The following is a 71,355-nucleotide window of genomic DNA, read 5'->3' as shown; positions in this document are numbered from 1 at the left end:
GCTTTGACCTTGAACTTCTAACTGTCTCCTGGTACCTAATTATTCACCTGGCTTCCTGGTCTACCTTTACTGATAGCTTCAGCCACTGTCCTCCTGAGCTAGGTCCTCATCAATCTGCTTTGGTGATCACAATCCCTGCTCCCTTCCCAGCAAGTACCCCCTGACATCCATTCGCCTGACCTGATGCAGTTCACTAATAGTAACACATCCTTTAAAGGTAAGGCCTCTTTTTCTCCCCCAAGAATATTCAGAGAATGGGCTTCTTCATCACTCATTTCATGTAAATCATTTTACAAACTATCCTGATTCTTGTCTCACCTTGCCCCCCTTTCAGGGTGAGTCATATAAATCACTGAACCTAGAAAGGAGAGCAGCCAGTTCATCACACTCTTTTTATAATTGGGGAAATTGAGATACAAAGACAGGAAATGACTTGCCCATGATCACACATCAAGAAACTGAGACTAGCAGTTCTCCAGTCTCCTTGGCTGGCATCCATTTTCTTGTTCCACACCACATTTTTGGGTAAGTGTGTGGCATTCCAACAGCACCCCACCCCACCCCAATAAGTCTCCCTGTGAAATCCCAAAGGATAGTTATTGTGAATTGTGGGAGCCAGGAATTTGATGGTGAGTGAGTGAAGGAAAAGCAAGAGAGGTCATTTTGTAAATGACATAATGGCAGTCTCCAAAGTTGAACTGCAGGTATTCTGCCACCCTGAGAAGTCTGCATGCCTGCCTGGAGACTAAACATTTTCACAGTTCCTTTGGCCCAAGGGTTATTTTCTTATTGGAAAAAATGGAAAATCCTCCTTACAGATGGCAAGAAAAATAACTTCAGCTGAACTAATCCAAAGATTCTTCTGAAACTAGAGAAGGATAGGGGAGTGAGGAGGAGCAAATATTTACTTTAACTACACACAGAATGTTTCCTCTGGGTTTCTTTTTATTTGCTCATGCCCAGAAACCCCCAACTAGCTCATTAGAGAGAGGCTGGGTCGTGTAGGTCATAGGAAGAGCTGGGTGGTTCTAAGCCTGCAGGAGCCCAGGCTCACAGGGATCTCTTGCCTGGCCAAGACTGTTAGGAGCTGCACTACATAGACCTTGGCTGAGAAGAAGACTATCTTTCAGGGGAAACCTCCCTTCACCCAGATGAGCTCCTCCCTAAAGATGGGATTGTCACCAGTCTAAGACCCTATTTGTTACTTATCTTCAAAATGTACTTCTTCTTAATAAAAAAACTGCCTTTGACACTGAAAAATTAAGTTGTTACAAGGTATTGCTTGATATCAGAATAATTTATGTCCATTTCATTGATTTCATAATCTATTAATTTCTTATCTGATTTTCTCTCAGTTATTTAGCTAAAGAAAAACTAGTTTCTTTAAGGAAAAAAATCCCAGTTTTAGTATCTATATTTTAAATATCGCATCTATGAGACGGACCTGAAAAGAAAAAATGTAACTGTTGGGAAACACTTTCTCAGTGTTTATCTGAACACTGAAACACTGAACACTGTTATATTGATAACTTTCAGAAGTTATCAATAACTTCAGGTATCATGGAAGAGAGATTTCTCCTGTGAGATGGAGGAAATCAGCGGCACCTGGCACCTATTCTGAGAGCCCTTAATGCTTTTACCACACACTTGTAGCTGCATTGTCAGGTGACTAAGAATGTTGTTAAGAGGGGGTGACCATCTTCTAGAACTTGTGTCACCAAGAAACGGTTTTCACTTGCCAAAATGTTTGGAAATGACCTGGAAGGGTCCATGCAAGTGACCGGCCTAAGTGTCACCAGCTTCACAGTAAATCCACCCTGTCAACCAGAAAAGGGGGTTGGCCCAGCCTCCCAAGGGTCATTTCACTTCTACCTCAAGATACCTACCTCAGCCCATGCGCCTGGGCAAAGCCTGGTAAACAGGGGTCACATCCTGATTGTGTATATGAGTGGAGCATGGGGGGAAGAGGAACAGACTCAGGACCATGTCCCATCTGATTGGATGATACTTTACAGATCTGAAATAAAAGTGTATTAACAATACTATTAATACTTCTAAAAAATAGTATTAATAATACTAGCCTTACCTATCTCTCAGTGGTGAGGATCAATTTGTGTAAGATCTGGAAAAGTACTTTATAAACTATAAAGCACTTCCTGAAAGCATATATATTGTTGATGCCATCATGTGTTCACTAAATGTTTACTGAGTACCTCCTATAAGCTAGGCTCTACTCTAGCACCAGAGATAAAGCATTAAACAAATATTATCTTTTTAATATATAAAATTGATTCTCTTTCTGGTCTTTAAGCTGAATGGTTCTTTGATGTGATGATCAGTCTCCAAGATGGCCCCCAATGATCCTTGCTTCTGTTATGGGATGTTGTCCCAACCACATTGAATCTGACCTATGTGACCAATGGAATATGGTAGAAGTGACAGTCTGTGACTTCCAAGATTAGGTCATAAAATAAATTACTGCTTCCTCCTTGGTCTCTTAGATGACTTGCTCTGAAGGAAGCCAGCCACCATGTCATAGGGACATTTATGGAGCCATGGAGAGGATTGTGGGAATAAATGTGGTGTTCTCTCAGAATCTAGCACCAAACTTTGGAAGTAAATTTTTAGCACCAGACAAGGCTTCAGATAACTGCAGTCCAGTTGACATCTTAGCCACAAGCTGATGAGATCTTAGGTACAAGCTGATGAGTTAACAAACCATAGTTACCCAGCTAGACCACTTCTTAATATCTGACCCTTAGAAACTGTGACAGATAAGTATTTATTCTTGTTTTAAGCCATTATATTCTTGTTTTAAGCCATTATATTTTGAGGTAATTGTTATGCAGCAATATCTAACTCATACATTCATCAAATAATTCTTCTAAAAGGGTAAACGAAGAGAACTCCACATTTGATCTTGTATCACTACAAACTGATATTTGTTGCCTCTCAATTGTCATTTGTTTGAGGAACCTTGTTCTCATAGCACCACCCATGTAGCCTGAGCCTGTGTCACATAAAGAATTATTTGTTGGCTGCTGAATTACTGATTTTAAAACTGCTGAGCACAGCTATGGCTTATAGGGCAGGGGATAGATCACACAAGAGAGATGGTTGGCCAAGGCAGGTCCACCAAGGCAGGGAATGTATTCAAGGATAGTCTCGGTGATAAGTAATCCTGGAAGTCCAGGGAGGTGGGCTGGCCTAAGGGTAGTTTAAGGGTAACCAGAGGACATCCTGGTGGCTCACCAGAACACAACATTCAGGCAAATCCAGGCTGGAAAGTCTGGATTAAAGGGAGGAAAATATTGGACAAGTATAATTTGAAGGGAGGGCAAAGGACAGGTACAAAGACTCCAGGCCAAGACTTCAGACCAAGACTTTGAGGTAGGGTGTGGGGGGCTAGATAGAGGAACCCAGTCAGAGACTTAGGGAATGAAGATAGAAATGGTAAGCCAGTCAGAAGCCCACACCTGGAGCTCAGGTCCAGGTAGAGCTGAGGAGTGTAGCAAGGTTACAAAAGGAACAGCTACCAAGCTGACACAGTACCGATCCACAGAACTACAGCTCCAGATCCCTGCCATTCTCCCTATCTAAGATCGATCTTGATCCCAGAATGTAGTACAGTGTTCAGAGGAGATGGTTAAAGAGGCTCCTGTCAGGTGAAGTGAAGAGAGAAGAGTAGGCAGACATCAGATTCATCTGCAGTTTGGGAGAGGGCTCTGGCTGATGTATATTTCTAGATCTCTTTCCTCAGAGTAGAGACAGTGAAAGAGACATAAAGCAAACCATGAGCTGAAATGCTTATTTCAACCTCTGATCCTCCATCAAAACTGTTTGGGTTTTGTTGTTGTTGTTGTTGTTGTTGTTATTGTTACTGGTTGGTGGACAAGTGGATTCTTAGGCTTTCTCTGTGTTGCCTTCTCCCTGGTCACTTTGGGATGGAGGGTCAGGTAGATAGATGGATTCAAACATTTAGAGAGTAGAGTGTAGGCAGCAAGCTGGCTAAGAAAAGCACATAGGCATGAAGGTGATTTCCATAGATTCTCAAGGGACCAGAGTGAATGTTCAGCTTCTGGCCCCTGAGGATCAGCACTCTCTTCTGGGGAATGAACCAGCTACTGAGTGTCATGGGCACCCTAGCACACCATCTCCCTTCACAGATCTGGTCCTGACTTCAGCCCAGCTTCTTTCCCTAACTCTCCCTCACCTGTCTGCTCCTTCTCCTCTTCTACCTCAGCCACCTTTTGGATTTAACACCTGTTATGGTACCCTTGGTTTTGGCTCTGACTTCCTCCCACTATGATTCTTCATCCTCAACCTGACAAAACATCCTTGAGCTGCTGCCCTAAGGAACACCCTTCCCCCTCACCTGGCACTTGGACCTTCTTAGCCAGACCATCTTGCCTTCCTGCTAGTAGAGCTCCCACCATATTCACTTTGCTTATTTCATCCTCTGATCCTCCATCAAAACTGGCTGAATTCACCATGATTTGGGATAGGGGGCTGTAATACAGTCCTTCCATATCAAAATCAAAGGGGAAGCTGTCTCTCTCTAACCATACCTTCACGGTTTTCCCTTTTGTAGACCCTGGACTTCTGGAGCAATAGACAATGTCCCCAAAACAATGAAAATCTAGTGATGACACCAGATTGTGAGACTCTGGTGGGGAACCAAGGCAGGAAACTTCACTGACAAAAGAAAGACTGAGTGCAGGAGCTCTGGAGATAAACGAATGGAAACAAAATGCAGAGTAGTCAAAGTAAGGTCCTCACTTCCCCAAATATCCTTGCTTTCTCCTAAAGCTGGATACTCTAACCACAAATATCACAATGTGAGATGACAAGCTCAAATCCAAATTCCCTCCTAACACTGCAGAGACTACCTGTGGTTTTGTAGCATCTCCTAGTTCTTCAAATATATCAAAGACACAAATTTTCCAGGCACTCATCCCAAAAGTAAACTCTCCAAGAAAAGTTTATCACCCAAAGATTATGCAGATTGATGCTGAGCTCTTCCATGTCAACCTCTGCCATCTCTCACCCTCAACACACAATGTTCAGGTCCAGGAGAGTTTTTCTATAGCAATTTCTCTGTACAACGTTCATCATTGTTAGCTTAACTGACATGAATTTTTGTTCCTTGCTTGAGCTATAAGAACTGTTACTACTGAAATGTTTCTGAATTCCATCAAATCAGGCTCCAATTCCCGATTAAGCCAACCTCAGTGCAAAGTCCCATGTTGGTAATATTTTGTGGCTCCCTTGCCCCTTCCCCAGGGCTTTCATGACCCATGAGAAAATAGAAGCAAGTCCTCTAGTCGTGGTCTATCACGGTCAGTTAGGATCCCTGGCCCAAGCTTGTAGGATCCATTCAAAGGACGGCTGCTCCACAAACATATCCATGACCACCATGCCAAGCTCAGCCTTGGGACAGAAGCCAAAGCTCCCTAGGTATGGTGTTTGGGCCATGGTCCTTAAGCATCCACCAGCCCATTCTGGTTCCTGCCACCCTCAGGAATGAAGGTCTCCCATCCTCTTCCCCACCCAAGCCCCAAGCCTGATCCTGTCTCCTCAAGGACAATCAAGCCTTCCTCCTAGCTGGGCCCATATCTTCCAAAAAAGCCCCAAGGCTTGATGCTTTTCCTCTTGATCTTTCAATCACACACACAAAAAGCTGTCCATTACCAGCCCTCCACCCCATACCCCAAGACAAGTTGGGTAGGACTCAAGAACAGGAAGGCTGGTACCCTACACAGTGAGGTTCAGGGGTTGGCGGGATTAACTTCGTTCTTCTGCTGATGAGCCTGTAGCAACAGAAAGGACAAGATTCTCATTTTTCAATAACTTCATGGTTAATTTATCATCACCTTTCATGTTCTTGATTCTAAAATAATCTATCTCTTTAAAGGAGAAGATCCAGTGTAATAGGACTCACCCATGACCAGGCACACAACAGGGGGCTCAATGCAACTTTACCTATGAGGATTGAAAGATTGTGTGAAGTCCCACCTTGCTTTTTTCAGCTCACTGAGACCAGGCTCATTCCAATTTCAAGAACTCAGGTAAGGCTCCAGAAAAACTACACTCAGGGACTGGCTTAGTAAATATACCTTACTAAGAATTTGTCTATTTTGTTTGTTGAAACAATTTGTTGTGTGTTTGTCAGACACTAAGGAAGATAAAAAGAAGATGACATGGCCCCTACCCCCAAAGACTGTGATCTTCTAATTGGGAAGGTATGCACCCATGAGAATGATGAAGCTTAATAATTGTAGAAAATAACAATGAAAGTAAGGTCATAAGATAAATTGACACATCTCGTTGGTTTCTTGCAGCAATCCTGAATGGTGTGTTATGACCTCCCATTTTGTAGATGAGGAAACTGAGACTCAGAAAAGGGATCCTGTCCTCCCATAAACCATGCTTCTGGCAGTGGAAACTAACATGGGACCAGAGAAGCTGTTAGAGCCCCCACCACCCCCACCCCTCGCCAGCTTGCTCCCCATCCGCCCGCCCTGACCTGCAAACATCCCAGCACATACACACACAACCTGCCTCTACCTTATGGTGCAACTGACTCTGCAACAGTCTATAAAAGTTTTATTGTTCCTTCTTTTAGAAAGTTGCTGGATCTCCCCAGCACTTGTAAATAATATGGCGCTGCATCCCTGCCCCCAACCCGTCCCTAACTGCAGGCACCCAGAGAAACTGAAGAAACATGGTCAGGGGATTCTGAGATCACAGACCTCCACCTGTAGGTTGATGACATACTGTCCCATCTGCTACCACCTGTCAGAAAGAATATTCCCATGATTTCTCCTCCTCCCCAGGCTCAAGCTCATGTCCTGCCCACTGACAAGAACTCAGTCTAGATATTACCTTCTCCTTCAATCCTTCCTCAGTTTCCTCCATCTGTATATGAGCTCACCAGTCTCTGAAACCCCAGAGTTGCACCTGGATCATTTGAAGGCATGCTTCACCATCTGCTGCTTCTTACAGTCATTTGTGGATCATCTGCCTTAGGGGATTGAAGTCAGAGCTCTGAATCTGTGTCCCACCTCTGCCACATATGACCAGTGCATAATCGGGAAACTGAGCTAAAAGAAGTTCATCCATAAAATGGGGTTTCTTGAGGATGAAATGAGATCATCAGGAGGAAAACATTTTGTAAATGATAATAGGCTTTACTTGTGTGCTTAACCACTCTCTGCCCGAGCTTGCATATTCATAACAATGAGGAGTAGGAATAGTGTCTCCCTCTTGGATTTGCAGCAAGGATTAAATGGGCTCATGTCTGTAAAGCAAACTGAGCACAGTTCCCTGCCTCCGTCTCTGTTCCACACATGATATGAGCAGAGCTGGAACCATAGACCCGGCATAGACCACCTCACTCTGACCACGAGGTTATGCAGGATTCAGGACACCTTTGCAAACACTCCTCCACATGGGTGACTTTTGGCATCTGGGCAGGAATTCCAGTGCTCTGCAATAATAATCATCATCATAAACAGTTGGTGGTCCCTCTATCTAGGAAATTAGTTTTTAGGGGCCAGGTCTGGCTGTGATAGAAGACTCCTCCCCCCACTCCCCCATCTCTGCCCCAAACCAAAGAGAGACTGCAGAGCATGTGTGTCTATAAAACCACAGCTGATCCTCAAAGCAAGATGAAAGGGCCACCATCCTGAGTGGCTGGACACTGCGTCAGAGCCAGAAAGTCTCCCTCAAATGGGAGTTCGGAGAGCCTTAGTCCTCCATGAGCATTGTTATCTCTGAAGTGCTTCAGTTCAAATTTGGTAAAGAAAATGAATAAATCAGTTTAGACTTTGGGTCAAGGATCAGTATATGAGAAGGAAAAGAAATCATAGACTATCAGAGCTGGAAGGAGACAGTTTGGACCATGGTCCTTGCTGAGAACCTCCAAGCCAAGCCCCTCCCCCTTCCTCAGCAGCACTCCCTCTTTTCGGGGGAGGGGGTGGTCCACAGCCCTTTAGCACCCTGTGTCCCTAACCCTCTCCACAGTTGATATGACCAAGAGTGGGCCAAGCCAGGCCAGTCAGATACTCGTCCTGGAACTCTGGAGTTGGAAATCAGATACACTGGTAAGTTTCCTTTGGGACCTTCACCAAGGAAGACTCACTTCCATGGATAGAACACAGAGTGGGAGCCAGACAAGAGAGCAGAGTATGGGGAACTTGCACCTCATTCTAGAGAGAAACAACTCAGGGAGGTGGCCCTGTGCGAGGAAGATTGCAAAAATCACTCACCAAAGACACTGAGCTTCTTTTGCCTCATTGCTTTAGTTAATTAACACAGTGTCTTGCATGTAGTTGCTGCTGAATAAAAGTTTGCTGACACTTGAATTAATCATCAAAAACAGGTGGAAACCTAATCACAGTGTAGATTTGGGGTAGAAACAAATAGACACTGAGCTGTTCAAAATCAGGAGCCAGATTTATATGAAGTTCAAAACCAGGAAATAATTAGGATAGTGGTTACCCTTAGAGAGATAGTATATGGAAGGAGCACAGGGGCTTCTGGAATGTTCTGATTCCCAATCTGGATGCTGGTTACACAGGTCTGTTGAGTTTGTGAGAATTCAGTGAGCTGTATGTTTATGATATATGCACATCTCAGTATGTATGGTACATGTCAATAAAAAATTTAAAAAAAAAAACAAATAAGGGTCAGGTCTTGACTTGCCCCCAGAGCCTACCTGATACAGTTCTGGCAGGACTTCAAGGAGCCACCTCCCTAGCATTTCATACAAGTGATATCTGGTTAAAATGACTAACCTAAGTGGTCTGGAAGGGCATAGGAATCAGAAGTCCAAGTCACAGAAGAGCAGTCTTGTTTTGAGAAGAGTTTGGGGTGGAGAAGAGATCATTGCTAAACAGTCAACCCCAAATGGTGTGATAACAATATGTTTGGGCTAATGTTTTATACACAGACCAACAAACACACATAGGTGTGTGAGCATATATGTTCACGTGCCTTGGACCTTTTGATAAATTCAAAATAATTATAAAAGTAGTACTTATTGAATCTTTCTACATGGTAGGCACTTGTGGTTTACATTCATTAAATAGCTCAATTATCACAACAATCTGATGAAGTGAGTATCATTATGTATCCTCATTTTTCAGATGAGGAGACTGAGGCACAGAGAGGTTTTAGTGACTTGATTAACATCAAAAGCTAGTAAGTAGCAAAATCAGGTTGGTCTAATTCCAAATATTTTTTTAAAAGAATAATTCCCAGCTCCCAAAAAGGTATAAACAGAGGTTTGTACACTTGACTTCTCCATGTAAAATATAAGAAATACTCAGTTTCCTTTATCAGTGGTTTATACTGAAGGCACATCTGAGAGCAAGACCAATGAGCTTGTTTGTTTCAAGGGGTAAATAGGAAATCATTAATTTCCTGGTCATTTTTCCCTATGTGAAAGTTGGAAGGGAAGCAACAGACACAGTAGTTCTGTTCTCACACTTACTCCTCCTAACAGTTTTATGAGGTGGGTATTTTTGTCTCTGGTTTGCAGGAGAAACTGAGGCTGGGAGAGATTAAGGACCTTCATCCCTATTCAGACTCTTACCTGGGTGACTCCGAAGCCCAAGAAGGCATTTTTTCCCCCAAACATGGTGGTCTACATCCTTGTGTTGACCTCTTAACTGGACCACCTAGGCTGCTGGGTTGGACAGGAGGGCTCGTGTGTGGCCTGGCCTTACACTAGATCAGGTGTGCTCAGTACTGGGCTCTTCTCGGCTTTATTTGTCTCTAGCAATACCAAGGCACCCAGGCCCACTGGCTCAGCAAGCACCAAGAAGAAATGATCATGCCAAGGAGCAAACCCACTATGGGTTCCCTGGAATGGAGGGACCCAGAGAACCACCACCAGCACTCATGCCTTGGAAGCATTTGGTGGATGACTGAGAAGAGAAGGACATGGGCAACAGCTTCCCCGCTAACCACACACCTGGGAGAAGCACATCCTTCACAGCCATGAGCTCACCATCCTTTGCTCAGACGTCAAGGCTGACAGAGAGTCAGCAGAGGTAAAAACAAACTACGGGGAGCTTGACTTTCTCTCTTAGCTGAGAAGATACTGGCTGTGGGCTTTCCTGTTGCTGTTAATGATGTGTAACTGCAAGATCTTGGGACTGCACTTTTTTAATGCACATGTGGAATATTCGTTCACTCGATAAACATACATTGCGGGCCTATTCCCAGCAAATATTAGGAGGCATAATGCAGTCTAGCAGTCAAGGAAGGGAATTCTGGTGCCTGTCTGAAATGGGTTCAAGCTCTAGCCTTGTTCAGGCCTGGATGAGGGAGAGTCTGCTGCTATAATTACTTGTCTTATTACTCAGTGGAAGTCCTAAGCTGGGTGCTTGTGGGGAGAGGGATAGTACTCAAGGAGTGTTCCTGCTAGGAGAGGCATTAAGACAAGTACACAAATAGCCCACGATTGTGAAATAGGAAACATGCAGAATATGACGAGTAACCTAATAGGCAATTTAGAATTATAAGCACTCTTTCAAAACTGTTCCTTGAAGAGGCCTCAAATTTACATATAAAGCATTGTTGCTGATGGTTAAAGGAGCTTTTTAACATTCATTGATTTATCATTATTATAAAAGTTAAACATACTTGTTTTTTGCTTTTTTTAAGTAATCTCTACCCCCACCATGGGGCTCGACTTCACGACCCTGAGATCAAGAATGACATGCTCTACCGACTGAGCCAGGCAGGCGCCCCCATATTCATTTTTTAAACTTTGGAAAGTACAGAAAGTATTTCAGAAATGTCTCATAATCCCATCATCCAAGAAACTATAGTCAATAGTGTGCATATGTTCTTTTATTTGAATCTTTTCCAGAAGTATTTTCGAGCTCCACGTTTGGCGCCTCTATTCCCTTAGGCTCTGTAGCACATTCTTTTGGCTTTGCCTAGTGAGACGGATCTTGATCCTTTGAAGGTAGGTTGCATTTTGGAAACATTCCTAAGTCATCAAGAACCAGGTGCGGCAAATTTGATGTGATCAAGCCGAGGGCATGTTGCTTTGGGTCCAAACACAAGATGATAGAGTAATGAAACTAATTTTACTGGGGGGCTTGTAAAATAGTACTAACGGGAGTTCCAGTGAATTGCTTGAAATTTGAGTTTGCCACAAGCAGCAACTTAGAAATAAAAGATCTTGAGGAAGGTCAGAATGCTGGGTTGTTCATTTTTAATTTCTGGTGCCCAGTGTAATGCCTGACAAATAACAGGCACTTAAAAACAGTTAGGTGCCCTGAAGGAGATGGACCACTTTATTTTTTAATTGATTGTTAATTGCTGTGTGGCTTCGGCTCCCATTCCTTCTTCTAAGACCCTCAGGCGATTATAAACCCTCCAGAATTTTCCATAATATACTCAAGAATATATATATTTTGAAAGAATGGTGAAGGGAAAATAAGAGATTGTTAACACTTTAATTATATAATTCATAAAAATATTCCACTTATAAAAATGAAACCTTAAATATATGGCTATACTTTTGACCACCATTTTCAATCCTATCCCCCCCAACTCCTCAGAGGAAATGAATTCAGTTAACAGATTGATAGGCAACTTTCCAATTATTCTATGTTTGTATATGTACCCATATATATTATACATATATATTATATAAAGTATACCTATCATTTTTTACTAAATTGTATCACTGTATGTATGATTCACTGCTTACATTTTTCAGCCAAATAACTTAAAACTGACCACTTTACAGGGGACAAAACCCATTTAAATATTTAAGTTCTGGTTCATTTCCTTTGGAAATAAGCTCCTGACTTCATAACCAAGCCTTCCATGGCATTTGGGAGGATTTAGAGGAGGCTGAGACGTCAGCAGATGCACATAAGAACTTCCCCACGGGCTAGCCCTAGAATTTATCAGCACAGTCCTGCACATATGACAGGCCCTGAGGAATGTGGTGGATAACATGGGCTGATGTCAAACTCCAGGATTAGAGACCTCCTATGACTTTCTCATTGTCCTTCATGACCCATGATGCATCTGTCCTCCACAAACTTATCAGGCTCCTTGAGAACATATTTCTATTTCCAGCTTGCACCATCTTCAGGGGATAATGAATTCAAAGAGTTACATCTGCAATGAGAAAGATGTTTGCATCCCCATCATCATCATCTGATATAGAGCATTGGCTGGACTTTGTCTCTCATCCTCACATATTTTCATGGATATCAAAAGAGGATTTTGCTTCAGGGAAATATGTGTTGAGAGCCTCTTGTTGCTTCTGTCCGGCATAAACAGAGACAAAAAAACTGAAGATGAGAGCCAAGAGTAGAATCATTATAACTAAACTGGCTGCCATCGAGGTAGACAGATCTAGTGGTTTTCTCCAACCTCTTCCCAAGGCAGAAGTCACACATCTCGGCCAGGATCTGTAACAGCCCCACAGTTTGGGGGAGGAACAAGAAAAGGAACAGAGCTAGAAATGATCTGGCTCTTGCAAGAAAAGCCTCCCTTGGGTGGTATTTTAGGACATTAGCTCAGGCTGCCCTGTCCTCAGTCATCTTGCTAGCATTTAAGTAGCCCCTTGGGTTACAGATCACGGCAGGTGCTGGGAAGGAAAGAAGGCCATGCTAAAAATAACCAGCCTCTTCTGGAACCCTGCCTCCAGCCAGGAACTCCTTCCTCAAGCAGCAGCACCTCAGAAAAAGAACAGAGTCTCCTCCACCTCGAGCAGTCAGAAAGGTCTGGTTCTTTCCTCCAGTGAAGTTACTGAGGTGGAAATGGTCCTCTGGAGAACATACACTCAAAGAAGCATTTCTACTGAGGAATAGCAATTTCTATTAAATCAGGAAAACAGGCTCTCTTAAGGAGAAACCAGGGTCCCAGCAGAAAGTGCTTGGGGAGAAGGATTTTGCTAGTCAGCCAAGAAAGGGTCTTTACAAAAACACCGAAGTTCACTGCTTCTTTTCAGTCACCTGGGCCTACCTGTAGGCCTCCAAACCAAATAATCTCAACTGAAAATTAAGCTGTTGGCCGTGAGTATGGCAAAGTCGCAGGAACAAAAGTTTTAGAAATCCCAAGTCAGAGCACACCTAACACAGCCGCCTTCCGAGAGCCTGGAGGAGTGACAGCTAGATGTCAACTAGAGCGGGGGGCTCGGGCTTACCCACCTCCACGGGCCCTTTTGCATCTGATTTCATGGTATGCAGGCTAAGAGTGGAGTTCTGCCCGCCACTCGGGAAGCTGCAAAGGTCACTCTCACATATGTTCCTGTTAAGGACATCAGTGGAAACTTGAGAACCAAGTATAAAAATATAAAAATGAACAGGTGGCATCCAATACAAAAAGAATGCGGGGTTTGCTGGGAAGTGATGATTAAAACCATTCCAAAGCTGAAATGTGGCCCCTGAGGCTGGCTCAAGTCTCTGGACTACAAAGTCTGTGGACACTTTCATTCAGCACAGCTGGAGTCTTGAGGAAGAACTAGCTGCTATCCTGACCACATATTATGTCTTCGTTTCCCCCCAGACATACTCCTTGGATTGATTGGTGGCTCGTTCCTTTGCCAACCCATCGGTTTTGAGAAAAGCAGGTGTAGATTTCTAGCCATCACCTCGAACTCTCCCCTGAAGCTACTAAGAACAAATTTAATGTGCCTGCCTTTCTCTCTTCATGAAGATGTCCTTCCTGTCCCATCTTGAGCCATCAATGTGAGAGGAGAGAAAGGTCTCCTGGGCCCAGGTTCTCCCAACAGCCCAGGGTGGGGTCTAGGGGCCGGGGCCGCAGTACGGAGCTGGGCCCATACAAGATAACACACCCTTTCGGGCCCAGCTTCACTACTGTCCCCTGTCAACCACGTTCATATGTAGAAATGACCTCTGGTGGCCCTCTTCTCTCTCCTCTTCACCTTGTAATGTGTTGTGGGCTGGGGCAGGGTTAATGGAAAGAGCACCATTGCTGGGAGCCGGGACATCCATGTTCTTGTCTCTGCACTGCCACCTCCCAGCTCAGTGATCCTGCACTGCCCTTGATATTCTAATCTGTAGAGTGGGAATAATAGTCCTCATCCTGATGCTGTCATAAGCTGCAAGGAGGAGATAATAAACATGAATAAACTGTACATACAGACGTTCTTGAGGCTGCTAAATTCCACAAGTCAGGCTTGAGCAATCCTTCACATAGTTGGTGCTGTTGTAAGAAAAGAAGATGTAAGGCAGGAAAAGCCATAGGCCTTTTTTTGTACTGGGAGAACCATTTTGCCTGTGAAAACCATCCAGGTAGCACCTGCACTCGGGGGCCTCTCCGCAGAGTCGGGACCAGCCGTGAGTCACTCAACAATGAAGGAAGGAAGCATCCACAGGGCCTAAAGACTTTTCTCAGAGCTCCGAACCCTTCCCGGAAGCAGAGTCTATTTTCCTTGGGTCCTTGGTGGTGGTGGCATCCCAAGCCCATGAGAAAGAAAACTCCCCTGTGGATGAGGAAGACACGCTGTATCTTGTTCCATGAGATGCTGTATCTTGTTCCATGAGACAATGAGCCATGAGCATAATAACACGCTGCATTTCAAAACCCAGTAGAAGAAGCAATTGTCTCTCAATTTAATTATAGATTCTTCACTTTCCCTTAATTGCTTGAGTCAGCACTGTTGATTCTGGAGCAGTCACCATACGCAGAGCTATTGCTATGAAACAAGGTGCGACTATCAGGTAAAATGGGGTTTTGGTTTTTGCTTTATGTTTTTAGACAAACAAACCCTCATGTACATATTCAAGTAAGTGTTCCTGTTAAAGGTGTCCCCGGTAGCAAGCTTTGCTTATGTTAACTCTCTTTTCTAACCAAATATTGGGAAATGTCGTGTGGCAAGTAGGAGTGCTCTTATGGGGGTAAAGGGACAGTCTATTTAATATTAAAGCTCTCCAAGAAAACCTGAGATATGTGATCCTCATAGCTACAGGGGGCCCAGACAGCATTTGGGACAATGGTCATAACACTGTTGGAAATACACAAATAAATGACCCCCAGAGAGAGGGTTTTATCTGCAACATACATATTTTCCTGGAGGAAAAGATCCATGTCTCTAATCCACCTTCCCTGACCTCATAAACTCTAGTTAAATGCTTTGCACATCAAAGGTGTTCAATAAATATTTGAGGGATGTTTGTCCTACCCTATCACAATACTTATATTTATTATTCAGAAAATAAACCACGGAGTCCGTATTTTCAATGGAAATAAATCTTTCACTCCTAGTTTTGTTATCTTTCCTTTCCGGTATTGTTTCTCCTACTTATTCGTATGACTAACAGCCAATAAACCATCATTCAGCAAACATTTATTGAGAAATGACTGATAGCAAGCCCTGGAGAAATCTGGAAATTCCACGGATGTTCTTAGTGTCCATACAGAAGCTCAGGGCCAAAGGTATTGTGCAGGCTTCTACATCAGCATGATTTGGTCAGCTTTTTACTTTCAAAGAACGCAGACTCTCTCATGTTACCCCAGGAAAGAGAGTTATTACAAGGACCCTTGGAACTGAAATATGATCACACTCTCCCAGTCTCTTTCCCCTAATGGTCTTTCTGTTTATCTTGATAAGTCTGTTCTATTCTTTCTCCATAACCAAATTTCTCTGCTTCCTCATAACTTAGAGGATGCATGGCCTATTGCAGTGTATTAGTCAAGGAAAGCTAGTTATGCTTCAGTAACCCCCGACTTCAGTGGCCTAAAATAGCAAAGGTTTATATCTCACTTTGGCTACATATCCACCAAGGGTTAGTTGGGGAGAGGGGGAATTCCTCTTATCATAGCTACTTGGGAACCCAGAATGCCAGAGCAGTGACAGTCTTGAAAAAGGAACATGAAGAGAGGCATGTGGCCTTAAAGTGTCCACCATATGTCACTTCTGCTCACATTTCCTTGGCCAAAACAAATCACTGACCACAACTAACTTAACTGGGTGGAGATGTATAATCCTACCAAGACCCTGATTGGAGAGAAAGCCCAAATATGCATAAATAGCCTTAATCACCCTCATTTAAGACATCTCTAGCCCAAGACTGCAAACCCCTTTTGTTTCAGCAGCCACAGCTAATGATTCACATTTTCCATGTTCCTTCGTTCAAAGTGCAGTGAGAGAGAAGCTGAGTATCCCAGTCCCTCTGTCTGACAGGCTGCAACCTAGGTCCCTGGTTAGCCTATGGATCTGTCTTTGAGTCATGGCCAATCAGCTGGGAACAGGGATATACACTGTAGCACGTGGCCGTCCAGCCCAGTCCTTTTGATCCTCTCCAGCCACCAGGAGACCTGCCCAGTATGGAAGATATTGTTTGAGTTAAGTCATGATGTTTGCTTGTCCTCGCTCTTGATGACAGAGAGGTCATGGATGTGCAGTCCATCAAGCTGGGTGGGGTCTGGCTGTCAGGCTGTTTATGGAGCAAACTCTCAACAGCGGTGAAATGGAAATTACTGAGCCCAGGGACCTGCTATGTTAACCCATCAGTCTAGGGATAATGATGTGGTACTATGGGATTTTAAAAAATTGGCTCTGTGTGGCTCTATTTCCACACTTGGACACCCCAGTCTTCCTCCTCTGCACATAGACTTAGGTGGGAGGTGCAGGGAGGGGAACAGAAGTGATTGGCTTCAACCCACACAAGAAGACCTGAATATGTGAACCCTGAAATTCAAGTCCCATATGCCCCCCATCTATCTTTCCAGTCTCATGTCCCAGTTCACCCTCCAAATAAACCTACTGTCCAACCACCGTCAAACATGCCTTGTTTTTCTCTCAGCTCATACAATACCCTTCTCTTTAACTGCTACCCTTCCTCTAAAATCAGTTTGGTTTTTTTTTTTTAAGATTTTATTTATTTATTTGAGAGTGAGAGCGAAAGAGCACAAGCAGGGGGGGCGGCAGAGGGAGAAGGAGAAGCAGGCTCCCCACTGAGCAGGGAGCCCAATGCGGGACTTGATCCCAGGACCCTGAGATCATGACCCGAGCCAAAGGCAGATGCCTAACCGGCTGAGTCACCCAGGTGCCCCTCTAAAATCAGTTAAAGGGGCGCCTGGGTGGCTCAGTCGTTAAGCGTCTGCCTTCAGCTCAGGTCATGATCCCAGGGTCCTGGGATCGAGCCCCGCATCGGGCTCCCTGCTCAGCGGGAAGCCTGCTTCTCCCTCTCCCACTCCCCCGCTTGTGTTCCCTCTCTCGCTGTGTCTCTCTCTGTCAAATAAATAAAATCTTAAAAAAAAAAAAAAAAACTTGTTTAAAAAAAAATAATAAAATAAATAAAATAAAATCAGTTAAAAAACCAGCACTTTAGGGGCGCCTGGGTGGCTCAGTCGGTTAAGCGTCTGCCTTCGGCTCAGGTCATGATCCTGGGGTCCTGGGATCAAACCCCGCCTGCCTCTCTGCCTACTTATGCTCTCTCTGTCAAATAAATAAAATCTTTAGAATAAATAAAATAAAATAATTTTAAAAATGAAAACCACCACTTTTCAGAAAAGTTTTTTTCTGTCTGCTATGATCTGTGGTCATTTCTAGATCTTCCTCCTCTGAATTCTTCTACCCCTGCTCATGCTGAACACCTGGAGGGCATGAACATGTCTTACTCATTTTGGAATCCCAGAGCTTAGTGCCTGCCTAGAATATTGGAGGTGCTCACCAACAGTGTGTTTAATGAATTATCTGTAGCACCAGACATTTAAGGAAACTTTAACGAGATCCTCTGCTCTATTAGGCACAGTGGAGGAAAGTCCGTAATATACGATCTCTCCAGGAGTTTCCTTAGTTTGGTTGCCTGGGTTCATAGATGAGAAAATTGAGTCCCAGAGAGGAGAAATGATTTGCCTTCTGCCACCCAAACAGCCACTATCGACCGAGCACTTTGCTATGTGCTAGACAAATGCCTTTCACTCTTTATCTCATTTTCATCCTTGTGACAACGCTAAGAAGGAAGACTTCGTACACCTACTTTTACAGAAGAGAAAACGGGGGCTTAAAGGGGTTGTAACCTGACTAAGGCCACACTTCAAGGAGGTAGCCAGGCCAGGTTTGGAATCTGCAGTCTAACTCCTGAGTCCCTACTCTTGCCCCCTGTGCTGAGCTCCAAGCTAGGGAGTCAGCTCCCTGTGGTCCATGCATCTGTCTATTGCCCAGAGGCCTTCAACCTTTTCTGTGCTCCAGTGGCTGGGTTGACATAGGGTGATTACAGGGTCTTGGTGAAGTTCTGTGCCAGGCAGCTCCTATGCACACAGGTCTAATGTTCTGATCATTAGGTCAGGGTATTTTTTCCCGCCTGGGCAGTTGGGTTAGTGGAAGAAACCTGATAAAATCCTGGAGAGGAACTTGATCATTCTCTGAAGAACTTACAAGTTGTTTGGCCTGCCTAATCTGCTCAGAAACCGTCTGGGGAATATTCGGTATCCATGTAGTACAGGTTGTGAATTACTCTGCGGAGACTGTTAACAAGACCCTCACCAACTCTGCCTCGCCAGTGTCAGACGGCCCTAGGACAGCCCCAGGACAGCCCCCTTTCTTCCCCTCCCACCAAAGCCCTGAAAAGAATAGGGTTTTCCCTCTTGGGGGCTGGGAGGAGTGAGAGATGGAAGGGAAATTCTCCTGCCTCCAAGCAGAGCTCACTATACACAGCTGGACCTGATCCCTCCTCGGAGCTATGGCCATGGATACAATGACTTAGCTGGGATAACACTTAGCCAGCGTTTTGGCAACCTGGTATCTGAGCACCTAAACATGGAAAGAGGCCAACTCCCTAAAATCAGTGCAAGGATAATGACAAAGAGTTAGATCTGGAGGCACCTCAGGGATCATCTACCCCCTGGATTTAAAAAGATACTGAAGCTAAATTACTTGACAAGGTCACACAGCTGCAGGTGATAGAGACTGAAAACCATGGTGCCTGAGTCTAAGTTCAAAGTTCTTTCTCCTTAAACTCCCACCCACCCACCTACACACCAACACACACAGCCTACCCTTTGCCATACCACCACACACAGGCACATGCACAACTAAGCCAACTAGGTGCTGTGTCCCTAAAGTCTTTGACTGTCCCTCCCCTGGGGAGAAGGGCACACAGAAGACATTCCCAGACATCCTGACCCGCACCAGCAGGAAAGTCTCAGGAGGGGTCCCTAGGTCTTCCTCTCAACTCTCCCTTCCCTCCTCCAGAGAGGGAGCACCCAGATGACACCTGGCAAGCTGAGAGCTGCGGGGGAAGTACACGGGGCGGGTGCGGGGAACACGCAGGCCTGGGGCCGGGCCCGGCGGCTGCTGGCGGCCCCCCTGGGCCAGATGCTGAGAGCGCGGGCGTCTGGCGGCTCCCCCGGGCGACGCGCACCCACCACCTGCCCAGCTCTCCCGGCCTCCTGGGGCTCGGGAGGGCCCGGCTGGGGACCCTGACGGCCCGGCGTGGGCCCCGGGAGGAGGGGGCGCGGCGGGCACAGGGCAGAGGTCAGCGCCTCGGCCCGACTGGGCCCTAGCGAGGCCCCGGCGCCCTGTCCCTGGCGCACAGGTTTGGAAACAGGGCGGCCTCGCCCGGCCGCCGCCTCGGCGGCTCCGGTCCCCATATATAGTCATATCCACCGTCAACTGGGAGGCCGGCAGGCGGCAGCGAATGGGCGCGCGGCCCCCGCGGGAAGGAGCGGGGAGGGGGGAGGGGGCGGAGGGAGGAGGGGGGAAGGGGGCAGGAGAAAAAAGCTTTTCCAAAAAAGTATTGGCTGTCTCGAGGAATGCGGTCGCCCCCTTGGGAAAGTACATATCTGGGAGCAGCAGGCGGCTCCGCGCTCGCACTCCGGCTCGGCCGCCCCACCGCGCGCTCGCCTCGCCGCTCCCGCCGCAGCCCCAGGGCCCCTCGCCGCCGCCACCATGGACGCCATCAAGAAGAAGATGCAGATGCTCAAGCTCGACAAGGAGAACGCCTTGGATCGAGCCGAGCAGGCGGAAGCCGATAAGAAGGCGGCGGAGGACAGAAGCAAGCAGGTCTGCGCCTCCCTGGCCCTGCGCCCGCCCGGGTGCCCCCGAGCCCTGGGCGCCTGGCACCCCTTCCCGGCCGCTCACCCCGAGGACGGGGGCGAGCCGCCCCCCACTCCTGGGCCACCAGGGTCGCGCAACTGAGAAGGGAGAGGGGAAGAGCAAGACTCGGGCTTATTCTAACTTTTTGGTCTCGTCTGGGGACCTTTATTTCCCTCCTCTACTTCCCAGAGCCCGCGAAGTCAACTCAAGTCCTAGGAGGCACTTGATTCTCAGGATCGGGGGTCAATGTTGGATGGGGGGGGGATGGTTTGAGGGGAATCGAGTCCAGCAAGTGTTAGATATTCTTCTGGACTTTTGACTGGAAAGAATAAAACTGGGATAGAGACTGAGCGGGGGGCGGGGGGGGGGAGGGCAGTCTTGAAGTTTTTTCCTAAGAACAAAGATGGGACAGAATAGAGAGTACGGCCCGAAGGCCAGGGAGACAGGGGCGTTTTTCTGCACCCCCAGTTGTGGACTTGAGCCCGCTGAGGCCTCGGCAGGAGCCTCGTCCCGCGGGAGGTGGGGGTGCAGGGTGGGCCACAGTGCGGTTCCAGCTTCGGGAGAGAAGAGGTTACCTAGAGACCTTGAACCCCAAGTCGGCGGCGCCCCAAGCCGAGGGGCCCCAGCCAACCAGGCGCTCGTGTGTTGTGTGTGTGTCTAACACCCGGTCCGTGCCGGCCGCCCGCGCCCGCCCGCCGCTGCCCCCCAGTTCGAGGAGGACATCGCGGCGAAGGAGAAGCTGCTGCGGGCGTCGGAGGACGAGCGGGACCGGGTGCTGGAGGAGCTGCACAAGGCGGAGGACAGCCTCCTGGCCGCGGATGAGGCCGCCGCCAAGGTACCCGGGGCGCGCGGCGTGGCGCGGCGCACGAATGGCTAACTCTGTCTCTCTCTTTCTCTCTCCCTCCCTGTCTTTCCCTCTCTCTCTCTCCCGCTGTCCCTGTCCTTCTGGTTCTGTGCACCCACACCCCTCCCCTGCGGGATCACGCTGCCTGCTGCACCCCACCCCCACCCCGCCCCGTCCCCCACGGCCAACTCCCAGCTGGAAGATGAGCTGGTGTCGCTGCAAAAGAAACTCAAGGGCACTGAAGATGAACTGGACAAATACTCCGAGGCTCTCAAAGATGCCCAGGAGAAGTTGGAGCTGGCGGAGAAAAAGGCCACCGACGTAAGTGCACTCACACCACCTCCCTCACCTCCTGCCCGGTGGCCACTCTGCGGTCACCACAGTGGCCAAGGAGCAATGGAGGAGGGTCACCTCCTCCTGCTGGACACCCGCACACAGCCCTGACATGGCCCAGAGCACTGGATGCTGCCTCAGACTTCTATTGCACACATTTATATTTCATCCACTCCTCTTTTTCTCCTTCTTTCCCCCACTCCTGGGGGTGGAGGTGGGCGGGTGAAAAGCTGGGAGTGGAGTGGCTGAAATTGGATGCTGGAGGTGAACCTTGCCTCCCTGGTGGCAGAAAACCTCTGAGGTGTCATCACCAAGGTTTGTGCAAACAGAATGCCTGGTTTTCTTTACCTTCTTTACTTTGCCACCTTAGGTGGGTGGGAATGCCTGGTTTTCCATGGTGAGTCTAATCAGGGTACAGAGGACCTGGCCTCTAAATTGAAGGAATGGCATGGTGCTTTTACTTAGAAGGCTGAGCTTGATGTTGGAGTGCAGAGACCCCTGAAGCTTCCTTTCTCACTAGGGAAGCCTTAATCCAGCCCTTAAGATCTGCCTGGGAAGATGATACTTGCTTGGGTCTGCAGTCTGACAGCACTAGATCCTGAAAGTACCCTGGGAGTTATATATAGCTCAGTGCTTTATATGGTATAGTGAGCTAACTGCCCCCTGCCCCTCCTGCTTGCCCCACCCCCACCTGTCAGCCTTCTGACAACCACCACATAGTTTCAGGGGTGATGCACATACTGCAAAAACTCTACCAGCACTTTGTCCACTGCACTTTGGAATCTTTTTCACTGAAGAGCCTGCCTCTTCTGCCCCATAAGTCAAGCCAAGCATCAGATTTCCAAAGGAACGACTTCTTTTCATACTGTTGGATTCCATTGTAGAAGCTCATTAAGGCTAGAGGCCCAATTAGGAAAGAATTCCTTGGGAAGTTAGTAACAATTCCAAGAATGTATGAGCACCGGGGAAAGCTGTGCCCAGAAGTTGAACTACCAAGCACAAAGGCAGAATTTCTTGTATGAGAGTACAATGCAAATTGCTGGAGGGTCTTGGGTCTTGAAACCAGTAAAGGCTTTTTGTGGCTTGAAAGGCTTAAAATGTAATCTCCAAGCATGCTTTGTAAATGAGAAATCCAGACATAGGACATTTAGAATAGACAAAAATATTTCAATGACCGTCAAGATTATTGGAAAGGGGTTCACAGAAGCACTGACTTAGCTAAAACATTAAAGTTACAAACTACCTGGCTTTAGAAAAAGAGCCAAAAACACACATAACTCTGCGCCTGCTTTGTATAATGTAGATCAGATGTCTGCTCCGTATAAGGTTAAATGGAGGATGTCTGTCTCCCCCAAATTCTCCAGCAGGACGTTTATTTAGCTTTTTCAAAAGAGCCGCTGATAGATCAAGGAGAGATATTCCTTATAAGGAAAAGAATGCAGAGAATTTGAAAATAGCCCAGTAAGACTGAAGGCAAGAGAAGGAGAAAAAAGCTACTACAATTCTTAAAGGGAAAAAAGATCATAATTATTGTAACTATGTAGTGCTATCATGTCCTTATGAAAAAGTCTTGTTTAAGGGAATGCTGGAATGAGGTGGGGCAGAAGTGGAAATGAGGATATTTAAAGCCACCTTGGTGGGGGCGTGGTTAGCAGGGGAGGGAAATTTTTGAAACTGTTTTGGTTCTTTTTTTTCCTACCGGGAAACTGTCCCTAATATGTTACTTTTCGTTTTGTTTCATTCATTCTTTCTTTCTTTCTTTCTTTCTTTCTTTCTTTCTTTCTTTCTTTCTTTCTTTCTTTCTTTTTTGTAGTATATTGATCGTCTTCCCTTTTAAGACATTTTAGGTTGTTTGGAACCTGTAGGGATGTTGAAGAACATTTGCGAAGAATTGCTATATTTAAAGTGATTCCTAACTAGTAAAAATAGCCAAGACTTAAGGAGAAAGAGACTGATATCACTAGAGAAAGAGGGAGGTAGGTCAGCTTCCTGAGGTAGCTTCATACTACATTTGGAATGAGGATACTTTACTGTCATTACTCACCGGTGTAAAAACATTTTCATTTTTTCCTACTACTAAAAACGTTTTTCTACTTATTTACCAACATACTTTACAAATTTTATTCCAGAAGGAGGGGGTCTTCCTAGCTTGAAAGATTGTAATTCACAAGGTAGCACCCTGGTGGTTTTGGTGTGAAATTTTTGGTGTTCCACCTAAATGAGCCTGAAGGGGATCAAAGGCTCCATTTTCTCTCTGGCCCCCCACTCCTTCCCCAATAATTGTGATGTATCTAATATTTGCAGTATGTGAGTCTTTATTCCTTGTAAGTCTTTGCTTCCTAAATCAGTAATTCTCAACCTTACGTAAACAGAATCTCCTAGGGAGGTTTTAAAACCCCTAATCCAGGCTGCACCCCAGGTCAATTAAATCAGAACCTCTGGGAGTGGAACCCACGCATTAGTATTTTTTAAATGTGAAGCCAAGGTTGAGAACTGCCCTAAACTCTTGTATAATGACATCAGCATGAAAATGAACTCACCTGAAACTGTCTTTCCCAGGTGTTTGAAAAGCAGGACGTTAAGTCATTAGTTGGCTGCCAAGAGCACTTGCAAGTGTCCAGCAGTTTCCCTGACTCCTCCTGGAGGCCCCCAGACGCCCCCTTCCTCCACCTTCAAAGTTGGAGGCCCACAGTCTGTACTCCTCTAGGGGAGGAGTTGTAACCTCCCTCCTGACCAGATGAACTGTGTGGAAACAAAGCCAGAGGCTCCACCTACAGGACGTGAGGGCACATGCTGAGGTTTGTGAGAGTCTCAGCAGAGACTGCTACAAAGTCCAAAGAAAATGAGTGGGGGAAAGCAAAGGAGGAGGGTCGTTGTTAGGGCTTTGGAGGGGGAGGGAGGTATCAAGTATATTTTTTATCCTTCATTATTCCCACACTTAAACACATCAGAAATTGACTTGAAGGGCCTCCTGTGAGAAAGGTGAGGAAGAGAGCCGTGAGACTTAAAAGGCATTTAAAAATGGAGCCCAGTGGGAGAATTGGCAGAGGACGGTTCCCAGAGATTGGGTTTTCATCCAACTGTAGCCAGAGGCTCTGAGGGTTCTGTAGCCTTCACGGCTGTGCCTTTTTAAAGGCATCTCAGTCCAGCCCAGAATTGGTCAGATTCCAGAAGATCTCTGAGGCTGATCTAAAACCAGAGAAGTTTGTAAGTATAAGGGACCCTCGAGATGATTGTTTTTATGGAAAGAAAAGTGAGCCCCAAAGAGGCTCGGGGCCCTGAGAACACAGCTGGTTATGCGCCCCCGCCTGACTCTTAAGACAGTGCCTGCATCTATATCACTAAAGCGATCATTTAACTATGTACAATGTATTGTGCTAAGTGCTTTGTATGATTTCATAATCCTCGCCACAGCCCTATGAGGAAAGTACCACTATTAACCCCACTTTTATAGATGAAGCCCATAAAAGTCCAGTTATTTGACCAAAGTCAACAGCCAGGAGAGATCTAGGAGCCGGATTCTAACCTAGGAAAGCTGCATTTAGAAGGTTTAATCACAATGCAATATGTTAGTGGCTTCCACTTCGCGAGTTTGGTGAGGGAGGAAGGTTGTGGTGGTTAGGCTCTTGAGTGCTGGGGTTCTTTAGGTCCCTCTGGGGACACATTCAGGCCCCAAACCCCTCGCTCAGCTTCTCTCCTCCGGCTTGGGAATCCAGAACTCCCGAGTGCGATGATCCCGCCGCCAGTAGGCGGCACCGTCGCCCTTAACAGCCAGGTCCGTTACCCTGGGTCAACGCGGAGCCAGGGAGGGGCGCTGGGAGTCCAAGTAAAATCCCTGGCACGCTGGCCTACCACCCGGCCGTGCCCAGCTCTCCAGGTGTCCCTCAGCGCACCCACCGCCTCCACCCGCCCGGATGCCGCGAGCATGCGCAGTATCTCCCCGCTTTGCAAATTCCCGGGGTCCGCGGCGCGCGCCCCGCCCCGCCCGCTGCGCCCGCCCCCGGCACTCGCGCACCCGCCTGCGGTTCGCCTGCGCCGCCCGGGAGACCGCCACTTCCGGGCTGGTCCTGGGCCGCTGGGGGCGCCGCCGTTGTACGGCGCGGTGCGGCGCGGCCTGGGCGGGGCGGCTGGGCGCTCAGGAGTGCGGCAGCGGCGGCCGGAGCGCAGCAGCCGGCCTCTCCCACCGCGGCCCGCCGCCGCCGCCGCCCCGAGCGATGGCCGGGAGCAGCTCGCTGGAGGCGGTGCGGAGGAAAATCCGGAGCCTGCAGGAGCAGGCGGACGCCGCGGAGGAGCGCGCGGGCAGCCTGCAGCGCGAGCTTGACTACGAGAGGAAGCTGAGGGAGACCGTAAGGGACCCACCCATCGCCCACCCACCCCCACCCAGAGGCGCCTCCGCCGCAGTCGGGCCCATTGCAAGGAGCAGGGCCCTCCGGAGCCCACCTACCGCTGCCCCCAGGCCTCCGGGGGTGCACCTGGCGCACCTGGGGCAGCTGGCGTCTGGTTCTAGGGAGTGGCCCTGCCTGTTCTTTTCAGCCCTTCCTTTCCATCTTAGCTGGTTTAAAGTAAAAGCTCCGAGGGGAAGCAGGAGTGGTGTTGAGAAGGTTCTGGAAGCAGCACTTTCCCAGAAAGGGCTCTATTTGGGGGTTTTTTTTGCATTTGGCCCGGGTGTCTTGGGTCCCCCGGGATGTGCACTTTGCGCTGCTAGCCTTATTTACTCGAAGGGTGGGGAGGGAAGAGGGAAATCCTTTTGGAAATACGTTCCTTTGGAAAGGGGCGCTGACAGGGCAAGTCTGGGGTTCTGCCAGACTTTAGGGCCTGGGAATGCTAAACTCCACCATCCCCATTGACCATTGGTTTTCTGGAAGCCTGTTTCTTTGTGGGGGTTGAGACGTTGACAGCGCCAGGTTCTGACTTAACAGTAAGAGACCCGTTCACCGTTTCCTTTGTATTAACCATCTCTCCTCCCTAGTGGCCTTATACAGACATTCCTTTGTTACCGAGTATTGAAAGAAGTTGGCTAAATGTCCACAATGATTGGGTGTATTCTCTTGCCGGCTTCCCCCTCCCCCATGTTGAATGTAATACCTGGTGGCTTCCTTCCTTTTTCTCCTAAGGCAGGAAGAGGATTTCAGAGGTAGTTCAGGCATTTGCTATTTGTTGGTTTTTGAGTGTGTGTTTTAAATCAGGATACTCAAACACCTTGGGAATTTAATGACAAGCATAATATGGTGTCCAGCTGTGCTTAATATGGACCCATTCTGAGTTGAGTAAATCCTGTTGGTTAGGTGTTGGTAATGGCAATATGGCTGGCTGCAGAAACTTCCAAGACCTGTTTTGCATAAAATGCATAGAAGCAAATGGGTTCTCTTAGGAGGAAGCCCTAACTAGAGGAAATTTGAGATAAAATACAGACGGGAATCGGGAAATTAATAAGCAAAAGATCATTTTCTTGAGAACCAGTCAACAGAGACTGCATAGATGTGTCTGAATTTGATAGGGCAATAAATTGATTCCAGTTCCCTCTCTGACTGGCTAGCCGCTGTCCTTGAGCCATTAAAATGGATAAGAACGAGAACTTTGGACCCAGACTGCAAGAATTTGAATCCTGGCTTCCACTACTTCCTACCTTTGAGACACCGGGCAAATTAACTTCTCAGTCTCTCAGATCCCTAACTTTAAAATGTGGATAATACTAATACGTGCCTGTTGAGGTGGTGAAGGGAATTAGTATGTGTAAAGAAGTTACAGCGGTGTTTGGCACAACAGAGGAAGTGCTAAGTGTCCGCTGGTATTAAAACTGCACAGCACTTGGCTTTGCTGGTTGCCCCTTTGCCTTCAGTTCACCACCTATCAGAGGGTCTTTAAAAATGGCCTGCTCGTTTCACTACATCTGAAAACACTCCATATAAATGCTTTTAATCAATTTTTTTTCTTTTGGAACTTGGAGAGAGGGCATGGGCAGACCGGAGAAGATGTTTGGTTGAAGTGATGTCAGTGGCGGAAGTCAGTAGAATTCCCCTCACCCTCCTAAGAAAGGGAATATGTGGTCCTATCCAGGAGCGTCTTGTGATTGAGGTTAGCAGCAGAAGATTCATTTCATGCAGGGCACGTTGTTACTCTTATACTCATCTTCTCTTTTGTGCATCGTTTTCATGACAGTAGTCTTCCTGTGCCTGTCGGCTAAAGATGATGCTTTCATTCTTTTCAAAGTTTTGTATTTAAAGTGGTTTAATTGGTTCCGGTTTTTTTGTTTGTTGTTTGTTTGTTTTGAAAGTAATTTGGAAAAATCCACCCAGGTGACCCGACACAGAACCTTTTTAAGATAGCAGTTTGAGGACTGAATCAAACCATTGAAGAGACCATTTCAGATTGAGAGTTGTTTCTGACTTCTGCAGCTGAAACTTAGAGGTAGCTTATTGAAGGCGGCCTCTTGGTAGTTCTCAGAGCTGTGAGTTAAGCTAGTCAGTTTATCTTGGCAGCAAAGATACAGGTTTAGTGACAGAATCCTGAGCCACTGCAAAAAATATCTGGAGAGTTGGCTCTAAATTCTGATTCTCAAAAGTTTGGACATGCTATAGTTAATTGGCCCAATTATGTCAGCACTTACCTTGGAAAAATTGGCTATTGCTTATTTCCTAATGGTTTGTTTTTCCAAGGTGTGTGGGCCCTTCAGATTGTTGGAATTAGGATACTTTGCCTGATATAATGATTGACTCTGGGTCTTGTGACCCACTGGGGTTTTGTATGTTTTTTGTCATTCTCAAAGGGAAAAGTAGCAAGAAGGAGCCAGTCTTTCCAACCCTTTCTGGGTCGTATCCCCCAAACAAGGAGACGTAAAGTTACAGCCTATAGGTTCTTAACTGGTAATTTTATTATTATTATTTATTATTACCACTTTTGAGTTGGTAAATATCTCTGAAACCAGGAGGCTCGAGAGTGTGCTTTGTGCTCACATTCGCACCCCCGGTTCCTGGCAGTAACTGGAATATATACTCATGATTTCTGTTTTCATATGTAGGCAAGGCAAGGGCACTACAATGCCCTGTTCATGTCCGTTCTCCCTCATTATACAAATATGCCTCATAAATTATAGGCCTTGGCACAGATAGAGGAGGTTGTGTTTATCTGTTATCCATGGGAGTGCCCCTTAATGTCATCAGTGGTTTTTTTTCCCCCTTTCCTTACCATATAAGGGCAGAAGTTTAACTTGGCTGTAGTCATTTGGTCTTACACAGCAAGTTGGGTGAAACCTCTGTGTAACTACAGTTTGCGTGAAATAAAAATGCCTGACCTTTGATCCTCCCATGTTCCACTGTGGTTCAGTCAGAGCTTTGAAAACATATTCCAGAGGATCACTTTTTAGGCTATCATGTTATTTTCCTACAATTATTTTTTTCTTATTAGTATTAACTAGAATACTTTTTTTTTTTAAAGCAAACATCATTGCTATTTTTATTTGGGTTTTTGGTGTGTGTGTGTTGTTGTTTTTTTTTTAGTTGTATTGGCTAAGACATCTGGATTTCATGAAAATGTAGGCCTCGTAAAAGTTTTCTTTCAAATCAGACTTGAAGTAATATTTTGCTGTATTGTGGTGGCCATACCCTTGATTTCCGTGTGGTGCCGTGTTGGGTGGGGGGCAGTGGTGTGCCTGCCCTTGTTTTCTGTGTAGGTAGCTAGTACCTTCAGTTTGGGTCAGGGGACAGGGCAGGCACAACTGCGAAGTGCCTGGTGGTTAACGGCAGATCTGCAGGAAGCTAACTGGTAGCTTTTGCTAATAGAGCAGTCTCTTTTCTGAGGAGCTCATTACATGTTGGGACACAATAGCACTTTTGAAATAAAAGAAAGCAGCGTCCCAAATTGAAAGACTCCACCGGCCGTGTCAACACACGGGCCCGTTGTTAGAAGAAGCTAACGCAGCACACGAAGGGTGATTTCCATGCCTGGAAATAATCTTGCGTCTGGGGTCTTGACCCTTCCCAAAAGCCTTGTTAGTTGTATGTGCTTTTAAAATAACAGATACTCATGTGGCTGTGGGCAGAGGTAGTCGCAGGTTACATCTTAAGTAGACTGCCCAGGTTCTGTGATGAAAGGAGCCTTAGAGAATACCTAAATAAACCTCAGAACTTAGAAAACACCAGAAATAAAAGCTAGTGAAGGTGAGAGGAGCCTTTTGAACACAGGGCATAATCCCAAATACACACATACACGTGTGCACGCGCACACACACACACACACACATGTGCAAGTAAAAATAAGAGAGAAAGAAGTGCTCTGAATTCATTTGTGGAATTAAACTTAATTTGCATTCTGGGGACCCAAACAGCATTGTGACCATACCAGTATGGTAGGGCCTGAGAAGCCAGTGAGAGTCCAGGTTTTTCCCAGGGAAAGCTTTCATGGGGATAGACTTACCCCAGACACTGCCCTCAGGTCCCAGCTGGAGCCGACAAGCACCTGTGCCTGTCCTGGGAGACCTCAGGGGCAGCAGGTATTGGCTTCCCGGCTTGAGAGCAAATGCTCTGTGTCCATACGGGAGGGGTCACCCGTGAGTGCTCTATGATGAAGTTTTTGATGTAATGCCACACCGTATTTCAGAAAGGACCAAGAGGACTTGTTTAGTGGATGATATTCAGTACAGTAACTCTTCTAGTCCTGGCTGGCCTCTGTCACGGAAGCCTTTCTTTCGCGTGGGCAGTTGTGTTAGGGGAGGCTGTAGAGGACCTCCCACTCTGACATAGGAAGAGAGAGAGTGCCGGAGATCCCTGGAGGCCATGAGAAGTGACAGAACCCACACACGAGGACCCAGGCAACTGGGGCTTTAGTCTTGTCTCCCACTGATGGCCTGAGCATAGTCAGCCCTCTGGATCAAAGATCCCTCTCCTTTGTTTTGACCGGAGAGCTCAAAAAGTGGTTCCCACAGGATTAGCCAGCTTCTGTGGGTGGTGGGGCGGGGAAGGTGCAGGAATGGAACAGGTTGCTTATTTATATTGCAGATGCCTGCCCTCCCTTCTGACCTCCTGAATCAGAATCTCTAGGAATGGGGCCTAGAACTTTGCATTATTAATGCGCACCTCCTAGTGGATTCTGACACTCAGCCAGCCAGTTGTGGGACCTGCTGAATGATGCCTTAGGGACTCTTCCAGCTAAACAAATGAGACCCCATTTTGTGACCCACCCACATGTCTGCTCTCTGTGTGTGAACATTCCTAGCTCCTAGAATGGACCTCCATTCCCAGTTGTGGCTTGGGTGCCCTATATGAAACCCTATATGAGGTCCTATAGGACACAACCCATAATGTCAGGATGTCTAAGTTTCTACAACATGCCCCCAGGGAAAGAGTTAGTGACATTTATAAAACAGTCTAGAACTAAAGGAGGGAATGGTTAGAGTGAGAGGCAGTAAGAGGGAAGATACAGATTGATGTGGGGGACCTCTCAGGGAGGGAGCTCGAGTACAGAGGCAGGAATGAGCATGGGGTATGGTTTCCTTATTCTCTGGTGCCTCAGCCACATGAGGAGCTGGGGACCTAGACTGCCCTGTCACCCAGAAGGCCCTTTCCTTAGAGCAGAAACAGTCTTCTTTCTGTGAGTAGGAAGTTCTCAAGGTTGGGGCCCAAATGAAACACAAAGCAGAAACTTAGAATGTGGTGGCTACAAGAACATTTGGAAAATCTTGTTGACATTTCTCTGGCCACAGCACCTGTAACAAAGATATTTGCCTTCAGATTAAAAGAAATAATAAAGAAGGGGGGGGAGAAAAATACTTTTGAGTACATGACATAGACATTCTACTATGGTATTTTTGGTTTTGCTCTTCTTTTTTGTTTTCAACTTTGCAACTTGAGTGCTTATCTCCCCCCCCTTCATAAAGGGAATAGAATTTTACTAGAAATGGAAAATATGGAAAAGTGAACAAAGCAGACCTGACCCAAAGTATACCCTTCATGTACACTTCCTTCTAATTTTTAAAAAATAGAACTAAAAAGACAGTTCCTTGTATGTAAGAAATGTATTGTTCCTATTACCCTCACCCCTCGTCTAGAGAAAACCATACTCACCAGCTGGTCAGACTTAGCAGAACCCAGTAAGGATTTACCTTGTACGCCAATGTGGTTGTAAACTGTCCTCCTCAGATCCGTTTCCCTTTTCCCCTATTCCCTGACTCCATCAGCCAATTATTACTACATAATTAATTTTTTTTTTTTTAAGATTTTATTTATTTATTTGACAGAGAGAGACATAGTGAGAGAGGGGACAGAAGCAGGGGGAGTGGGAGAGGGAGAAGCAGGCTTCCCACGGAGCAGGGAGCCCGATGCGGGGCTCGATCCCAGGACCCTGGGATCATGATCTGAGCCGAAGGCAGACGCTTAACGACTGAGCCACCCAGGCGCCCCTACATAATTAATTTTTGATGAGATAAAAGTGTATTTGAATTTTTTATAAGTCCTTCACCGTGGTTGGAGATACCCTAATCACCTCGTTTCCAGACAAAACTTGGCATTTAAAATTTTACAAATCCTGATGAGCAAAGAGCTGGATGTTCTCAGATTCATTTCATTCAAGGCCATAAGCACAGCCTCTCTCTAACTACACGTGCCTTTCAAACCGTGTACGTCATGGGTCCATGAGCTAAGAAAGTTGCTTTGTTTAAATTAGGTTGATTTTTACTTGTTTTATTCAGTAGACATTTACTGAGCCCATATTGTGTGCAGAGAACTGTGACTCCCTACATGCAAGAGGCTTCCTGTTGAGTAAAGAAGACAGGAATATAGATAGAAATCACATGGGTGCTTAAGTATGTATGTATTGTAATTTTTAGAAAATTCTCAAGTGTCCTGAAAACCTTATCACCCCATGATAAGCACATATTCAAAGTGGATGCGGATGAGGAAATGGTACCTGATTAGTAAGTGCTAGCTGACTTCCATGCATAGTATCTAAACAGACCCTAATGCAGTATGTATGAGGGACCATCACAGTCTTACAAGTGTTCTGAGGCTCATAGTAGCAAGTGCTTGTAATAGTAGGTAATCATCGCATCCCCAAAAAAGAAACCTCTTAATTCAGATACAGATACCAATAAAAATAGTCTCTATACTGCTTTCTCTACGGAGTTTGAAACTTTTCTTGTAGCAACCTTGTAAGAAATGCCAGTAAGCTTATCTCAAAAACACATGGGAAATTTGTCTTGGCCCTGCTCCAGCATGACCAAGTTCTGCAGGGGTCACTGAGAAGAGGGTGGGAGAGGGGCGGTTACTGGATTTCGTTGCGTGTCTATGGTGTATATCTTGGAACAGCTGAATTTTTAAACATTTTAGTTCCTTTATAAGACTCCTTTGAGCAAGTGGCCAGGAGAAAGGAGAATGCAGACCCCTGAGTCTGGTTTCTGGCTGTCCTGCTCTTGTCTTGTGCGGCCGAGCCTGGGTAAGTCTCACCTCTGTCCAGCCCTCGCGCCCCACTGAGTGAGGTGGCCGTCCTGAAGTGCTCCTTGGGCAGTCAGGTAGGGCCAGTGTGGAGTTCTGTGGAAGAAAGGAACCTAGCGAGAGAGCACTTGCTCACAATCCCTCTGGCCGCTGAAAATGGTGCGTGTAGACTTGTAAACACACAAGTGTGTGCATTCACTGTACCAAATCAACGGAGCCGCACCTCCAAGAACTCCAGTGGACCGGGGCTTGTGGTGAGCCTGGAGGTAGCTCCCCACAGGGCCAGGCTTCCTGTCTGAAATTGGTGTTTCAGGCTCCGCCACTTCCTGAAGGCACTGCCCTCGCTTTCTCTCCTGGTCTGAAGTACCTTTCACTCTCTCTGCCTAGGCTGAAGCCGATGTAGCTTCTCTGAACAGACGCATCCAGCTGGTTGAGGAAGAGTTGGATCGTGCCCAAGAGCGACTAGCAACAGCTTTGCAGAAGCTGGAGGAGGCTGAGAAGGCCGCGGACGAGAGCGAGAGGTGAGTGCACGTCTCCCAGCCCACCTTTCCGCACCAGCCTCTCCTCCGGGTGCGACAGGGGGGCTTCCCTGATCTTTGGGGCTTAAGAGTTTTAGAGTCCCTTGGTGGGATCATTTCCTCAGTCAGTCCCAGGTATAACTTTGCTAGGTTTGTTCATTTAACGTGAGTGGGACACTTGTGTGCCAAGCACTATTTTAAACCCCAAGATTACAAAGAAGAGAAAGATCCTATTCCTGCCCTCATAGAGCTCACCGTCCAGCGAAGGAGAGGGACATTTAAATGAGATAGTCTAAGGATGCCTATTGGTTCCTTCATTCCTGCTGACCACAGAGCAGTTAGGCATTTTTTAAAAGATAAACTTTATTTTAAAATATGCAGAGGAGACTGGGCCTATCAGTTGTCAAATAACCCAAAAAATAAGTGGAAGAGGAAGCACAGATAAAACAGAAATACGATCTGCTAAAGTAATTGTTTTGGACTTAGTAACACTAATAAGACACTCATGCACATGTCAGTACAGTCGGATACTTGCGTATTCTGAGCCCGCTCCCTGTAACCTGGCTCTTACCTGACTGATGTCTCCAAGATTCAGCTTTGTGGTAGTAAAGGAAAACCATGGCCATATAGCCCAGCACAACTCCATGCGTTCTAGAAGGCATTTTCTGGTGTGCTCAGCCGCTAAGGCTCATGTATTCGTATTGCACAGAAGCATTCCAAGAACAACTCCACGAAACTAGAGAGAGTTCTCCTGCTGGAGGGTTGAGAGAGTAGTGTGGCGGCTCAGAACGCTGGGAGTGCAGATCCGTGCTGTGACCTGGGCAGGTGAATGGAGTCAATCCCTCTTTCCATTTCTCCCTCTTGGATAGAAGTGAGTTTCTGCTCCCTGCCACCAGGGATAAAGAGTGATTTCAGACTTGAAGATTCAAGAAGCTTTTAAGCTGAAGTTTCCAGCTCATTATTCACTGTTGCTTATTGTTTCTTCCCTAACCAAGAGTTTTGGAATTCCTTAGGATGACTCATCATCTCTTACAGTACACACATACCAGTGGTTTTGTGGCTGATTCTTCCTGAAATATACTTGTTAGTGAACCTAAAAGGCAATCTGGCAATGTTAGACTTGGTAGTAAAAAGGAATTTAGAGGTCGTTTACCCCAGGCCCCTCATTTTACAAATGAGAAAACAAGGGCTTAGCAGGTGATGAGGCCTGCCCAAAGTCTCAGAGCGAATTGACAGCCAAGCCAAGACTCGAATCTCAGTCTTCTAATATATACCGTAGCACTTCATCAAAAAATAGTGGTTTAGGGCACCTGGGTGGCTCAGATGGTTAAGCGTCTGCCTTCGGCTCAGGTCATGATCTCAGGGTCCTGGGATCGAGTCCCGCATCGGGCTCCCTGCTCCTTGGGAGCCTGTTTCTCCCTCTGCCTTTCTCTCTCGCTCTGTCTCTCATGAATTAAAAAAAAAAAAAAAAAAAAAAATAGTGGTTTATTTATCTGAACTGTCTGCTTAGATTTTGCTAAATAAATCCCATTTTAACATGACTTAATCCATAAAACTGTAATATATCACAGAACAATTAACATTTTCCAAAACTTAACACCGTGGGATCCAAATGTACATACCAGCATGGACATTGGTATCAGTCCGTTTCTCAACACCTCTATTATGAAAGAATTCTATTAAAGGCAAAATTCATAGTTTCTTATCTAAAGTATTAGGTTGACCCATATGAAATTGCCATTTTTACAGGTCTGATGTATCAAGTATCAGCAATTTCATATGGTTCAATCTGATATTTACATTTGTAGCTAATGGGGTAAGAATAGCTACCTTCTTTGTAGGAAGAAGTACATGAAGACAGATTTGTTTTTGTTATAACTTTGGTCCATTTTCACGCTGAAGCCTCCCACCAGGAAAAGGAAGAAACCCCATTATTTATATAGCAAGTAAAGTATGTTGCTTTTCCTGTTCCCATGCCTCCCAGTTTCAAACAGGATCCTGACATGGTATCTTTCATTTAACATTAGATCCCTAGACCGTTTCACCAGTATCAAAAGTGAGGTTTCATTCACAATAAACAGAGAAGCATGTGGTTTTTTCTGTCTTCAGCTCTGGAAACTCTTGCTTCATGGGCTGGAAAGTAAAAACAGCTCTGTGCTCTATTTGGGTCTGCCAGTTATACCAAGCCTCACAAACCAGTGCAGTGTGGGTTTATGCTGATCTCCTCTAAACCTTGGGTCTTCCTGCTTGTCTTCCTTTTCAGAGGCATGAAAGTCATTGAAAGTCGAGCCCAAAAAGATGAGGAAAAAATGGAAATTCAGGAGATCCAACTGAAAGAGGCCAAGCACATTGCTGAAGATGCCGACCGCAAGTATGAAGAGGTCAGATCTTGGGGCCCAAAGCCTCATGGACTCCACGGCAGTGGCCTCGGTGGGGGCCAGGGAGCAATGCTTACAGCCTTGTGTTCTTTAGTGAAACGATCTGCTTTATTGGTGGAAATGGGTGGTTTTGAGAAGGCAGAGTTCCTCTGTCTCTAGAAAGCAGTTCTGATTTGATCCTGCTAAGGGATCCCAGGCTTTATCATGAAGCCAGTCCATAGCACTGAGAAGGACTGAAGCTTCCCCCATGATCCCCTGCCTTTGCCACCCCCAGACCAGGACAAAAGACCTTTGGCCAGGAGAAGGGAGAGTTGGGCCTCTTGTCCCTTGTGGAAAGAGCCTCTCGTATTGTCACCATGCAGGCCACTCTTCCTGGTGTGATTCGCCTAGCACCATCCCGTTCACGCAGCACAGAGACACAGTCCATGCACCAAAGGCCATGTAGATTCAAGAGGCCCTTTTCAGTCTGTCCTCTCTTTTCAATCCCACTGTCAAGAGAGGTTCACCAGTGAATCAGCTTCTGGTCATGCCCCATGAGAACGACCTGCTATGATAACAAAGCTAATACGACTTGTTTCAGTTTTCCCTTAATGTATCATGGCTCTCTTGAAATGGTGTTGACACTACTTTTTTCCATCGCATTATTATTATTATTATTATGACCACCATTATTATTATTATTATTATTACTACTACTACTACTACTACTACTACTTCCAGGTTACCCTCCTTGAAATGCTTCAGAGGACCTCTTCTTTTTTTTTTTTTTTTTTTTTTTTTTTTTTTTTTTTAAAGATTTTTATTTATTTATTCATGAGAGACAGAGAGAGAGAGGCAGAGGGAGAAGCAGGCTCCCAAGAAGCAGAGAGCCCGATGCGGGACCCGATCCCAGGACCCTGGGATCATGACCTGAGCCGAAGGCAGACGCTTAACCATCTGAGCCACCCAGGCGCCCCAGAGGACCTCTTCTCCCGGGTTCTTTCCTCCACTGAATACCGAGTTGACTTCATTAGTCATCTTACCAGCTCATCCCATGTTAGCTTTTGTTGCTGTTCTGTTGTCATTTTTAACCTCCTCCACAAAGAGGAGGTTGAGGTACAGAGCTCTAAATTGATAGAGTTCTCAGGAGTACTTTCAGTGTTTTTTGGCAGCCCCTACCTTTACAGCATCCAACGCAGCATGTCTCATCATGCTGCTATTTTTGAGATTGTGAATTTTATAGCTCTCCCTCCTTCCACACTTTGACTGGCTGCTGTGTAATTATATGGACTTCACCTGGGTCAGACCTAAAATGAGACTGCCTACTCATAACCAACTATTCGTCTTTGTGAGCAGAAGCCTCTGGCCTACTCTCCATTGGCCCTCCTGGTAGAGAGTGGCTTCTCTCCAGCCCACGAGAAAAAGGGCCATCTTATTTGTCTGTAAGAACGTCTAATGGATCCAGTACCCGCCTCCATGCCCTGTCCCCTTACTTAACGCTTGCCAGCCCCATGGTGTGTGTGTGTTGTGTTTGTTGTGCTGCAGGTGGCCCGTAAGCTGGTCATCATCGAGAGTGACCTGGAACGCGCGGAGGAGCGGGCTGAGCTCTCGGAAAGGTAGGTGGGCCCGGTGCCGGTGTCCTGTGTGTGGGGTGCTCCAGAGCAGTGACTAAACAGCATGACCTTCTGGCAGCTGCACATTTACCTGTTTCAGCTCCGGGCTCCTTCTGCGCTCATCTGCCGTGGATGAGCTGCGAGTATGAAACACGGAGGACTTGTGTGGGGTGTCTGTATGAATGCGTGTATCACTGCATGCCTTCCCTGCACACTGATTTTGAGAATGGCCTTGTGCATTTCCTGTGTCCACTAACAGCCAAGTTCGACAGCTGGAAGAACAATTAAGAATAATGGATCAGACCTTGAAAGCATTAATGGCTGCAGAGGATAAGGTACTGATGGCTCGTGTGGTTTTAGGTTTAACTGCAACCCAGACGTCTTTCAGCTTCCAATGTCTACTGGTTCGTTTGGTATAACGACACCCTCTGCTGTCTTCTGTCTTGCTTTAAATGCTTTCTTTGGGTCCTTTATACTCCTTTGTTTTTCCTTCATAAATGCTCTTTGGTGCAGCCAAAAAAAGAAGCCAAATTATCACACTTCAGAATTGTTGGATTTTGTCACCCTGCCTTGGTGCTCTTGCAAGGTCGGGGACAGTGTCCTTGACAAAATGGAGCATTTTAATACCTGACGATTTGGCTACTTTAAGGCAGCCCTTTGTTCTCTAGGACTCAGTTCTCACTTTTTCCCATCCCTCTCCTTTTTCTCTCCTCCTTCCTTGGGCTTGTCTCCCACCCTTTCTGCCTCTGATCGAAAACGTTAGCAAATGTGCCGAGCTTGAAGAAGAATTGAAAACTGTGACGAACAACTTGAAGTCACTGGAGGCTCAGGCTGAGAAGGTAGGCCAGGAGCACGGTGTGGGGGAAAGGCGTCTCATAAGAGCTGCTCAAAAGGCATGCACTCTTTCTCGTCTGAGGCCCCGCCGATGAAGGCAAGAGTCCCTTAGGCATTTTATTTAGCAAATGGCATCATTGTGAGGTGATTTCCTGATGGTTATTGGATAACATTCCTTTTTTTTCTTTGAATTGAGAACATATTTTATGTTGAGTATGTGAGTCTGTCTGCAACAATTTAATTTAAACCAAGCGCCACCTGGCTGAGTTATCTTGTTCTTATCCCATGTAAAACAATAGGCAAGAAAACAGAGAATGTATTGTAGTGTGCCATTTGATATCAGAGGCTCCATTACCTCCTAAGAGATCCTCAACATCTGTTGGCTGGGCTGGCACTTTCTTTGTATTTGAAGACCTGAGTATAGAGGGAGCTGTAGCCTGACATCTGGAATGCTCTTTCTGATTACAGTACTCGCAGAAGGAAGACAAATATGAGGAAGAGATCAAGGTCCTATCTGACAAGCTGAAGGAGGTAATATTATGAGTGTTTTAGATGAAGCCAACTGGATTTTAACTGAGTCCCGTTTTTATGGAGCTGGTCGGGGCTTCTTCATCTCAAAAGTATGGTGAGCCCAGTCAGGAATATTCAGAGGTGGTCCTGGAGTTAATGTGCTATGCTAGTGACGGACTGACAGGCCATTCCAGACCCATTTCGTGGGTGCTGTGCTTGACTTTCATTCTCTAGTTCTCCCTGTATTTGTAGCTACTAGCGATGTAAAACTTCCCAATTCTGACTGAAATAAATGGCATCCTTACAGGCCGAGACTCGGGCTGAATTTGCGGAGAGGTCAGTAACTAAGTTGGAGAAAAGCATTGATGACTTAGAAGGTAAGATCTTAAGTTTTATTTTTTATTTAGTTCTTATGGTTGACTACTGACCTTGCAAAGCGGTTTTCCAATCCAAATGCATCCTCCTTGATACACTTCTTTGCTCTTGCACATTCTTCCTGTCTGCCCTTTGGGGTTTTCATTCTGTGGCTCTTAAACTCTTGGACCTGAGTCCTCTGCTCACCAGATGACTGCTAGCCACCAGACGAGGCCCGTCTCTCTGTGACGGCAGATGCCATCCAGCTTGACTTCACACTCTGAGAAGTGTGGCAGGTTTACTTGTCATTGTGGGTGAGGCGGTTGTAGGTGAGAGCGACTAGCGTATTTTCTGCTCAGTGATACTTCCTAATTGTCAGAGTGGCATGGATTTGTTTTTAGACACAACTCATCTTCCAAGTAAGAATCCAATATAAAGGTTGGGTTTAAGTCCTTCATATCTTGGCAAATGCTCCACATTCTGAAAGGGGTGTGGGGCTAATAGGACATTGTTGTTTGAGATTATATTTAAGCCTTTCTCCCCTAAGGTATGTAGGTTTTGTTTTAGTAACACCCACCTTTGTCTCACAGAAATCCTAAATGTTGAACTCTGAGGCGTGTGGAGGGTCAGCTATGAAAAAGAATACAGGGAAATATTTAAAATGGACGAGAAAGGCAGAAGGGGCTGGCGAAGGCACCGGACGTTGGTGCTGATGATAACCAAGCTGGTGGGGAAGAGAGGGTGACAGATGGTTGCAAAACAATCCGCCAGAGTGCAGCAAAGAATGAAACCCTCCTCGTTACAGAGACTAAACTGGAGACTTGGCACAGCACCACCCTAAACGAATGGCTCCCCTCACTTCTCAGGCCCCCCAGGCCAGGAGCAGGGTAGCTTAGCAAGAAGACCTCCCCCCCCCGCCCCCAGGAGCAACTCACAGGGCACTCAGAAACCGACATCCCAGGAGTCCAGTTTGGTCAGGAAGTCAGGGGGTGGAAGGCGGAGCCAGATCAGGATGACAGACGAGAGACAAAAATTGTTCTTCCAAAGCACTGCCCGTGGATATTTTCCCCACTGTTCGTAGTCGCGGGTGGCTGACTGCTCCAGCGCCGTGGAAATGGAGCTATAGACAGGAGAGGTGTGCTGTCACCTACCCGGCTGACGGCCTTCTGTGGTTTCATTTAGGGTTTAACATGGGTTACTGCTATACCAACCATACTTGTGATGATTTTCATTTTGGGTCTTTCTTGTTTTATTTTCTAATGGCTTTTGTTCTTTTTGTTTTTGTTTCAATTCGTTTAAAAACAAAACGCACGCCTCCTGCATTGGCCAACTGCTGCGATACCACTTCCTTCATGCACTGCCCCTTTCTTGCTGCTGTGTCGGGATGGCGTCTGCGCCACCCCCGCTCACCCTCCATCTCTTGATCACTCTCCATGCCCTTGCACCTCTGCCTTCCACTTCCTGGTCATAGACGAGCTGTACGCTCAGAAACTGAAGTACAAAGCCATCAGCGAGGAGCTGGACCACGCTCTCAACGATATGACTTCCATGTAAATGTTCATCCACCCTGCCTGCTCACATCCGTGCCCTCATGCTAATACGATAAACTCACCACTGCCCCCTTCTGTACTTCCAGAAGCTCCATCTTCACACCTTTCTGTTTACTCTCTTTGCATCACCTAGGGTAGTTTGGTTTTGTTCACATTCTACTAATACAAAAGCCAAGCAGATTAAGTCTATCTGTACAAATCATTTTCCTTTCAGAATCTGTTTCTTTCACAATCTCTGAGCTAGATTGTTCCCACCAAGCAGTGAACTGAAATATGAAGGACTCGAGAGCTACCCTTTTAGGAAATCAAACTAGGCTCAAGTAAAATTGGAGGCCATGCCATCGTGCACAAACTTCCCCAGAAATATCCAAAAAATGGGTATCCTGAGATTCAGTTAAATACAGTATGATCATTTTTGTAAAAGATCTATAAATTTAAGGAACCCTAAAGTTCCTTAAGTCCAGTTATTGATGATCTGAGAGGAAATTGATCCGGTACAGCCTAAGAAATGGTGCTGTGAGAGATCATTTCTTCCTCACTTTTAAGAATTCTGGAGAGAAATGGTTCATCTGCTGAATACCAGAGCCTTTAATTTTTTGTGTTTAGATAAAAGGAATTGAAATACTCACAACGAACGCCACAACTGGTGTCAAAGAATTGGGAAATAAAACCCTGATTGCCCAGTATGAGTTCGGGAGTTAATGCCCACTTTTAACTGCATGAGGCAGTGAGAGTTGGAGTAGATCCCTTGTTTTCATGAGAGCTTTGAGCATACACAACTAATCCGCATATTGCTAACTAAACCTAAGCATCACACTTCTCTGCCTCTTTAAATTCTAACCTGGAGCTTTCCACAGAGGGTTCCCTTCATTCTAATAATATGGCACTGAATTCCATGTAAGCTGGAAATTTCCAGACCCACCTATGCAGGGAAATGGTAGCCTGAAGGGTGTGGCCTGTCCTTGCCACCTCACAGGTTCTAGAATCTCCACATCACCATAAGATGTATTGACTATCCCCATGGAAAGTAAAGAGAATTCCGTGCTCCCTTCCCTCGTTTGTAAATGTGGGAGTGAATCAGAACCTCTGTCTCTAAAGTCTTTTCCAGTGCTAAAATGTGGTGATTCTATAGGGAAAACTTGTAACATTGTGTACGATTAACTATTCTGAAAGGTGGGTTAGCTTAAAGTCTGTTTTTAAACTCTGTTCTTGGGTCTTCTTGGTAATGGCCCCTCGCCTGGAGGGGTGTGTGCTGGCCTTGGGTCCCGACGCTGGTGGGTGAGGATGGGCATCCTCCTGCAGGTGCAGCTGGCAGCGGGTTTTGCATGTCTGCTTCTCATCTGTGTGTCAGGTGCTGCTCTCCTCTGTTAGTTTGGTTTTCCTTTTTTCCATTGTGCCACTTTGTTTTCTTTTTCTCCCACCTTTTCTCCTCATGCAGATAAGTTTCTTTGCTTCACTTCTCCCGAGACCCCTTCATCAAGCTGGCTGTCCCACCTCTCTGAGCTCTGCAGTTTGTCTCTTCTCCAGCTGACCTGGCTCGTTCCTTTAGCCTCCTGCCTCAGGGCCAGGCACACTGCTTTCCATTGTACAGAAGCTCTTCATTTCAGTGTCAAATAAACACTGTGCAAGCTGTTTCTGTTTGCTCTTCTTTTTACTTATTTATTGACATTTTTTTGTTTCAACACTGAATAAAACTACAAATCTATTTCACACATACGAGGGTTAGTTTTTGGCTGCTCCCCCCCCCCATGCTGAACATTAATATTAAAAGTTTCTAAAGCAGTAGTTCCTTACGGAACTTTTAAAAAATACTCATGCGTGGGTCCCTCTCAAGAGTTTTGGTTTGCCAAGGTTAGAATGAGGCCTGGGCATCTCCGGGGGCGGGGGGAGAGTGGTTTGTGTTTTTGAGAGGGTGATGGTTCTGGTATGTAGTCCTCGTTGAGAACGTCCGCACAGAGGACATTGCTTGCTGGAGTGAGAAGATGTGCCTTGAATACTGTCTTCCTCTGGCAGAGGTTTGGTGTGGGATGTGGTGAGCCCCCTGTGTGGATGCTGAGGTGGCCCTGCTTGCAGGGACATGACTAACTAGCGGCCCACACTGCCAGGAATTCACATACCAGGATCTCGAAAAATTACTTGTGTCCTGACAGTGGTAGTTAAGGTTATTGTTGATCATCCTTTTACAGCCTAAAGAACCATTAAAGCTTTTTAAAAGTATATTCATTACTCAGCCACCTTCATTTTGATCATGCAATGACATCTTAAGTTTTTTTTTTTTTTTTAAAGATTTTATTTATTTGAGAGAGAGCAAGAACATGAGCTGTGGGGAGGGACAGAGAGAGAAGCAGGCTCCTTGCTCTGCAGGGAGCCCGACTCAGGGCTTAATCCCAGGATCATGACCTAAGCCGAAGGCAGACGCTTAACTCACTAAGCCACCAAGGCGCCCCTTAGTTTTCTAAATATGATAACATTTAAGTCAAGGTTCATTTTTGTGCCCTTAAGGACATCACGTATTTTTTTAGGAGGGTTTGTATGTACATAATCTTTGTGATATCCTTCATTTGTAGGCATTTTTAAAGATAGCCATTGGAGTTGATTCTTTTTTTTTTTTTTTCCTAAAAGCAAATTTAGTAGAAATTGTTCAGAATAGAGTTATATTTTATTTAGGCTTTACTGGTTCACTTCAAAAACAGCTAAGTGATTTTCAAAGAGAAACAAATTGCAAAATTAGAACTTTAAAATGATGTGGACTTTTTGTTTCTTAATTCCCAGCATTCCTGCATCCTCAACAGTCTGGCTATATTTCTCCTGTGCTTTAAATGTGGGTGATTTTCATCTGTTTTTGTTAGTCTGAGAGGGTTGATATATACCACTATAGTCAAATAAATTTAGACAAACTGAAAATAATGTCATTCACTCTACAAAGACTTCAGAGCAGAAGAAAAATACTCTTTTTAAGAGGACCACAAATTATTTTAATAGTGTTATAGTAGGCTCTCTAAAATTTAGAATCTGGAGTCAGTGTCTCTCCCTTGGGAGTGTAGACTTCTGTAATTTCATGGATTTTTTTTTTTCCCTAAGCCTCATTGGGTCTGCTTTTGACTATGATTCCTGTCCTCTCTTTTTTTTTTTTTTTTTTTAAACTCCTAGTGATAGAAGTGGGCCCTTCTCTGAGTGACCCTGTTTCCTGCTATAGACAAAATGAGGAGTTAATTCTAGAGGCACTTTTTTTTTTTCTTTTTTGGAAACCCTTGTAGAGACTTTCACACTTTCTACGTAAGAACATTCTACAAGGGGAAATGGGAAACTAATGGTTTAGGAAGGCAAATCTAGACTAGCCCCAGAAGGTGTGGGTTCACAAGAGGATCAATAGCGACTTGATTCCATCCAGAAATTGTCAGGGCCCAGGTGTCTATTTCAGAAGGCCAGACCATAGCTGTTGCTACTGCAAGAACCTGGTAGGATCAAACAGAAAGCACTGCTGAGTCTGGGCCCTAGAGGTTCCAGATGTCTGGGAGGTAGGACAGGAAGGGAAGACCCTTCCAAATGTGTAACTGTTTCTGGTCCCTGCCCTCAGGCCACCTGGGCAGACCAGCTCCATGGCAGCTGCAGGGGAGCAGGTCCAAAGGGGGGTGTGGTAGGAACATCTGTCATTTCAGCTGAGTTCACATCGACTCTGGGTTCTCCAGGGTTTCCCTAAAGTTCTTTCATTCCAGTTTGGCTGGACATGGACTTGGCAAACTGAGACATCCTGCCCGCCCATGGCGATCACCCCACATGTGGTAATGTGAATGTGCCGGTGGGGTTTAGCTTTGCAACCCCAGAGCCACATCCCTTACACAAGACACTGTGGAAGGCAGTGGAGATGTGAAGAGATGAGCCGGAAGTGTTCTTTGCCCCTGATGAGCTGGCCTTGCTGGAAGGTAGAGGAGTGAAGCATGTCTGAACTCATAGATGGTGTACACTTGGAGCTACATGGAGAAGGTGACATTTGACTAGGGTTTTGAATATCCAGAGAATGTGGATGAGCAAAAAGGACAAGGTAGCAGATACTTCAAGCAGAAAGTCTAGTGCATATGGCATCTTCCCCCCATCTCCTACCACTTAAGAGAGGAAGCTGAAATAAGACTTGATTAATTTCCTGACACACCTGGGGGCCGGAGGCTGGATGGTTGCATTCTCCCCAGGGGTAGGATTGTCAGCTTTTCAAGATCAGTAAGTAGAATTTCTGGGTCCAGGTTGTCACTGTCATTCGAACCAGTTGTATATCCTCCTTCTCATGGTAAGTGCCAGGTTCTTGTCATTTTGGCGGCATCCCCTGGGCCATCAGATACAGCCTGACACCTGTGGTTGGCCTCCCTGCCATGTGAGCAGATTGTATGCCCTTGTGTAAAGTTGACATTGCACTGCTCTCCCTGTGGGTGTTTGAGATTTTGTTCACTCTCTACACCTCAATCTCGCGCCGTGCATGAATGCCATTCTCTTCAAGAAGTAAGCAAATGAATTTTAAGTCGGTTTCGTGTGGAGATGAGTGCTTGTTGGTTTTGCTGTATGAGTAGAGTAGCACCCTGTATGGTGGTGACTGGGGGAGGGACAGGGAGCTTAGTTCTGTGTTTCAAGGACTGTAAATGCAGCAGCCACTGGGGGCCCCCTCTCGGTACTTCCTGAAAGGAAAGCCAGCCCCGAGAGTGCAGATGAAAGGGGTTCTGGGAAGAGGTGGGCAAAATGGGCAGGTTGAGGTTTCACTGTTAAGTTCTCCACTATGACACTCGGGCTGTTGCCAGAAACTGCATGTGGCTCATTCACACAGTGGTTTTAGTAAGGTACAAGAGGAACATCTCTCCCTCTCTCTCTCTCTCTCTCTCTCTCTCTCTCTCTCTCTCTCTCTCCCCCTCCCTCCCTCCCTCCCTCCCTCCCCCTTGCCCCTGTCACTCCCTTTCCCTTCCCGGCCACTGAGAGAAAAATCCTGGCTCTTCCTAAGTCTGCCAGGCCTTTACCGCCCACCCTTCCTGGGAGAGGGACAGCTGACCACCGGGGAAGGGTGAGCTGCTCAGCAGGTGACCCGAGGTATCTCTGTGTGCTGTCTGTTAACTCCTTTACCAAATCTGGCTAACCTCTCTTCCTTCTGCCTCCTCTCTTCTGCTAACCTGCTTGCTGACCTGTCCAGATCAACTCTACCAGCAACTTGAGCAAAACCGCCGCCTAACTAACCAACTAAAGCTGGCCCTGAATGAGGATTAAACTTAAGTGGGAAAGACCTTGGGCTGAATTCTAGGAATGGAGGCCATGGGCAGGAAATCTAAGACTGCCGTACCTTCAACTAATAGGGCTGACAACACTTGCTTTCTGCAGAATTGTACATGGAAGGAATTAGCTAAAAAGCTGGCTTCACCTGTGTTTTCTTCTTATATCTGGAATAATTAAGTTCTCTTTAAACCCCGAAACTGCTTTTGTGGTAAAATTACATATATGTATATGAATTAAATATAACAATTCAATCGCAGGTCCTCGTGTTTGAACTGATACATAATGAGGACCAAAAATTGTTTTCTATTTCCTACAGAGAACTGAGTCCTGCTTTAAGTTAGAAAGCCAAAGCAGAGGAGTAACTATACACATATATATATTATATATAGGATGCAATATATAATATATATATACACATATAGCTATTACATATTCATATTCCTAACTTCGTAATATCTGGTATAGTGTTTGATTAAATGTACCTATGCTTGGGCAAAATAGCTTTTGAAAACAGGAGCTCATGTCAGAAGTCCCTGATTGTCTGAAAGGTATGCTTTTATTCCGTCTAATGGTGTTGTTGGAACCTGGTGAGAATGTCATTCTAATAATAAATAGAACACTATAAGAATAGTAAGAGAATGTCCTACTGAAGTGTGCATGAAATATGTTGATACTCATTTTTTTTAATGAGCAGCAGAAATAAATCGTTTTAAAAGTTGTCAGAAAACCTACTTACTTCATTTTTGTCTCCTGTGAGATTGTGTTACAACACAGCTCCCAGACCTTTACCTGCCTGTAACTCAGAAATGTCTGCTGTATTAACTGCAGTGCTGCAAGTACCCGTCCCTGTCCCCACGGCGTACGGCCCGTGGACCTCCGCCAAGCCCCACCTGCGCTTTATTCTGAGTGGACCCTTGGTGAAGGTTCAGCTGACCGCTCTGTGCGAGCCCGCTGTGCCTTAGTTCCTTTGGGTTAAAGACATCTTCCCCCTTTGTGGGTCCTTGTCTGGCAATGAGTAATACCTTACCAGCATGCCTTGTCCTAATCATCTCATCTTTGTTTGTGACTGATGTTTGCCTGCCTAAATGTAAAAACCGCCACTGTGTCCAAAGTGCAGCTATTCATGACTTAATTTTCTAATCCCACCACAGAGAAAGTGGCTCATGCCAAAGAAGAAAACCTTAGTATGCATCAGATGCTGGATCAGACTTTACTGGAGTTAAACAACATGTGAAAACCTCCTTAGCTGCGACCACATTCTTTCATGTTGTTGTGTTGTTTTATTTTGTTTTGTTTTGTTTGGAAACACCATGCTTACCATGAAACCCCTTAAACGCATTTTTATTTACTTTTACACTGTCACAGAAAACAGCCACGAAATACCAGCTAGGTCAGGGGATGGGGAACACACACACACACACACACACACAAGCGCGCGTGCGCGCGAGCCCGTGGCAGGGCCGTAATGACTTAAATGTGCCATTTCCCAGGTTGCCATTGCCACACTTCATAGAGAGTTTTGCAACCCAGTGTACTCAGCCAGTCCAGGAATCCTCACTAAAGCAGAAAGATTTCCACTCAAAGTGCCAACGATGTATTCAATAGGCAGATTAATGTTGAAAACACAATCAGGTGTGGATTGGTGCTACTTTAAACAAAAAGTCCCACTGTGGTCTTTCGTTCAATATTGTACAATTTAGAATTCTGTCCAACACTAATTTATTTTGTCTTGAGTTTTACTACGAGATGAGACTGTGGGTCCTGTATGCCTGAATTCACTAAAGCCAAGGGTTTGTAAGGCACGCTGCTCTTGTAAGACTTCTATCTCCTTCTCGTTGGCACAGTTGTGGCTCATTACAACTTGTAGGATAGCATTCGATGTGGATTTCCACTCTCCATTTCTCCATGTTAAAGATTTAGGCACTACGTACAATTGGTAAAGAAAAAACATTTTCTTAAGATTTATAACTATATGTAAACATTGTATAATGGTATGGAATAAAATGCACATTGTAGGACATTTTCTAAATTTGGTGGTCCTGTCATTTGTACCTTTTTACTTTGTGAACTTCAGATGGTATGGTTGACCTACCTTCCCTCATGAATGGTTTCTTAAAACAGTATCCCAGAGATCGGGGGAAGCTGGGTTTTGTGTGTCATCCTCCCCCCAGCACTCCAGGCAGCATCCCTTAGGTCTGTTACAGTTACAACCCAGCAGGAAAGACCCTTTCCAAAAGGCTTTCTCCATGTTACAGGCACCTGTCTGCACACACATAAAGGTTTTTGCAGGGGTTGTACTGTTTGGGGGATCCTCCCTCAAGTCTTAGCTAAGTCTTTAGCCCACACATGTCAGATGGTGAGTGAATGCACCAAGCGAGCTCTCGTCCCCCAGCCTCGTGACTCTCCTTAAAAGTATTGCTCTGTAGGGTCTCTGTGATTTTCTGCTTTTGCACTCCTGCTGAGTTCTGAATTCCCACACTTCATTCTCTCCGACTTGGAAACTGAAAATACCACCGGTCACTCTTGAAGACTTGAAACAAACAAAAGGAGATTACAAACAAAATTAGTTGGCCAAACTTGGGCTGCAGGGCGGAAAAGGATGTTCTCTTGAAAAGCGAATGCGGTAGACTGGGAATAAACGAAAACTCATTTGGATGACAGATAATGTTTTCACTAAAAAGGATTAAATATATCTGTAGCTATTCTTCCAAGCCCTCTGATCAGGCATTTTTCTCTCCACAGAAAGGAAGGGCGTGTAAGGCAAAGAACCCCAAAAGAAGCCTGGAGGCCAGGCTTGCGGGTTCCCACTTCTGAAAAACGGTCCCCTTTCTCGAGGCAAAGAAACGCTCTGGGTCCCCCTTGTCTTCAGCACCCCTAGGCTCCCCGCTGCCTGTCCTCAGCTAGACCAAGAATGCCTCTCTGCCTCATTGTAGTCACAGAAGCCCTGAACCCAGCACCCTTTGACTTTGGGAGCCAGGTCTGGCTTCACCTTCACTAGCTGCCTAGCCGGTCAAGTCCCGCAATCTGAGATTCTTCATCTATGAAATGGGGATGAGAGGAGCACCTAGCTCCCAGGGTATTACCACGGGACTGGAATGTATCACCCGTGTCATAAAGCACAGCCCCTGGGACCTGCTTGATAAGCATCAACTGCCTCTGTCCTCAGGCTATGTGTGCTCCAGAGACCACTGCGGAGGGCCTTCACCAAGCCTCCACCACCTGACGAGGTGGAGCTGGGCCAGCACCTCGCCCCCCGTGACGATGCTTAGGAATACTGTTCTCAGAGACCATATGCCAGAACCGGTCAGAAGTGCCTCACAGGGGTTCTCTCAGCTTCCCGTCAGTCCCCGTTTCATTAACACGGAGACCAAGGCTCAGTCCGCGGAACTACTCAGTCCCATGGCTCCCGGGGAGTGGGGTCGGGCGTCGGGTTTCAGGCCCGCGCGGATCGTCTCACATGTTTCAGATGTTGTGCAGCAGAAGAAAAGCCACTGCTGGACGTAGCTAGAAACAGATGAGGCGGCAAACACGGTCGGGGGAGAAGACAGGGAAGATGTAGGTGGAATCAACTTCGGGGCTGCCGTGACCACTCGTGAGTGGTTTCCGCCTAACTTCCTCCCTGGGCTCCAGAGGCCCAGTGAAATCATGAATTAATGAAGCATCAGGCCAATTCCAAGAATTCTTGCCTGATCTTTCTGATAGGCAGGAGGGAACACCCTGTCTCCACATGGCACACACCTTGGGTCTGTTCCAATGTGATAATCTCTGAACATGCTGCCCCTGCCAGGTCAGGAGGAAGATAAGGGCTCTTCCAAATGGGAGCACCGAGGCTGGAAGCTGATAGTCACCATTTAGAAAACCATGAAGTACAGAGAAATAGTTCAAGATTCATACCCTAAATTCCATTAGCAGGCCCGGATTTCAGAGTGAGCAGCTGGAGAAGTTGCCGTGTTCAGGGTAAAACACTGTGGCTCTCCACAGAGAAAAAGGGTACAAGTAAGAAATCAGCATCTCCCCAGAATGTTTAAATTTATAATGAGAGTTCCATAATCTGTTGCTGAGGAAAAAAAGAGAAGCACTTTCTGGATACATTCTTAACTTTTTGAGACTGGCATTGAGGAGAACAATTCCCCTCCTTATTGCTCCTGGAGAGGTCATTAGCAGAAAGAAAATCTAGTTTTTGTGTATGCTGGTATGTATTCTCCAGAGTGTCATATTTTTGGCCTGATTTTTTTTTCTCCAGGGAAAAAAAAAAAGTCTTTTTACTTGAACAAATATTTGAGTGTATGTTAACCACTTTTTCCAACTTGTCAACACTATTTGTAGATGTAATTTTGTTTTAAAATCTGCAGTCAAATCTACATACAGAAGAAAAAAAAAATCTGAATTCTCCAATCAAAACAAAAAGCTCTGGGGTGCTCAGGGAGCCATCATTTCCTGAACTGGAGACAGGGGTTTGGGAAAAAATTAGAAATGTCAGGCAGTGCAAGAAGTGTTCCTTCCATTATATATACTTTTTGACGTTGAGAGTGTTCAGAGCTACATTCCTCCAACAGATGTCATAAATTTTGTATGTCAAACAATGAATGAAGCTATGTTGAGGGTTCACTAACATGAATGCAACCTTTGCCAAGTTTTTGACAAATGGGCATCGACCTAGAGGATAAGACTGGTTCCTGCTGCCTGAGACAGTTTTCTTTCCATCTGTTTCCAAGGCCATGGAGAACAAAGAGTCAAGGCCTTATTAGGGCCTGCCAAGGCTGATGCCCTCACCGAAATGCTGATTCAGAGCCCAACTGGAAGGAGGCTTTTAATCAAGGCCTAGAGAGTTTTGATGGCTTGCTCAAGGTCATTCAGCTAGTGGAGTTTAGCTCTCTTGCAGGGCCCGGAAAGCAGAGGGGCAAGCTCTGAAACCTGCTCCACCACTCACCATGACCTTGGTTCATTGTACCATTTTGAGCAGCAGTTTCTTCAGCCTCTTCACATATTCTGCACTTCTCACAAGCCTGGGAACTAAACCGAGTGGTGTGTGTTGATGCTCCTACCACCTCCAGGCCCTTTTCTGCTCCTCAGCCTGAGCCTTTTTCCTCCTTCCTTGGGGATCCTTAGGGAGACTGAAAGTAACTCTGTTCCTTTTGAAGTGAAAAATCTCCAGGACCATTCCCCCTAGAGGCCATCTGTCACATGGCCTCCATACCACACATAAAAGCCATTCAGAATACGGTCGTTGATGGGACAAATGGCCAAGACACAAACGCTCAAGTAACACTTCTAGAGTCGTTACCAACAGTGCACAGAAGGTAAAGAATGTTTCAAAGCAATAGATTCAAATTCCTTTTTTAAGCAAAACACTGGCCTTTGAAAATAAGTTTCTATTGCTGCGTTCTTGAACTGCATTTGGACATGCTAGAGAGTGAAGCGGACAGTAAGAATACACGAATACTGCCCAGGGGCCCTGAAGCAGACGTGAACGAAGGCAGGCAGCCCTGTTTCAATCTTGAGCAGCCACAGGGCAGGACCACTGCAGAACCCACGTCTCCAGAGGAAAGCTAGTGACGGCCAAACAAGCCCTTTGTGTGTATGGCCCAGGATTGTTCTGTCTCCCAAGAGGCCCCCTGGGCCTGGGCCTGGCTGGGCCAAGGCTCCTCTGGGTGGATGCTGCATGACCGGGGTGGGTGGGGACAGGTAAGAGGAAAGCACACTTCGTGATGGTTAGTCCCGATCTGTTTTCAACTTTGGAATGCTAGATGCTCAGGAATTGGAATTCTTGTTCCTTAGACTCACAGATTGGATATTAAACTCCCAGGGACACACAGTAGGATGGTATAGCCCTTTGGCCTTCCAAAGAGCTAGGTTTTGATGGGCTGACCACATTCTGCCTCAGCACCCCCACCCTGCACTCTGTCCCACTTCCTCTATGAAAACCATTTTTCACACTAAAACAGTTTGCTAGTAACTACTTGAATCATGCTGTGGTTCTAGGACACCGTTATCTAAAGCAAGCCCTGTCACTATCCCAAAAGGGTTTAGTACTGGTGCTAAAAGCCTATATTAGAAGTGTGAGCCAGCCCCCAGGGCAATAGGATTTTTTCATTTTTGCTCTTAAGGGACTGCTACATACTATATCTCAGAACCCAGATGGGAAGTGATGAATTACTGATTTATTCAGCTTGAAGACTGCCATTCCCATGATTTATCTTCCTCCTGCGTTCTCACAAAGTACTCCTTTCCAAAATACTCCAGAATTATCTGCCTTAGCACCTTCCCAAGAAATTAAAAGGGAACAAGTTGGAATAACTTGTCTAGGAATAGGAATATAATAAACGTAAAGAAAATGTGCCTAAGTGAAGTGTTTCTAGACTCAAATCCTGGCAAACCCGGTCACATCTCTTCATCCTTCAAAGCTCCTGTTTCTGGCTTGTGATCTCCCCTCTCCAGCTGCCATTTTTTTACTACTCTATAATCTCTTGTTCTGCTCACTTTCTCTTAAACACAGAAAGGACTCCCATATTGTCTTCTAGTAACTAGAGAAGAGATGGAAATTAAGATTATACATGACTTTGTCTCTGGGACTAAGAAACTCCACTTCCACTTAAGAAGCATGCACATCATTTTAGAAAGGAACTCTAGGTTGGGGGTTGTAGAACAATATAGAAAAAGCATAAAATAGACTTCTCGCCCTCGAAGTCTATAGAAGAAGCAGTGCACACACGTTTAAAAATAATAGGATGTGATTACATGGCAAATTGAGAGTAAATGATATAGGAGTGTGTTGAAAACAGGCATCATGCCTCCTTCCTGGAAGATTGTTAACCACCTAAAACTGGGCCTGCTTCGTCGTTTTCTTAGAAGTACTCCCATCACAGGCGGTTCACGACACCCTGACCTCTCAAACCTTAGAAACAAGATCTCTGCTCATTATAAATGCCTTGGTTTTGCTCTTTACTCAGGCCACCAAGTGTTTTGTTCTTCACTGTAGTTTTCTTCTACCTGACTTTAACTGAAAAATTCTCCCTTCTTCCCCACCGTCCTATTCTTTGTCTTATGCTATTTAACTTGTTTTAAATTAATCTTTGGTTTTGGTCTTAACCATACCTTTGCTTTTATCCTAGAGCATCTCTCAATCTTTAGAGCAAACAGTAGAGTATAAATAAATTAGTACATAGACTCTTAGAGACTATAAACTCAGCATTCTATGCCAGTAGGGAAATTTGCAGGGATTTCTGGAAAAGCAAATGGATGAGAGATGCCATGAACACTCCCTTCTTCCGTGGAAAGATCCCCCAGCACCCTTTCTTGTAGCCCTTAGAGAAGACAGTGACCTGATCTGCTGGTCTTCCACCTTCCTAATAGGTTAGGGGACCTGGGCGTCTCCAGATAATTCATTTTCCAGCTTTCATGGAAAGATGAAAAGTGAGGTGGTGCGTGAGAGAACATTGAGTTTCACTACTGTATTGGTAAGAACTGCTGGGGGTCGGGAGCGCTTCTTTTGCTTTTCTAGTTTGGGTTCCTACTCAAAAAGATAAGTGCTAGGGATCAATATGGCATAATTAAATTTGAGTGACAAAGACTCTAACCCAAAGAATTAATCCCAATTTGTATTAACAGCGGTGGATGTGTGTTATGTATTTAAAGGAACATGTAAATTTCATGCAGCAATTTGCAAGTTCAAATGAAAAGCTCTGCCATATTTGGATACAAGGTTGCAAGGTAAATAAGCCAGAATATATACATAAGGTACACGCCACCATATAATTGTATACACTTTGAGTTTTTCATTTGTCACATGTTATTAACACTATAGAGAAAATCACTAAAGGAAAAGTCATTCATAATCTCACCACCACTTTTGAAAATAATTATTTTTCATATGTTTTGCCTGTATGTATATTTAGGGCTTTTTATTCAAAACTTAGTATTTTTTATCCAAAAATTTTTGCATAGGTAGCTACTTCCTATGCTGCTACGCTAGCCTTCATGTATTATTATATGGTATTGCATCTGGTTAATGTGCCATAATTTGTTATTCTATTTTTGATCATTTGGAATGTTTCTGATTTTTTTTTTCTTTCATAACTAGAACTGATAAGAGATTCATTGTAATTTTGGATATTTCTGACTGATGGGACATGAAAACATACACTTAAAGGAAAAAAAAAAAAAGCTATTTCTTTTTAAGTACAGGCATACCCTAAATATGCTCTAGCCAGGACTAGACAGCCCATTTGGGTCCCAAGCTTTGGGTTCTTAAAAAAGAAACAAAACAAACACTTCCCAAACTGGTTGAAATAGAGACTTTTGAGAAATCTAGCTCCACATGTGGTCTCCGTTTCTCCCCAATCTCCTCCCACCAACAAAAACACAGAAACTTGAGCTTTGAGCAGTGGTCTCACAGCAGTCACCCTGCTCCTTCCTATACCCCATGTCTAGACCCAGAACTGATAAACGTGAATAACGGGCATGGGGGCTCGGCGGCACCATCCAGGGCCATTCTTGCTTCAGTTTCGGGAAGCCCCTTCCTTACTGATAATGAACAGTGACGGAGGGGAGCAGCAGTAATAGAGTAACTTCGGCTGTACTACAGAGGACACAGCCTGGGACAGTGGTTACAGTCCCAGGCTTGGAAGCTAGAGGAATTGTAAGGCCACCCGTGGCTGTGTGACTTAACTTTTCTGGCTGCAAAACGGAGGTCTAAGGTCGTGACTGGAAGATAACGCATGTCAAGTTGTTAGTACAGTGCCTGATACAAAAACTCCAGGATGGACAACTTCTTTTGTTGTGTTATCATCCCTGAAACACACCTGAGTCTCGAGTCCCTGCAACCAGCCCTTATAGCCACTCTCCCCAGGCTTCAAAGGAAAGCCCTTGTCCCTTCCATACTCACCTGTGAGGCTGCCTCGGATGCCCATCAGGACGGTTCAGGGCCAGATGGGTCAGTGGGTTCTTCCCCCGCCTGAAGTCACAAGGAGGCAAGGCTTCGTGGCCCTTCAGGACTCAAATCCAGCGTTGGGAAACAGAACAGCCCCTCTCCAGTGGGGAGGAGAGGGGCCTGAGTAGACCCTCAGTGACCGAGGCATCGACCAACCATCACCAGCTCTCAGGGAGTCACCTCTTCCATGGCATCCAGAAGAGAGCGCCCAGGTCCTGTGTCTCCACAGCATGATGGGGGTTTGCCTCAGGGTTTGGTTTCCCAGGGACTTCTCAATAACACTCTGAAAACCCAGCTCACCTAGTTGTTGATCTTATTCTCAGACACTAGAGGATTACTTAGGGCCCTTGAAAGTTTTCTTCAGATGATAAAATACCTTCATCCTCCTCTGGTGGAATCCTTCATATCTAAGGTCCTGCTTCATGGTTTCCTCTGTTGGGATGTGGTTCCTGCCTTCTGTATCTTTAGCCTTGAAAGAAGGGGTTGGCAGGAGGAAGCAGGCTGTCCTCATTTGGAGCGCATCCTAGATATGTGGGAGGAGGCAGGAGCGCAAGCTTCTTAGCTGTGGCTTTTGTCTAGAGAGGTGTGGGGTGTGGGGCAGGGTGCGCGACCCACCAGCCAGCACCAGGAACTAAAGCCAAGCACCTGCTCTGTGCTTTTGGGTCTGGTTGGCCCGGGTATCTGACACTAGGGAACATCTTTCCTTTCACACCCTATTGTCTGGGGCTTCAGTTACATTCTTGACTCAGAGCCCAGGAATGGGGAGAGCAAGCACTCCAAAAATCCTTAGAGCAGTGACTCACTTAGGTTTGCAGCCTCCCTAACAATGAGGCACGCAACTGGTCTTCCAAGTGGAGGGTGTCACCACCTCCAAATAGCTGGGTGAGCATCTCTTGGCCTCAGCGCTGGTATTGAGATGGGTCCTACAAGGATGAGTCCTGAGTGCACCAGCAAAAGAAGAGCACCCAAAAGAAAAGGAGATAGAATTTAATATTTTATATTTCCCCCCAAAAAAAGCATTGATGAAGTCATCATTGGAAAAATCTGAATGTCCTTGGTCTATTTCCACTTATTCTATAGTGATATTTTATTTCAAATTATTAATGTGTAAATGGTGTAATAAGGGGACTGCATATCTCATCGCTGCCCACCACCAAGAGGAGCTGGGTTCCTCTGCAAGCTTCTCACTTGTGTCCTTGACTCTCCCAAGGACTCCATCCCACCTTCCCCCAACGCACGCTCACACACACCCACACCCAGAGCCATCATCACTGCCTCCACCACCACCCACATGGGACAAACGCCAACCACAGTTACTTCTTTTTTTTATTATTATTTTATTGTTATGTTAATCACCATACATCATTAGTTTTAGATGTAGTGTTCCATGATTCATTGTTTGTGCACAACACCCAGTGCTCCATGCAGAACGTGCCCTCTTTTTTTTTTTTTTTTAAAGATTTTATTTATTTCACAGAGAGAGACACAGCGAGAGAGGGAACACAAGCAGGGGGAGTGGGAGAGGGAGAAGCAGGCTTCCTGCCGAGCAGGGAGCCCGATGCGGGGCTCGATCCCAGGAACCTGGGATCATGACCTGAGCCGAAGGCAGACGCTTAACAACTGAGCCACCCAGGCGCCCCAGAACGTGCCCTCTTTAATACCCATCACGAGGCTAACCCATCCTCCCACCTCCTCCCCTCTAGAACCCTCAGTTTGTTTTTCAGAGTCCACCGTCTCTCATGGTTCGTCTCCCCCTCTGATTTCCCCCCCTTCATTCTTCCCCTCCTGCTATCTTCTTTTTTTTTTTTCTTAACATATATTGCATTATTTGTTTCAGAGGTACAGACCTGAGATTCAACAGTCTTGCACAATTCACAGCGCTTACCAGAGCACATAGCCTCCCCACTATCACCCAGTCACCACAGTTACTTCTTATGTGTTACGTTTCATGTGTTTTTGTGAGTCTGCAACACTGACAAAACCTGGTTCTATCCCTGGTTCTTCCCAGAGAACAACTGGGGAACTTGAGGCAAGTTACTTGGCCTCTTTGAATTTCAGTTTCCTCCTCTGTAAAAGCCTATCCTTTAGGGTTATGTTAAAGAATAAAAGGTAAAATGTGTCCAGGCCACATGACAGGCTGTCAGTAAATAGTAGGGCTGTTAATGCCCTTTCTTCACTCCTGGCCCATACTAAAAGGTAGATAGAACAGGTCCCTTCTCTGAGAGAACCACCACCATCCCCCACCATCCCGTGTTAGTCTGAGGGACTTTGTAGGGAAATGTCACCCTTCGAAGTAGCTTCCTGAGTCTCCTGCCCCCACTACCCCAAACTTTTAAAGGGGAGGAGCTTCCCTGGAGAGAGGCTTACTCAAAGGATGACACTGTCACTGTTTTCTGAGGTCAGTGCCTATTTTTTTCTTTTAGTGTCAGCCATCAACTGGAGACCGCATGAGTGTGTCTAAGGAGCCCTGGGCCAAGGATTCCTCAGGGAGCGAGCCCATCTTGGAAGGGGAGGGCCAGCCCTGTGCCTTCTGGAGTTTCAGCAAGTTATGCATTTCCCACAAAGGCCCTTTCCCAGGCCCCTGTGGCTGTGAAGCCCAAGGGGACTCAGTGGCGGGAGGGTAGGGGGAAAGTGTACATTAGCACTTCCCACATTAAATGAGCACAGGAATCACCCGGAACCTTGTCCAAATGCAGGTTCTGGCTGGGGTCTGAGGCAAGCTGGAGGGTCTGTATTTCTCACCAGCTCCAGGTGATGCCAGTGCTGCTGGTGGGTGGACCGCAGTTGGAAGAGCAGAGCTCGGAGGTGTGACTTGGAATGTAACATTGGCATTACTCAGAGAGACTATAGATGTCCTGTGGGTGGGGAGAAGAAACAGAAAACAACTCATTCGGCTCAGAAGTCACAGTCCAGGAAGGGAAGACACGATGCCCACACCATGCTCACGCTCTGAGGGTGAGGCCAGCCTGGAATTCCACAAGACTATCCCATGAGAAAGAAGGAATTCCTCACCAGGAAGTTGGGGCATCTCAGGAAGGGGATATGAACACGAGGTTGCCCAAACCCACCCAAGTCCATTCCAGCCCTCCGGGGACCACAGCTGGCCTTTGGGGAAGCTAAGGCACCAACCAGGACTAGCGTGAGGCAAGTGAGGCACCGAGTGCAAAATTTAAGGAGGTGCTCACTCTCAAGGTCATGCAGTATTTGTGTGTGAGGCCTCCTTGCGCTCTGTGCCCTTGAGGCTTCACCTGCTAAGGCAGGTGCTAGTCATGCTCCAGTTTCCCACTTTGATATTCGATCTGGGACAGCCAGCTAGACCCTCCGTGCCTCTGGTTTTCCCTCAAGAAAATAAGAACTAAATGAAAGCAGGGAAGAAAGTCACTTACCATAACCTTCTTTGGAATTTATTTATCTTGGAAGGTCTGGCACCTAATCCAGGACCTAGAGTGAAGTAGGTGTTCAACAAATGCTTTGTTCAATAAAGGATTGGCTACTATTACTAAATAGAAAGGACCTTTGATGAGCAGTTGCCCCCTATCAAAGGGCAGGGGCTGTTTTTTCACAGTCTTTGCACTTAGTGTGTTCCTAGAATATAACAGAGGTCAATAAAATTCTGTTGAATTTGATAGAGGTGAAACCCATTCTGTGTGGAAATAAAGTTAGTACTTGTTTTACAAAGTGTCAAATGAGGTGCGCCTGGGTGGCTCAGTTGGTTAAGTGTCTGCATTCGGCTCAGGTCATGATCCCAGGGTCCTGGGATCGAGCCCCACATCGGGCTCCCTGCTCCACAGGAAGCCTGCTTCTCCCTCTCCCACTCCCCCTGCTTGTGTTCCTGCTCTCGCTGTCTCTCTCTGTCAAATAAATAAAATCTTAAAAAAAAAAAACAAAAAACACGAAGTGTCAAATGAGAGACCTTCAAAATATTTTTTTCTTTATTCTTCTTGAAATTCCTGTATTAATAATTTATTCCTTTGACTTTCATTTTCCTTACCCACTTGTCTTATTTTAAAATACCAGAACCAGAGTGCCTGGGCAGCACAGTCAGTTGGGTGACTGATCTCTTGGTTTCAGCTCGGATCATGATCTTAGGGTCGTGAGATCAAGCCCCCCGTTGGGCTCTGCACTTAGCAGGGATTCTGCTTGAGACTCCTTCTCCCTCTTTCTCCCTCTGCCCCCCGCCACTCTCTCTTTCTAAAAAATAAATAAAATCTTTAAAATAAAATAAGATACCGGGACGCCTAGGTGGCTCAGTCGGTTAAGCGTCTGCCTTCGGCTCAGGTCATGATCCTGGAGTCCCTGGATCGAGTCCCGCATCGGGCTCCTTGCTCAGCAGGGAGCCTGCTTCTCCCTCTCCCTCTGCTGCTCCCCCTGCTTGTGCTCTCTCTCTCTCTCTCTCTCTCTCTCTGTATCTCTGTGTCTCGAATGAATAAATAAAATCTTTAAAAAATAATAATAAATAAAAATTTAAAAAAAATAAAATACCAGAACCAGGGGTGCCTGGGTGGCTAAGTTGGTTAAGGGTCCAACTCTTGGTTTAGGCGGAGGTTGTGATCTCCAGGTCATGCGATGGGGCCCCGCTGGGCTCCATGCTCAGCAGGGAGTCGGCTTAAGATTCTCTCTCCCTCTGCCTCTCCCCCCGCTTGTGTGCTTGCTCTCTCTCTCTAATAAATAAATAAATCTCTTTTATAAATAAATAATAAAATAAAATAAAATAAAATACCAGAACCACAAAAAAAGGATTACATTAATCAAAAACAAAACTTTACCTTTGTGTGTCTTTGTCCTGGGAATTTTATAAGCTAGGCAAATTATCACCTATGGGCCAAATTCAACCCACCACCTGTTTTTGTACAACCTGAGAGCTAAGATTGGTTTTTAAATTTTTTAATGGTTGAAAAAAATTCAGAAGAAGAATAATAGTTCATGATATGTGAAAAGTATATGAGATTCACATTTCATTGTTTATAAAGTTTTATTGGAACGGTCACATCCATTCATTTATGTGATGTCTAGGGCGGCTGTTGTGCTATAGCTACCAAGCTGAGTTGTCATAACAGAGACTTATGGTCCAAACGTCTAAAATATTTGCTGTCTGGCTTTTTACAGAAAAGGTTTGCTGACTGTCTACTCTAAAGGGAGGCTCTTCTACTTATCCCATCAGCTTGTTCCAGTAGTTTTTAATACTCAACCTGTGAGATACCTAGATTCCTAGAAAGTTTTGTATAAATAGAAATCTTATGAATAAAATCATTTTTTAAAGATTTTATTTAGTTGAGAGAGAGAGAGAGAATGGGCAGGGAGAGGGGCAGAGGCAGAGGGAGAAGCAGACTCCCCACTGAGCAAGGAGCCCGATGTAGGACTCAATCCCTGAGATCATGACCCGAGCCAAAGGCAGACGCTTAAGCAACTGAGCCATCCAGGCACCCCTAAAATCATATTTCAGAATATGTCTTATATTGCTACTTAAAGTAATTATTTTGGTTTAGAGAAATGAAGACATTCTCTCTCTGAGTTTTGGCAGTCAGGTTTGTCTGAAGCAGGCACTGCATTGTCCCAGAGGCACCTTCTCTTTATCTTTTCTCTGCTCCTAATTCTTGGAGCTCAGGCCATCAGTGCTGATGCACTCCATACTTCATCTCAGTCTCAGCTCACTGGAGGCAGACTGTTTGAATTATGATTCAAGTCAGAAAGAGACCTTTCTCGGGGGTAGAGAAGGAAGTGATTTACTCCAACAATATGCCTGGGAAATCATCCGTGTGCAGCTAAATGGTTTCCGTACTGTAAGGGGCGCGCGCGCGCGTGTGTGTGTGTGTGTGTGTGTGTGTGTGTGTGTGTGTGTGTTGGGAGGCCAGGAGGTGGGGGGGACGTGGGGAGGACAGGACAGGAACAAAACAAGGATAGGAATTCCAGAATTGGTATTTCTCCCGTTGTCCCCCACCCCACCCTCAAGCTTATCCATAAAGATGGGATTGTCATTTTGGCCCCCACATCCCTACTCTCTCCCCAAACTCCTAGTTTTGCAGCTGCTCAACTTCAAGGAAAGTGAACTTGGGTTGAGTTGGCAGCACAGGGATTGTCAAGCCAGACATCACCTCGCAGTTAGGAGAACTGATGAAGTTCAATCCCAGTCTGAAAGTTGTGATTTCCCCTGGCTCTCTGGAATTCTAGATTTTCCTGGGTTTGCCCGAGGGGTTTGGTTGGTCTCCCCAGTATGAGCTTTGAAGCTCCATTTTTCCCTTCTTACCGTAGAGGGTCTCAGCCGAGTGCTGTCTGAGAACTCACAGAGCGGTAGCAGCGTGGGAGTCTCCGAGCCGCACTCTGGACTGCTGGGGAGCAATTTAAAAGTCAGCTCCACCTTCAGGATGTGAACTGAAGGGAGTTAATGGGAAACAGCAGGCTTTCATTCTGCCGGCACCGGTGAATGTTTCCATCTCCCTGTTTTCATAGTGTAATGTGTTAGATGTCACGAAATACCTTTAAGCAAAGAATCCTCAATCTCTTCCTGATGTGAAGGAACTTTGAATTTGCCCAGCATCATAAAATCAAAGTACTACCATACTCGCAAGACTTCTGACACCAGATGTGTGGCTTTTCCACACTTCAGGCATTTCCCCAATGTTAGCCCGGGTGTCCTGTAGTTCAATTCGGTCCTGACACTCTCTACCTGGAGTTAGCATCAGATACCACAAGTTCAGGGCTCAATCCCACGAGACTGCCCCCACTTAAGGCACCAATCACAAGTCCCAGGCTGTAACCTGTACTTCTCACCAACCGGCTAGAAGTCAGAGTTCCCATGATCCCCTCCTTGGCTTCAATAATTCGCTAGAATGGCTCGCAGAAATCAGGGAAACAGTTAGGTCTAACCAGTTTATTATAAAGGACATAGTAAAGGTAATGAATGAAGAGGCAGATGAAGAGATACATAGGACAAGATCCAGAAGGTCCTGAGCCCAGGACCTTCTGTGCCTGTGCAGGGGGGGTCGGCCACCATCCAGCATGCAGGTGTGCACACCAACACAGAAGCTCCCCAACCCGCTATTGTTGGAATTGTAATGGAGGCTTCATCATGTAGGCATGGTTGATGATTAACACCATTTCCAGCCCCCTGTCCTCTCCAGAGAAAGGGGGTTGAGGCTGAGAGTTCTAAGCTCCTGATTATCCTTGGTCCTTCTGGTGACCAGCCCTGATCAGATTCCACCAAGAGTCACCTCCTGGTGGTCTTTTATAGGAAACAGGAAAGGAACTGAGCCTTGTGACCCGTTTTGGTACCAGCTGAAACCGAAGCATGAGCAGATATGCAGGAGTCAGGGAGCAGAAGGAGGCTAGAAATGAGGTGAGGACAGGCCAAAGTCTTGGGAAGGGCCTTTCACAGATGGCCCTTCCAACAGGGCCATCTGGTGTGCAGACCCCACTGGCGCAGGACCTCTGGCCGAAGAACAGTTTTCAAAGGCCTGTGAAAACATGTGAGATGAGAAAAACAATGAATGGATCTAAAACAAGGAGAAAAGTATAAAATGGGAAGTAAAGCATTCTAATTAAACATCTCTAAAACATACAGTTATGTCAACTGCATTTTTAAATTATGTATTTATAAATCCTTCATATTTGGAAATAATGCTATGGCTTGACTTTTCTCACTCCATAAAATTTCCTGTGCGTCTGTGATGACAGCACAGGATGACTAGTAGCTACATAATTTCAAAAGCAAAATTCATTTTTATTTGTTTTTGCTATGCAAAAATGTTATATTTCCTGGGAAATATGGGTGTATTCTAATGTGTTTGATATGCTGTGGAATGTGAATTCCATAATTAATTGAAAGGCCCTGGGGCCTGTTACCGTCTAAAACCAGCCCTGATCACAGGCCCTGGAATTGGGGTTCGGGCCAACTTGAACCAGATCTCTGAGGGGTAAGATGGAGGTCCCAGCTGATATCAGATAATAAATGCATTGAGTAAGCTCAAAACCTTTCCATGCAGAGTCCATCTATACACAAGTGCTTTAAACCCTGAAGGGCTCTTCCAGTATATGAGCTTTTAGATGGTAGGAGTGAAGCTTTCTGGAAAGAAGTATCTTACAGGTATAGTGAACTGGTAGGCCGAGTCTTTACCAGGGCTAATGCAGGTCATGAAAGAGAAAGTAAACCAGAATGAGGAGGTGATATGTTACTGTTGGGCTAGTGACAGGGGGCCTGCACAGGTCCGATGGCCTGGGTGTGAGGCAAGAAGCTGCAGGGGGGCCTCTGGCCTGGACCGGACGGTCTGCAGCATCACTGAGTGGTAGGTCTCCTGATGGCTGCAGGAATGTCCTGTAGCCCATGCAAGCTCTGAAAGCTGACACTGGTTGCTGTTTTCCCTCTGAAGGATGCCCCCCCACCCCCTGCCCCCCCCACCTCCCCACCCCCTGTTCACTCTTACACTTGAGAAGAAGAGAGGAGAAAAGAAGAGTGCTCTCCAGCCTTCTCCCCACTCCCACCAGTTTTTTGTCTTTAGTGTTCCCAGGCTGTCTTGTCCCACCCGGCTGCGTTCTGTCCTGTCCCCAGCCCTCCCCAGCCAGCTTTCCTTGATGGTAGCTGGTAGACCCTCGCTCCAAACACTGGCAGGCTGGCTTCAGAGCTGTGCGTGGCAGAGAAGGAGAGGCCAGACCGGGGGAAAATCTGCAGCTGGGCCTCACAGGCCCAGGAGTGACTGTGGGAGAGGCCAGGCTGCTCTCCTCACCCCTCCTTCACTGGCTCTGCACAGACAACCTCAGCCCGACGTGTCCAGTGGGGAGGCGCTGGTTATGAGGCCACTGCTGTTTGTCTGCTCTTCACTGGCAGGTGACCTGCACGGGGCAGTTTAAAAGGTCTGTGGGTCTCTCTGCCACTGTCACTGGTGTCAGTGACCAGAAGGGCCAAGGCCAAAGAGCAAAGGGGAGGAGTGGCCTTCCTCCGGAGAGTAGACCTGGCCCTCCTTCCCCAGGGAGATCCTACTCCTTCCTCACCCACCAGTTCGCTTTGCACCCTGAGGTCTAATAGTGTCATAATAATGAACTCACATTCATCTAGCACTCCCCTGCTCCCAGCAAACATTGACATATTTTGTTTGATTTTGACAGTGATGCCAGAAACAAGGGAGGGGGCAATCATCAGAACTATGCCCATTTGATCCATGAGGATCAGGGTGGATCAAGGACAGCTCAAGGGTGAACTGGCTGGCCAGTGTTCTGGGGCTGGTAAGGGGGTGAGCCGGGTGAGGTTGGAACCTGGTTCTTGTGACTCCAAAGTGTGTGGGCTTTGACCCTGAACCACTGGGACGCACCAGCCGATGCTAAGCAGCCAACCAGGCCAGGAGCATGGATTTGGAATAGGAGTATACCAACATGATTCTAGAACCAGAATTTGTCTCAGGAAACTTTCAAGGCTCTTAAAATGCTGACATCACGTAAAGTCATTGAGTGTGTGTGTCATTTTATTTTATCTTATTTATTTTCCAGTTTTATTGAGAAATAGCTGACATCACCATATACACTTAAGGTATACAGCCTGACGGTGTGATTCACATATATTGTGACATGATGACCACAGTAGGTGGGAGAACTCTAGAATTGATTCTCTTAACAACATCCCTGTACATCATACAGCAGTGTTAGTTCTAGTCATCGTGTTGGACAGGACATCTCCAGTACCTATGTATTGATCACTGGGAGTGGAGTGGGAGAAGCAAGGGGAGTGGGAGAGGGAGAAGCAGGCCTCCCGCTGAGCAGGGAGCCTGATGTGGGGCTCGATGCAGGGCTTGATCCCAGGACCCCGGGATCATGACCTGAGCAGAAGGCAGACGCTTAAGGACTGAGCCACCCAGGTGCCCCCCTCTGCCCATCTTGTAATAGGAGTGCTTTTTTGGTGTTGAATTGTGTAAGTTCTTTATATATTTTGGATATTAACTCCTTATCAGAAATATCATTAGCAAATATCTTCTCCCATTCAGTAGGTTGTCTTGGTTTTGTTGATGGTTTCCTTTGCTGTGCAAAAGCATTTTATTTTGATGTAGTCCCAGTAGTCTATTTTAGCTTTTGTTTCCCTTGCCTCAGGAGATGTATCTAGGAAAATTGTTACAGCCAGTGTCAGAGAAATTACTGCCCTATGTTCTCTTCTAGGATTTTTATAGTGTCAGGTCTCACATTTAGATCTTTAATCCATTTTTAGTTTATTTTTGTGTATGGTGTGAGAAAGTGGTCCAGTTTCATTCTTTTGCATGTAGCTGTCCAGTTTTCCCAGCACTGTTCATTGAAAAGACTGTTTTTTCCTCATTTATATTCTTGCCTCCTTTGTCATAAGTTAATTGACCATATAATCATGGGTTTATTTTTGGGGTCTCTCTCTTCTATTGATCTGTGTCTCTTTCTGTGCCAGTACCATACTGTCTTGATTACTACAGCTTGTAGTATATCTTGAAATCTGTAATTGTGATACCTCCAGCTTTTAGTATGTATAAATTTTAATATTATTTATTCCAGTTTTGTGAAAAATGCTGTTGGTATTTTGAGAGGGATTGCACTGTATCTGTAGATTGAAAAGCCATTGAATTTCAGAAGGAAAGATCATCTTGCTTATAGCAAGATTCAGGCATTCATTCATTCATATATTCATTTACTCAACAAGTTTATATATTGAACACTACTCCATGTCCAATAGATGCAAACCAATTAGCCAAAAATCAGTGCACCCCAAAACCCAATCCACTGAATGATCAATTCACACAGTTTGTCAATTTAATCGATTTGTCAAATGACTAATTTACTGGTTTAACCAAATATACTCATTGTAATTATAACAGCCTGAACAGTAATATTTTAATGACTAGAATGTTGGCTAAACAGAAATGTGCAGAAAAAAAATTTTTTGCCCACATGTAACACTATTTTTCCAGGCAAAATTCCAGCCTTTAACTATATGATAGGATTGTTTTGTCTACTTCTGGTTCCTTGACATGTTTTTGAATGTAAGTATATATTTTCAGACTTGAAACATTTCAACATTTTTCATCAGTTTCTCAAAAGTCATGTAAGCCTTAACTTTATAGAGTCAGTGTAGAGAAATGGTTACACAGGACAGCTCCCACCTGGAGCCAGCCTACCTGGTATAGTAGCCCAGCTCTGCCCCTTTCTTAAGGGCCACACTTTGGTCAGGTTATTTCTACACACGTGATATGATCTCAGTCATATTACACATAAATGCCGAGGGAAAAACACACCGCAATAATAACAGAGCTATTTCTGGGTGGTGGGACTGTGAGTAATTTGCCTTCCGTTTGACTTTTCTGTATGTCTGATTTTTAAGACATAGTTTTAGTAATGTGTTCCTTATGTAAGAGGAACTACACCAAAGAGCTTCATATATGTTGTTTTTTTTTTAAGATTTTATTTATTTATTTGAGACAGAGAGAATGAGAGAGAGAGAGCACATGAGAGGGGGGAGGGTCAGAGGGAGAAGCAGGCACCCTGCCGAGCAGGGAGCCCAATGCGGGACTCGATCCAGGGACTCCAGGATCATGACCTGAGCCGAAGGCAGTCGCTTCACCAACTGAGCCACCCAGGCGCCCCATATATGTTGTTTTATTTAATCCTCATAACACACACACAAGATAGGTAATATTCTAACCATTTTACAAAGAAACTGAGGCTCTGAAGCATTAATTAACTTGCATGTGTTCCCACACCTCAGAGGAATCTGACTTCCTCTGTCTGACTTCAAAGTTCATTTTAAGTTTTACTTCCACTGACTCAACCTAAGAGTCCTTCTGTGTTAAATGGACATAATATCTGCATCTCAAAATATGGAGGGAGGATGGAATGAGATGATAGGTATGAAAGCCCACTGCAAATGATAAAGCCCTCTACAAAGAATAGTATAATGAGTAGCATGTGTTGTATTCACTGTGCTATTCTAAGGCTTTGCATATATCATGTGTCTTCAGTCATCTCAATGACCCTGGGAAGCAGGTGGCCCTTATGATCCCCATTTTACAGAACAGAATATCAAGGAACAGAGAAGGCAACATGCCACGATCACACAACTGTACATGGCATTCATTATCTAGATGGAGCCTTTCCATTGTAAATGACTTCTGGGTCATTTTCCCCACTCTTCCCCACGGGTTCCTCAGGGATACACACTGCAGAGAAAGGAAACCACCCTCCTAGGTGTCAGATAGTGCACTTGGCTCAGGAGGAGGTGGATGGAGGGTGGGAGGCAGGTCAGAGAGCAGAGGTCAGGCATTAGATCCATGCCTTCCACGCTGCACATTGACCTTGCTTTCCAAGGACTCGGTGGATAACCACGACTCCAAGGACACTGCTGCCACCTGCTGTTCACACATCATCCAAGGGCTTCTCAGGATCCTCCTCACTCTTTCCCAGACCCCTTCTAGGACCTGGGTAGAAGAATATCAGCCTTTGCTCGATTTCAAATGCAGGAAGAGTAAACCCTTAGCGGAAGTGGAAGGGCTCCAACAGGAAAGCAGAGATGCGCTCTGAGCCATGTGACCATGGAGGCAAGGCCTTTGGCTTCTCTGAGTCTGCGTCTTCATCTGTAAAATGAAGACAACAGTAATATCTGCTTCATACAATTGTTTTTAAGATGAAATAAGATTTTTTTCCCCCTCTACAATCTACCTTCTTACCAGAAAAAAGTTAGATATGTAAAGGGCCAGTCAGGATAGGGAACAAGTAAACATCCCTACCAGCCTGAAATCACCTCTGCTTACAGTAACATTTTTAACAATTAAAAAACATCTTTTCTGGGGCACCTGGGTGGTAGTCTGCCTTCGGCTCAGGTCATGAGTATGGGGTCCCTGGATCAAGCCTGGGTCAGGCTCCCTGCTCAGCAGGGAGTCTGCTTCTCCCTCTACCTCTGCCCCTCCCCCTGCTTGTGCTCTCTCTTGCTCTCTCTCTCTCTCAAATAAATAAATAAAATATATAAAAACAATAAAGTAAGATTAAAAATAAAAACATTTTTTCTAATAAAGCCTTCCCCTTTATATTTTGCTACTACTTTTGAATTTATCGAAATTAAGGCTCGGTCATTTTCTGTGTGTTTTATTAAGAATATGTGAAAACGGGGCACCTGGGTGGCTCAGTTGGTTAAGCCTCTATCTTCTGCTTGGGTTATGACCTCAGGGTCCTGGGATCGAGCCCCGTGTCAGGCTCCCTGCTCCGCGGAAAGCCTGCTTCTCCCTCTCCCACTCCCGCTGCTTGTGTTCCCTCTCTTGTTTTCTCTCTCTCTCTCAAATAGATAAATAAAATCTTAAAAAAAAAAAAAAAAAGAGTACCTGAAAACCAGGGGAGGTGAGTGGAGGGGGATGAGGTAACTGGGTGATGGGCATTAAGGAGGGCACTTGTAATGAGCACTGGATGTTATATGCAACTGATGACTCACTAAATTCTATCCCTATAACTAATTATACACCCTATGTTAACTAACTTGAGTTTAAATTTAAAAAAAATAAAGTTTTTAAAAATCTAAAAAAAAAAAGAATATCTGAACCAGGGCTCCTGGGTGGCTCAGTCGGTTAAGTGTCTGACTCTTGATATCAACTCAGGTCATAATATCAGGGTCCTGAGATTGAGCCCCGCCTCAGGCTCCATGCCCGGCATGGAGCCTGCTTAAGATTCTCTCCCTCTCCCTCTGCCGCTTGCTCCCCCACCTCTCTCTCCCTCTCTAAAAAAAAAAAAATTAAATAAAAAAAAACTAAAAAGAATATCTGACCCAGAATACGAAATAGTGAAAAGGGGTATCTGATTTTTCTTTATATTTTTTATTTAAATTCAATTAACTAACATATAGTGTATAATTAGTTTCAGAGGTAGAGATCAGTGATTCATCAGTCTTATATAATACCCAGTGCTCATTACATCATGTGCCCTCCTTAATGTCCATCACCCAGTTGCCCCATCCCCCCACCTCCCTCCCCTCCAGCAACCCTCAGTTTCTTACGATTAAGAGTCTCTTATGAAAAAAAAAAAAATGGTTTGTCTCCCTCTCTGATTTTGTCTTGTTTTATTTTTCCCTCCCTTCCCCTACACTCCTCTGTTTTGTTTCTTAAATTTCCACATATGAGTGAAATCATATGATAATTGTCTTTCTCTGATTGACTCATTTCACTTAGCATAATACTCTCGAGTTCTATCCACGTCATTGCAAATGGCAAGATTTCATTTTTTGATGGCTGAGTAGTATTCCATTCATCTTCTTTATCCATTCATCTGTTGATGGATGTTTGGCTATTTTGGACATTGCTGCTAAAACATTGGGGTGCAGGTGTCCCTTTGGATCACTACATTTGTATCTTTGGGGTAAATACCCAGTAGTGCAATTGCTGGGTCGTAGGGTAGCTCTATTTTCAAGTTTTTGAGGAACCTCCATACTGTTTTCCAGAGTGACTGTACCAGCTTACATTCCCACCAACAGTGTAAGAGGGTTTCCCTTTTTCTGCATCCTTGCCAATATCTGTCGTTTCCTGAGTGGTTAATTTTAGCCATTCTGATTGATGTGAGGTGGTATCTCATTGTGGTTTTGATTTGTATCTCCCTGACGCCAAGTGATGTTGAGCACTTTTTCATGTGTCTATTGGCCATTTGGATGTCTTCTTTGCAGAAATGTCTGTTCATGTCTTCTGCCCATTTCTTGATTGGATCATTTGTTCTTTTGGGTATTGAGTTTGATAAGCTTTTTATAGATTTTGGATACTAGCCCATTATCTGATATGTCATTTGCAAATTTCTTCTTCCATTCTGTCAGTTGTCTTTTGGTTTTGTCAACTGTTTCCTTTTTTATCTTAATGAAGTCCCAATAGTTCATTTTTGCTTTTGTTTCCCTTGCCTTTTGAGATGTGTCTAGCAAGAAGTTGCTGCAGTCAAGGTCACAGAGGTTGCTGCCTGTGTTCTCCTCTAGGATTTGATGGATTCCTGTCTCACATTTAGGTCTTTTCATCCATTTTGAGTCTATTTTTGTATATGGTGTAAGAAAATGGTCCAGTTTCATTCTTCTGCATGTGGCTGTCCAATTTTCCCAACACTATTTATTGAAGAGACTGCCTGTTTTCCATTGGATATTCTTCCCTGCTTTGTCGAAGATTAGTTGACCATAGAGTTGAGGGCCCATTTCTGGGTTCTCTGTTCTGTTCCATTGATCCATGTGTCTGCATTTGTGCCAGTACCATACTGTCTTGATGATTACAGCTTTGTAATAGAGCTTGAAGTCCAGGATTGTGATGCCAGCAGCTTTGGTTTTCTTTTTCAACATTCCTTTGGCAATTCGGGGTCTTTTCTGGTTCCATACAAATTTTAGGATTGTTTGTTCCAGCTTTGTGAAAAAAGTTGATGGTATTTAGATAGGGATTGCATTGAATGTATAGATTGCTTTAGGTAGCATAGACATTTTTAAATATTTGTTCTTCCCATCCATGAGCATGGAACATTTTTCCCTTTCTTTGTGTCTTCCTCAATTTCTTTCATGAGTGTTCTATAGTTTTCTGAGTACAGATCTTTTGCCTCTTTGGTTAGGTTTATTCCTAAGTATCATGGGTTTTGGTACAACTGTAAATGGGATCGACTCTTTAATTTCTCTTTCTTCTGTCTCATTGTTAGTGTATAGAAATGCAACTAATTTCTGAGCATTGATTTTATATCCTGCCACTTTGCTGAATTCCTGTATGAGTTCTAGCAATTTTGGGGTGGAGTCTTTTGAATTTTCCACATAAAGTATCATGTCATCTGCAAAGAGTGAGAGTTTGACTTCTTCTTTGCCAATTTGAATGCCTTTTATTTCTTTTTGTTGTCTGATTGCTGAGGCTAGGACTTCTAGTACTATGTTGAACAACACTGGTGAGAGTGGACATCCCTGTCATGTTCCTAACCTTAGGGGGAAAGCTCTCAGTTTTTCCCAGTTGAGAATGATACTCACTGTGGGCTTTTCATATATGGCTTTTATGATATTGAGGTATGTTCCCACTATCACTACACTGTGAAGAGTTTTAATCAAGAAAGGATGCTGTACCTTTTCAGATGCTTTTTCTGCATCTATTGAGAGGATCATATGGTTCTTGTCCTTTCTTTTATTAATGTAGTGTAGCCCACTGATTAATTTATGGATGTTGAACCAACCTTGCAGCCTAGGAATAAATCCTACTTTGTCGTGGTGAATAATCCTTTTAATGTACTGTTGGATCCTATTGGCTAGTATTTTGGTGAGAATTTTTGCATCCATGTTCATCAGGGATATTGGTCTGTAATTCTCCTTTTTGATGGGGTCTTTGGTTTTGGGATCAAGGTAATGGTGGCCTCATAAAATGAGTTTGGAAGTTTTCCTTCCATTTCTATTTTTTGGAACAGTTTCAGAAGAGTAGGTATTAATTTTTCTTTAAATGTTTGGTAGAATTACCCTGGGAAGCCATCCAGTCTTGGACTCTTGTTTGTTGGGAGATTTTTTATTACTGCTTCAATTTCCTTGCTGGTTATGGGTCTGTTCAGGTTTTCTATTTCTTCCTGTTTCAGTTTTGGTAATACACTTTTAGGAATGCATCCATTTCTTCCAGATTGCCTAATTTGTTGGCATATAGTTGCTCAAAATATGTTCTTATAATTGTTTGTATTTCTTCGGTGTTGGCTGATTTTACTTTAATGGAACAAGCTTTCATAATTAAAATTGTCGCTTCTGAGACTCTCAGAGTTATTTCCAAGATTCCAGTTCACACATTTCATAGCACTTCTTTCAGGCAAAGCACCTAGCAAATGGGCAACATAAAACTGAGAAAACTAGA

The 71,355-nt window shown here is 45.4% G+C and overlaps 1 protein-coding gene across 20 annotated transcripts; it reads left to right on the top strand.

Annotated features, from left to right (window-relative positions):
• Positions 1 to 19,749: 19,749 nt before the first annotated feature.
• On the top strand, positions 19,750 to 48,404 carry TPM1 (tropomyosin 1). 20 transcript variants are annotated; one of them, XM_045899927.3, is made up of 10 exons: positions 19,751 to 20,014; positions 21,087 to 21,212; positions 33,035 to 33,168; positions 35,429 to 35,546; positions 37,068 to 37,138; positions 37,395 to 37,470; positions 38,438 to 38,500; positions 38,787 to 38,856; positions 40,305 to 40,383; positions 41,822 to 42,017. In XM_045899927.3, the coding sequence occupies exons 1-10, from the start codon at positions 19,901 to 19,903 to the stop codon at positions 41,823 to 41,825; spliced, it is 855 nt and encodes a 284-aa protein (XP_045755883.1). In that variant the 5' UTR covers positions 19,751 to 19,900; the 3' UTR covers positions 41,826 to 42,017. The 20 variants fall into 20 exon arrangements, with proteins under 20 accessions (XP_045755884.1, XP_045755883.1, XP_064426419.1 ...); XM_054513498.2 differs by lacking the exon at positions 41,822 to 42,017 and adding an exon at positions 20,757 to 20,882 and having other exon boundaries at positions 19,768 to 20,014; positions 40,305 to 40,387; XM_054513499.2 differs by lacking the exons at positions 37,395 to 37,470; positions 41,822 to 42,017 and adding exons at positions 20,757 to 20,882; positions 37,899 to 37,974 and having other exon boundaries at positions 19,769 to 20,014; positions 40,305 to 40,387.
• Positions 48,405 to 71,355: the final 22,951 nt, after the last annotated feature.

The sequence above is a fragment of the Mirounga angustirostris genome, unplaced genomic scaffold (assembly GCF_029215605.1).
Source record: "Mirounga angustirostris isolate CCGP_5_RB_7025 unplaced genomic scaffold, mMirAng1.0.hap1 SCAF_9, whole genome shotgun sequence".
NCBI lineage: Eukaryota > Metazoa > Chordata > Mammalia > Carnivora > Phocidae > Mirounga > Mirounga angustirostris.
Note: the sequence above shows the minus strand (reverse complement) of the source record. Positions and strands in the feature narration are given on the sequence as shown.

Coding starts and splice junctions, on each gene's coding strand:
- TPM1 (XM_045899933.3), top strand. CDS start 19,901: ATGGACGCCATCAAGAAGAAGATGCAGATGCTCAAGCTCGACAAGGAG. Junction 33,169..35,428: donor GCCGCGGACGAGAGCGAGAG/GTGAGTGCACGT, acceptor CTTCCTTTTCAG/AGGCATGAAAGTCATTGAAA. Junction 38,857..46,781: donor AAGCATTGATGACTTAGAAG/GTAAGATCTTAA, acceptor ATCCCACCACAG/AGAAAGTGGCTCATGCCAAA.